This window comes from Eulemur rufifrons, chromosome 7 (assembly GCF_041146395.1).
Source record: "Eulemur rufifrons isolate Redbay chromosome 7, OSU_ERuf_1, whole genome shotgun sequence".
NCBI lineage: Eukaryota > Metazoa > Chordata > Mammalia > Primates > Lemuridae > Eulemur > Eulemur rufifrons.
The window spans coordinates 284,759,656-284,825,756 of record NC_090989.1 but is presented as its reverse complement, the minus strand read 5'-3'; the positions used below and the strand labels follow the sequence as shown (position 1 = coordinate 284,825,756).

The window sequence follows — 66,101 nt, the reverse complement described above, 5'->3', positions numbered from 1 at the left end:
CCAGCTTCTCTCTGCAGGTGACATGTGGAGGCCTTGCTGTGACTCGAATGCGGGAGCTGACCAGGGTGCAGCCCGGGGGCCCCACGGGCTCCTGAGGCAGACCTGCTAACTACAGTCATCATCGTCCGCCAAGGTCGCCTTGGAAACCACGGCTCCCGAGCCCCTCCGGCTTTGCCCGCAACCCAGCAGGGCTGGCAGCTGGGACATCCCTCCCCGACCAGGCCCTCAGGCCGTCCGTGTCCTGCTTCCTGAAACTCGCCTGCCCAGGCCTCCGTGGGGCGGCGTCCACGCACTCCCCGGAGAGACATGGAGCCGCCCTCCCCGCCCGGGGCCATGCGTGGCCTGCTGGGCCGCAGCCTGGGCCAGGCGTTTCCGGCCATTGTCCAGAGCAGGGGCTGGTTCAGGAAGCCACGTGCTGGGGTGGGTTTGGGACATCCTGGCTGAGTCCAGCTGGTGTCACGTGGGTCAGGACAGTGGCCTGTGGCGGATCCAGCCGGGTGCAGAGTCTCCTCCAGGGCCCCGGGAGGGGCCAGGGCCACCTCGACACTGTCACCCTGGGGTGCAAGTGGAGATGGGCAGGACGCAGGATCCTGAGAGGAGCCCGGGAGGCCGTGGCGGGCGGAAGCCCAGGCCCAGAGCTCAGCCCCGGCCACTTGAACCCTAGAACTGGGGCAGGAGGTGGGGGAGGGTCAGGAGCAAGAATGGGACGCACGGGCCTCAGAGTGACCTGGCTTCTGACCTGGCTTGTCCGCAGCCAGTGTGTGAAGGACAGCACCAGCCCTCTCGAGACGAGGCTGCCCTTGGGGCCATGGGGGTCGAGGCGGGACCCACCCTACCAAGGCAGTGTGAAACAGGGTCTTGGCACACCCTAATGTTTAGCAAGGAAGACAGAGGCCCAGAGAAGATGGGGGCTTGTCTGGGACCACTCAAGAACCTAGACCTGCTCCCTGGACCCCAGACCAGGCCAGAGCTCCAGTGTCCCCAGCGCTGCCTGCTGTCCCCAGGCTGGCGGGCGGGGCCCTCACATTGCAGGTCCTGGGAGTGCAAGGCCACACAGGGGCCGCAGATGCTTCCCAGGCACTGAGGCGGAACAGCGAGACGTTCCAAGGCAGTCCTGAGAACATTCCAGGTGGCATCCTGCCGACTCCCTGCGCCTGCCGGGGGCCCCGTCAGCAGGGCTGGCGCGCCCAGAGAAGGAGACAGGCCTCTGCAGGGGTTTGACGCCAGCTGGGGTCTGCAGAGACGGCCTCTCCCCTTCTCTGGCTGGCTCCAGGCCCCCAGGTGAGCCTGCACCCCAGGTCATGGCCCCGCGGGCAGCTCAGGGAAGAAGCCCACCCAGCTGGGCGTGGTGTCTCGGGAGCCAGGACAGAGGGGCCCTCGCCTGCAGCCTCCTGCCCCACCTGCCGCCTCCCACCTGGGGCCGGCGCAGACTTGGCCCCAGAGTCAGACAGTGGTGCCAGTGCCTGCCGTGCCCCTCAGCGCGGAGGGTCCCAGGCCAACTCCCCCGCTCCCTGCCGTGCCTCAGTGGCTCACCTGTGGAGGGGCACTCACCTGCCCACAGGCGTGAGACGCCTCGAGAGCCTTCTGGGGGCTTTGCCCAGCCCAGAGGAGGCCGCAGGTGCCGCTCCCCACGTGCCCTGCTCCACCCGCCTGTGCACAGCGTCCAGGCAGGACGGGGACGTCTCCGCCCCCTCCCCCCAGTCCTGCGGCAGAGACCACTGGCGTGGGGAGGTAGCACAGGGCAGCTGCTCAACTGATCACAGACTGAGCGACCACGCGGCCCAGCCGCTCCCCGCCAGACACCGGCCGGAGGGAAACGGGCACAGGTGTCCACACAGACACGCGTGTCCACACAGACACGCGGGTGCGCAGTTCACACCGGCATCGTTCACAACAGCCAAAAGGTGGAGCATCCCAGATGCCCACCAGTGGGCGGGTGGAGAAGCAAACCGTGGTCTGTAGGGCGGTGGGGTGTTTTCAGTCACAGACGGCAGGGAGGCTCTGACACGCCGGGACACGTGGAGGCCTGGCCACGTGCTGGCAAACATCCACGTGTGTGCAGCCCGTTTATGTGAAATATCCAGATCGGGCGAATCCGCAGGGACAGACCACGGATTAGTGGTTGCCAGGGATGGCAGAGGGTGACGGCTAAAGGGATTTCGTTGGAGGTGATGAAACGTTTTAAAATCGACAGTGGAGATGGTGACGCCACTGTGCGACTGCAGTGACGCGATGGCATTGTACACTCTGAGAGGGTGGTCTCTGTGTTCGTGGACGGCATCTCAGCAAAGCTGCTACATGGAAAACATCACCCCCGACCCCCGCCTGGCTGCTCCCGGCCAAGGCCAGGGTCAACCCCAGGGCTGAAATGGGAAGGCCTCCAAGCGTTAGGGTTTCTCACACTGCAGAGGGTCGGACCCTTGCTGGGGTTACTCAGGGCACGTGGCGGGGGTGCTGGAGCTCAGGGGTCCTCGTGGCATCGCAGAGCCAGGGCCGCCCAGCTCAGCCCTAACAGGGCAGCCCCAGCGTTCAATCCCCAGCACCACAAGTCCCCCGGCAGTGCTCTTCCCCGCTCTGGGCCTCACCTTACCCACAGACGACGGGAGTTCACTCTTAGTCCCTACAACCCCAGGGCCCTCCCCCCCAGGGGCCGGAGTTCAGCCTTGCCCCTCAACAATGCCCCCCCCCCCAGCCTTTCATCGGGAACAGGAGACTAAATTTATGCCTCGGCCCCCTCCTTGCCTGGTGGGGGAGGCCCGGCTTCCTGCCCGACCCCTGACGCAGTTCCCCTTCCCCAGGGCTGGGGGCCTATTGTTCTCCAGGCCGGTCCCCAATCTCCCTGCACACTCACTTCCTGTTTCCTGGCGGAGAGGAAACAGAGATTTCTGGCCGGGCCAGGCAAATGCTTTCTTTTTCCTTTCTCTCTTTGCATTTTCTAAAGTTATTAAAAAATACAATAATAACAATAGCAGCAACCTTGGGGCCGAGAAGCGTGTGTGCGGCAGGTGCTGGGGAAGCTCGGGGGGACCTCGGGGCCTCCTGCGCGAGGCTCTATACCTGGGGTCCCCGGCCCCCTGAGTCTGGTGGAAGCTACAGCCCCCTCCTTCCCCCCAGGGAAAGGCCAGGGCACAACTGCCCCCTGTGCCTCACCGGCAGAGGGACACCGTGCCTGCCCACGGGCTCTGTGACATCTGACGAGAGCCTTACAGGGGGCTCTGCCCAGCTCTGTGCCTGGCCCAGGGCCCACACCATGACTGGGAATGTGGAGACCCCCTGGATCTTTCCCAGGACTCCCAAGACCCTCTGTGCCCTGATCCGACAATGGGGAAACTGAGGCAGAGAGGCCTGCAGAGCACCTCCTTCACCTGACCTCCCTGGAGCTCAGGACAACTCCACAGCAGAGACGGACTGGCAGCCATGCACGGGCTCCCCCAGGATGGACGCCTATACCCCTCCCAGAAGCCCGTGGCCACCACTGACCGCTGGGCAAATGGGCAGTCACCAGGCCGAGGCTGGGCACACTGTCGTGGCTCTCGTTCAAGTCCAGGCCCTGCCAGTGGCAGGCTCTGTGGCCTTGAGCAGCCATGCCCTTGGGGCCTCGGTTTCTTCCTCCATCAATGGGGTCAGGTCATGGCCTGGACTTGCAGGGCTGGGTGACAGTCCCCGAGGGGACCCTGAGTGCAGCACGGTGCTCGGCAGGCCTCAGCGGGTCCTCTTACTCTTTTCTTCCTCCCAAGGCTCGGGCACCCGGCTCCAGCTCTCCCCATGCGGGCAGGGCGGGAGGGGACAGGATGGCTCCAGATGGGGGCTGGGCTGCGGAGCCCCAGCCACCTCGACAAACCTGCCAACCGGCCCAGAGTTCTCAGGAACTTCCCTTTCCGCCCCAGGAGATAAAGTGTTTTTTCCCCTCAGTGCTAACGGCGGCCCCATCCGCCGGGCTTGGCAAATTGCGGCCCCCTGAGTGGGGCTTCCGTGCGGGGCAGGGGGCAGCGGAGGAGCCAGCAACAGCCCCTTCCTCGGCCGCAGGAAACGCAGCAGGGGTGGGAGGCGACCTCCACGGCCCAGAGGAGCCTGGATCCCGAAGCCCGGCCTGGGACAAGCCCCCACCGTGGGGCTGGGGCCCCGAGGGTGCGGCGCTGGGTGGGGACTCACGCTCTGTCTGGGGCTCACGCTGCTTAGCAAGGCGCGTGCAGGAACCAGCCCGCCAGACCAGGGTGCCCACCTCGGGAACTTCCAGGGAGGACCCAGTGTCCACCTGGGGGCCCCCCTAGTTCAGTCCCCAGTGGGTGGCCTCTTCTCTCTCTCCTCCCTCCCTGCCTCCGCAGTGCCCCCAGTCACGCACTGTTGCCCCAGGCCCCAGCTTTGAGCCCGGACCTACCCAGGTGGCTGCCCTACGAAATGAGCCTTCCTTTCTCTAGGAAGGAATTCTGTTGTTCGAAAAATATGCTTTTCTTTATCCCCCTCCTGTAAAAAACATAAAACAGAAAAACCACTGCAAAATCATTGGAATGGCTAAAATGGAAAGGACAGACAGTAGCAAGTGCTGACAAGGCTGTGGGGTGGCCCGGTGCTCCTGTGCTGCCGTGGGGGTGCCCTGGAGAACTGCTGGGCAGTGCCTGGCTTCCTGCCTCTCCTGGGACCAGAGACTCCCCCCGAGACAGTCCCAGGTCTATGCACCCAAGAGACAAGAGAATTGTACCTAAAGACTAACAGGAAGTGTTCAAAGCAGCACGACTGGTAAGATCCAAACCTGGAAAGGGCCCCAAGGTGTCACAGTGTGTGCAGAAGTTGTGGTGAGTCTCATGACAATAGCAGTCGGGACAGCCAGTCCCTGGGGGCGGGCGCTGGACACAGGCGGCTCGCTGTGTGAGTGAGTGCACACGGCCAGGCCGATGTCCTGCTGCAACACGTTTGCCCAGTTGCCTCTGGGTGGGAGACTGCGCCTTTTGTGCACCTGCCACGTCCCGGCTCTGTCCCAGGTCCTGGGCAGGCCCCTGCTCCGCGGAGCCCGTGCTCGGGGAGGGGCTGGGCTTTGCCGAGGGCAGTGCGTTGCCCTCTGTGAAGCCCCCTGAGCGCTGAGCGCGAGGGCAGGGACACCCAGCCAGGCCGACGAAGGGTGGTTGTGTCATCCAGGCAGGAAATGTGGTGGCTTGGGCCAGGCTGGGGCCATCCCAAGGAGGGGACAATTCAGATGTGTCCTGGAGGCAGAGCCCACAGGGACATGCCAGGGAGCCGAATAAGGAGGCCACAGACACTTCCCAGGTCTGCAGCTCAGCGACGGGTGGTCCCCAGGAAGAGGGGCCAGGAGCAGCGAGGAGAAGGGGCGAAGGGCCCCCAAGCACCCCTGAAGCTTGGGTCCCCAGGCTCCATGTCCAGCGCCCCCCCTTCTCAGCAGCCGGTCTCGCACTGGTGGCTTCCGCCTGTGAGCCTCGGTCACCTCGTCTAACATGGAAAGTTCTCAACTCAGAGGGGCCGACACGAGGCATCTACACACAGGGATGCATGAATCGGGGGAGGGGGAGAGAGCGGAAGACCCCCATTCCCCGCCGTCCAAACCTCTGGCTCCCCTTGGGGCTGGCCAGTGGCTCATCCGGCCACGGGGTACCCCGGCCCGGCCACCTCCCTGGCAGCCCCCACTGGGGACAGGTCACTGGGCCCGCACATCCTTTGATGGGAAGGTTCAGCCGCATCTGGCACGGAGCTGGGCGCAGCCACGGCTGACAGGGCCATCCTGTGCTCCAGGCCAGCCGGCCAGGCCGGGGATAAACAGGAAGCCGCATCTCTCCCTGCCCTGTGCTCTGGTCCCTCCGTCCTGCAGTGCTCACGGCCGTGCCGCTTGCACTGGGCGCTGAGGGTGCCTCTCCTGGGGCTGCAGAGCCCAAAACACGCCGGCGAGGGTCCGAGGAGGGCGGCCCCCACCTCGACTCACCGCCCGGCCAGCCCGCGCTGGGAAGGTAAGGCAGCTGCGTCCCCTTCACGATTAACTTCAGAACACTAACAGCTCGGGCGGAGGCAGCTGTGACAATTTAGGACCACCGCGCAGATGGGGAAACTGAGGCCCAGTGTGGGGCCTGAAGCTGGGACCAGAACTCCAGCTTCCCGACCCCAGCTGGGGCCTGTACCCTACATGCCACCCTGAAGCAGGCCAGGCCCCTGGCTCCAGGCTGTCAGTGGCCCAGGTGAGGACCAGCTGTGAGGCCTGGGGGTGGCTGACCAACCGCACCGGGTCCCCATGGCCGTCTGTGCTGGGCCTGTGAGGTGAGGGGAGGCCAGAGGTGGGCCTGCCCTGCCCTTGGTCGGGTGTGTGGGCCTGGGGAGGGGGCACCGCAGACCCCTTCCAAAAAGGCTTCCCTGCCGGAGGTGTGGTCCGCGATGCACAGGCCCTCTGTCGCGGGAGGAGAGGCTGCCTGGTGGGGGGTGCACCTTCAAGATGGGGAGGGGGGGGACCCAGCCCACCCTTTGTGGAGTCCCCTCGGGCCTGAGCGCAGAGCAAGCTCCGCCCACAGCAGAACCAGGGCAGGCCCCTGCGGCAGAAGACCCCACCCCCCAAGACCCCTGTATCCTCTGGGCTCCAAGAGGGTGTCAGACAGCTCCCGCCCCTGTCCTCTGGCACCCCTCAGCCCTCCTGTCCCCGATGTGCCCCGGCAACAAGGCAAGACCCCAGCCCCCTGCACCTGCCTCATGGTGGGATTCCAGGCACAGGCGAGGCTGGTGCTTTGGGGCCCCGAGCCAAGGCCTCCTTTCCTTGGGGAGGGTCTGCACTTGGCCCGGGGAGGGGCCGGAGCAGGGCAGAGAACAAGTCGGCAGCAGGCTGGGCAAGGCCCCCATGCGGGCACCCGGGAGCCCAGTGCGGGAGTGGCCACCTGTCTGCTCGCCTGGAGTCACCTTGCACCACCCACTGGCCCATGATGTGCTTGGCCGTTGGCTGTTCCCAACCCTCGGCCACGCCCTGGCAGGGACAGGTCTGATGCGGGAGCTGCCCCAGGTTGGGGGACACGTAGGAGGAGTGGGGACCCGCTGAGAAAAGCAAGGAAGAGAGCCAGGTGGCCGCTTCTGTGCCGACCCCTCCCAGCCCTGCCCTGCTTCTCCGCTCACTGGGCCAGGTCTCTTCCCTCTGGGCCTCAGTTTCCCCCTTTACACCAACAGGCTGGTTCTTCCACGCAGGGGGCCAGAGCAGATCCCTGGGCGTGGGGGCTGGGGAGGAGAGGGGCAGGCCCCGGTTGTGCACGGAGAGGGGCACCCCCGGGGATGGGAGGCCCAAGCCCAACCTGGCCCAGGCACCTGGAGGGACAGCCCAGTCCTTCTGGGCAGGGTGAGCCCTTGAGTTGGAGAGCAGCGGCCAGTGAGGCAGGGGGGTCTGAGGGTGTGGCCAGCGGGGGTGAGGGCCAGACCCCAGGGTGAGCTAGGACGGGAGAGATGGGGGGAAGGGGCCCCTGCCCGTCAGCTCCAACCTCAGAGCAGGTGCTCCTCCACAAAGATGCCCCCCAGACCCCTCCCACTCAGGCCAGCAACAGCTGGGTGCCATCACGACAGCCATGGAACAGGTAGGGAAACTGAGGCCCAGAGAAGAGGAGAGGCGCCATCATAAGTAGTGTTTGCAGCGACCCCTCCCTTGGCCTGGGGGGCGGGAGGGGGCTGGTCCCAGCGGTGGGTGCAGTTTCCCTGCCGCTCCCCCAGGTCCGGTGGGGATTTCCCAAGCTCCCCGCGGCCCCCCCATTCGTGCAGCTGGGTGGGGCCGGAGAGAACAGAGCTCGCTGCGACACTCAGGGCTGGGGAAATGAGGGTGTCCCAGGCATTGGGTAGACAGGGCTGACCCCAAAGCAGGGCTTGGACCCCAAAGACAGCCGGGGTTGGGGGAGGCCCTGCTCACCCCTCACTGGGGTGCCCTTGGCCGGCTGTCGCCTGCCCCTCCCATCCTCCACCACCGCAGCACCGCCTGCTCGGCCTTGCGCACCCGCCGCCACCTAACCTGGGAGGCTGCGGTTCAGACTGGCAGCTGGGACCCCAGAATCTGAGTGCCCTCTTTGGCCGCTAAAGGCTCCCGAATCCCTTCCCCCACCCCCAAAAACTGGAGGCCAAGGGAGGAGGCTGAGGGTGGGGAAGGAGAGTGGAGAACACACTTAGCCCCCGGGGCACCCCTGGGCCTCAGGGACCCGCAGAACAGGCTGTTCTCCGACCACCCAGCCCGTCTTGCCCACCCAAGTCCCTTCTGGCTAGGTCCTGCCACTCCCTACCCCACAGGTCAAGGTTCCAGTGTGGCAGGTCCCTCCCTTGGGCTGGAGCAGGGGGCTGCCAGGCTGCACTTCACACATCTGGGGTGGCCTGGGGGATGGGCCACTATACCAAGGATGCAGAAGGTCCCTTCTGTCTAGCCACACGAGTGTGGCCTGTGGTCCCATGGCTCTGCCCCCTCTGGCACTGGGAAGGCCCTAGGCTCCCCATTCTCTGTCCCACACTGTCCCCAGGGTCACCAGCCAGGCTGTAGCTGAGCCCAAGCCTGGTCTTTGGCTGCTTTGGGGCGAGACACAGAAGTCCTTGGGGACAGCTTCCCCCTCCCCCAGCAGCACGGCCAGGCCCCCTCACGTGGTGGCCCCCCCGCCCCGGCCTCCTGTTTGTTCTCTGACAGACCCCCGTTATCAGCGGAGAACACACACAGGAAGTCCGGCTGGGAAGGGCCCATCCCAATCCCGATTTACTCGGATGGAGCATAAAAAGCCGCCCTTCCTTGCCCGGTGGAGCCTCCCTGCACCACGCCAGCTGCCCTCGCGGCCGGCCGAGAGGGAGGCTCCAGCGGCCGGCCAGGCGGGTGGGGCTCCGGAGGTGCCCCGGGGCGGCCAGTGGGCCCGAGGCCCCAGCGAGGGGCAGGGTCTGTCCCTGGCCTGAGGCGGCAGCGGTGGTGGCCATGGCCAAGCCCAGGCCCCGGCAGCATCAGGTACGGCAGGGGTGGCCTTGGAGGGGCAGGGAGCAGGCAGAGTGGGCTCCCAGCAGGGGTCTCACCAGCCATTCCCACCGGTGCCTTCGCTGCTGCACAGAGAAGCCACGAGAGCCTCTTCGCCAAGCGGGGCCTGGCCAGCGGCCCAGTCTAGGTCCCAGTCCAGTCTGCCTGACACCCACACTTCACCCAGGGCCCCGAGACCCCTGGAAGGAGAAGCAAAGGCAGTCTGGCCCTGGACCATCCGGCCTGCCTTCCCCAGAGGAGCCCCCGCTTGGCAGCAAAGCTCAGCCAGGCTGGGCCCACTGTGGAGACCCCAGGGGCTCAGGCCTAGCGACAGCTCGGTGGCAAATGGGCGACTTCTCCGGCCCACCTGGGGCTCTGAGGAAGGCCCCGTTCTCTTGCTGCTCCACCCAGAGCAGCCGAAGCCCTCTTCCAAAGCCCCCAAAGCCACAATGGGGCTCAGGGGCCCCATCTTTTGTGTCATACGCCCACACAGGACTCCCAAGGAGCCCACCTGAGAATGCCCATTTTCAGGTGAGAGGGGAGAAGGCGAGGCCCCCCCAGGTTGGGGCAGAGAGCGCCCTGTCTGCCCACGACCTCTGCCTGCCCCCGGCAGGAGAGCAGGCAGGTGGAAGGGTCAAGTGACAGCAGGGGCTCTCCCACCTAGAGTCCCCTCGGCCCCACTCTTAACTCTTTACTGCCCAGGGCCCAGTGAGAGCTGCCTTGCTTGGGCTCAGTGGGTCACGACACCTAGGAACTCCCCACTCACAATTACAAACATCGAGACAGCAGCTGCCCCAGCTGCCCCTCAGACCCACCTGCCAGGAGCTTCCAGGGCCCCCTGGTCTGCCAAAGGGACCGGGAAGGGGAGGCCTCGTTCTGGGGGCTCCTCTCCAGGCACCGGACCCCTCCTTTCCTTCAGCGCCCTGCACCAAGGCAGGCCCAAGTTGCGGCCCTTCCCCACTCGTCCGCAGGCCCCTCACCAGGCACCGGCTTTGCAGGGGACCTTCAGCGCCACTCGTGAGCCTCAGGCACCCACCGCCGACCTCGGCTCGGGGTGCCAGGGCTGGAGGCAGCCCCATTTTGCAGACTGGGACTGAGGCCAGTTCCACTTGGCATGTGGCTGGGTGAGGCAGGGGGCAGGATGCGGGTCTGTAGGCCCAGTGCAGGCTGAGGTCCCACAGCAGCATGGAAGGCTGGACCTTCGTCCTCTTCCCAGCGCCTGGACATCAGAGTGCCTGAGGCTCTGCCAAGGCACCAAACCCCTCCCGTCTCTGACCCGCAGCCCCAGGCACAGGAGAGGCACAGGTGGCCCCCACCACCCAGAGGAGCAGCTGCCACCAGTGTCCAGGGGATGACGAGCTGCCCCTTGCCAGGTGAGTCCCAGCAGTCCTGGGTGCCCTGTGTGGTGGCAGCCTGGCCTGGCCGTACAGAGCACGTGTGATGTGAGCAGGGCCCTGGGCTCGGGCTTGGGCTGGTGGCAGGCCCAGCGCCTCACGCACCGATCACGGTGCAGTAACAACTTAATAAATTTGAGAGGAGAGGTGACCAGCCCAGGAGCCTCTGGTGGTGACTGTGGGGGGACCCCCTGGGGGCCTGTTGATTCACCGGGAGGATCGCTCTGACTTGAACAGAGCAGTGACCCAGTGACCCCGGTGGAGGTGCCCGTGCCTGAGGGAATGCCAGGTGGGAGCGGGGGCAGGCCCCTCAGCCTAAGGTGCCATGTTAGAGAGAGGCTTGGTGTCACACCTGGGTCCTATCTGGGCTCTGCCGTGTGGTCCCGGATGAGCACTGCGTCTCTGGGCCTGGGGGGCCATGGTGCCCCCCCTGTAACTGCAGGCAGAGGTCAGCTCTAGCCCAGCGCCTGGCACCTAGCGAGCTGGCGGTTAGCTTTCACAGCCTAGGGGCCTGAGAGCGAGCAAAGGGGTCCTCACCGAACCCCGGCCCCAGGCGGCCTCCTGGCTCCTGGCAGTCTGGCTCAGTCCTGGGTCCCACGCGCCCTGCTTCGGGGACTCGGGGAGGGCCTGAGGATTCACCATTCGCCGAGCAGGGGGGTGCCGGCTCTGAGCCGGGTTTGCGTCAACCCTGAGTTCTAGCTGACTCACTGCCCGGCCTGGCGGGGAGCCCGCCCCCCACGGGGCCTCAGTTTCCCCATCTGCGCAATGGGGGCCGGGTGGGACGGGACGGCCTGGGCCTCTTGCTCACGGGGGGCGGCCAGCCCACCCGGGGTGGGGGCGGGGCTCCGGCGGGGCCGCCAGGTGGGGCGGGGCCGGAGGCGGGGCGGGGCGGGGCTCGGGGCCCCCACGGCGCGGGCTCGCGCGGCGGCGGCGGCGGCAGCGGCGGCGCGTGCGCGCCCCGGATCCGGCGGTGAGTGCGGAGGCAGCCAGGCGCCGGGCGGGGGGCGCAGAGGAGGGCGCCGGGTGGGGGTCTGTCGGCCGCCGGGCTGGGGGCGGGGGCGGGACCCTCGGAACTCCGGGGGCTGGCGAGGGTGACCCTGCTGTCGCGGAACTGAGGGCGGCCTCCGGGCGACGCAGAGCGACAGCGGGGACCAGAGGAGTGCGGGCCGGGGCGCGCGGAGGGCCGCGCCGGGCCTGCACGCGTGACCCCCAACCGGGCCGGCGCGGCGGCCAGTCCGGAGAATGGGCCCGCGGCCTGGGAGACGGCTCCCCCTGCCGGTGCCGGGCGGCGCGGCCCTCCCCGACCCGCTCCCGGGGCCCGACCCTGCGGCGCAGCCCAGCAGCCGCCCCGGGGAGTCGCACTGCGCCCCCGCCCCCGGGCTGCACGGGCTGGTCGTCGGGCTCGCCCCGCCTGCGTCCGCTCCCGCGGGTCCCGCAGCCCAGAGCGCCCTCCTGGTGGGAGGGTCGGGGCAGCCCCGCGCTGGCGTCGCGCGTCGCCCTCCTCGGCGGGGGCAGCGGGCCGGCAGGTGGGCGGCAGGTGCGGGCAGGGCCCGCGTCACGCTGGCGGGGACCAAGACACTGCAGCTTTTGGTCTGCGCGCGAGCTATCCCCCGCGCCCGCTCCCGCCCAGCCGCCGCTGTGACACCGGAGGGAACGAGGTTCGCGGAGCCCGGAGAGCGGCAGTGCCAGACGGCCTCCGCCTTGGGGGAAAGCATGACTTTCAAAAATTGAGTGTCTCCTCTTCTCCAGCGCGGTTCCCTTTCCAGACAGCTTTCCGCAGTCACGGCGGTGCTCTGCACGGCCGCTGTGGAGGGTAGTGACATCCTCCCCCAGGAGATCCGCCTCCCCTGGCCCAGGGGGCGGCACGGGAGCTGTGGAGCTCTAGCACCCCTCGCCCGCCCCGGCGACCTCTTCCTTCCTGGGAGGGCCCACTCCCCAGAGTTAATCATCCGCACCAGCTCTGACTAGCACGATGGGCTCCTGCCCAGAAACTGCTGGGATGCCCCACTACCCCCAAACGAAGTCCCAACGCCTGAGCTGCCCACAGCCCTGCGCTCCCTCCCTCTCCAGCTCAAGGGTCACAGGTGCAGAAGGCCCCTCCCCCAGCTGCCTTCCCTACCCGGGCGCAGTGACTGACCAGTGACTGCCCGTGCAAAGTGGGCATCACTCTCCCCACGGGTCGGGCTTGGCCAGTGGGAAGGTTCAGTAACCACTTGTGGGTGTCACTGTTTGTGGGATGGACTGTCGGAACCAGAGAGGCTTTGGAGACCCTGGTGGTGTCTGAGCAAACAGTCCCAGAGAAGGGGACAGCCTTACCCCAGACTCCACCTCCCCGTCTCCTGGCCCTTTCCTGCTGGGGACCCCGCAGGGCCAGATAGCCCATTTGGGAGGAGCCTGACCCTTTGGGGAGCACCTACGAGAGGCCTTGGGTGGGGCCCCCAGTGCACGGCAGGAGATCCTTAGCTTCCTGGACCTCTGGCTGCACACAGGATGGGACCTACCCCCCACCCAGTCCCTTCAGCATTGTCACAGACCATTAAGTCTGGGCTGGAGTCTCTCATGTTCCCAGGAAGCCTCACCCAGCCTCCCTGGCCCCCACTCGCAGCCAGGAGGGGGTTGGAGACCAGCTCCAATGATACCCCAAGGGGCTGCCCCATTGGCCCCAGGTGTGCACCCGGTGGGGCCTCTGCCCTGAGAGCTCTGGGCTGTCTGCACATTTATGCCAGCCTGGGAGTGACCCCCTCTTAAATGTATGCCACCCCCCTCAGTGACCTCCGAATGTGCACACCCCGTAACAGCCCCTGCCTGTTCAGCACCTGCTCACGTGCCAGGCACCTGCACCCCAATGGGACCCCACAGCCGCCCTCCGGCTCCAGCTCTGCCCACTGATGCCCCGTTCACAGACTGAGAGGGACAAGCTCACCCTTCCTTGCTGTGACGAGGAGGACACCCAGACCAGCTGGGAGAGAGGAACGGGTCCAGATGCAGGCCCTGGGCCCACCTTCCTGGAGCCTCGAGTGCCCTAGACCAAGCCCAGCAGGGTCCAGATGGTTCCTGCCCCAAGGGCTCTGGACGGTATTGCCTTTCTGCGGCCCCCAGCTGTTTGTGGCTGGTCAGGGGCCGGCCTAGCTCAAAGAGGTGGGCCCGAGGGTGGGGAGAGCTGGCACGGCCCATGGGGGCTCCCCCATGGGCGAGAGGCCCCTGAAAAGCGGCCAAGCTGGGCAGGCATCGTGCACTGAGAGCATGGACCACTCCAAAGGGCTGGGTTGCAGGGGCATCTGCGGGGGCTCACAAGGTCATGCTGTGTGCTCCAGGCTGCCCAGAGAAGGTCGTTGCCCCCGGAGACACAGGCCATGTGGGGCTCCCAGCAGCTGCTTCTGGCGTGGCTTCTGGTTGTGGGAGCAGGCAGCGCCGAGCACGTCTACCGGCCAGGGTGAGCAGGGCAAGGGCCTCTGGGTGCTGGGGGCGGGGGTGCGGCCAAGAGCCCTCAGCCCTTCCCTACGGCTGCCCGGGACTTGAGGGGTTCCCTGTGGGGCTCCCTGGCTGACCTCCAGCCCCCTACCCCCACAGCCGCAGGGTGTGTGCTGTCGGGGTTCCCCAGGGCCCCATCTCCGAGTCCTTCGTGCAGCGTGTGTACCAGCCCTTCCTCACCACCTGCGACGGGCACCGAGCCTGCAGCACCTACCGGTGGGTGCCCCTGCCGCCAAGCCCGCCCAGCCCCGGCCCCCCAGGGCCAGTCCCCCAAGGTGCCCCATCTGCCACACATCAGCCTGCCTGGCGGTGGCGAACTCTGGGTCCTGAGACGGGAAACCGAGGCCAGGGTGGCGAGGACTTGCTGAGACGGACTTCCCCAGGTGGGCCGCCTGTGTCTCAGCAGTCTGGGTGTGAGGATGTCACATAATCACCTCCAGCACTAGTCTGCGTCCCACACCGTGGCCCATCTCAGAGGACATCACGCCAAAGGGCCTGCCCACCTGTACAGGGTCGCCCACCCGTCTCACCCCTCCACCCCGGGGCTGCTCAACGCTCTCCGGCATCACCAGCTGCAAGTTCTTACGCGCTGGGATGATGCCCGACTCCCTGCACCTGCCTGTGGCCCTGGCAGACACGTGGAGACCCTGCGCTGTCCGGGCCTGCCCACGTGAGGGGCGCTCGTTCCTGGGTGTGGGGCACTCCGCCTCCTCCCCTAGCCCAGAAACACTTGGGAGGGGACACCTGGTGAAGCCCAGACTCCTGAGCACCCGCCCCCCGCTGGGGGAGGGGATCCAGGTTCGGGACACAGGAGAAGCACTCGGCTTCTCAGAGCGCCCTCAGCCTCCAGGAGCCCAGAGCCCAGGGTGAAGCAGCAGGCAGCTCTGCCACGACCCGCCACAGCCCCGGCAAGACCGCCCCTGGGCCCCGTGGTAGGAGGCTCGAGGCCGGGGCCGTGTGCAGGCCTGGGCACTGCTCCCGCTGCGTCAGGCTCGGCTGGGGCTTCCTGCCGTCCCTCAGGGTCCTGCTCAGCACCTGGGTGCAGTGACTGCTGGTCAGTGACCCTGAGGTGCCATCCCTCAGGGAGAGGACGTCTGGGGACACATTGGGGTGACCCTGCCCAGAGAGATGGCTCCAGGTGCCCAGGAGGCGGCAGATGGGGAGGGCGTGCCGCCCCCCTGAGCTGCCTGCCCGCCCCACAGAACCATCTATAGGACCGCCTACCGCCACAGCCCAGGGCCGGCCCCCGCCAGGCCTCGCTACGCCTGCTGCCCCGGCTGGAAGAGGACCCGTGGGCTCCCCGGGGCCTGCGGAGCAGGTGAGGACAGTGGCCCTGCAGCACCCAGCAGCAGTTAGGAGGGACGCCACCCCAGACCGCCAGCATCGCGTCCACTTCCTTCCTCTGTAACCCCGAGCAAAGCACATCTAGCTGCTGAGTACCCCTTCCCTGGCTGCCACCCACGGAGCACTGGGGACCCTCTGAGTCAATGGCCTCCCCCACCCGCAGCAGTATGCCAGCCGCCATGCCAGAACGGAGGGAGCTGTGTCCAGCCAGGCCACTGCCGCTGCCCTGCAGGATGGCAGGGTGACACCTGCCAGTCAGGTGAGCTGGCTCTGCCCTCTGGGGAGGCCCTGGGAAAGGCCTCCCGGGCACCTGCCTGCATGTCCTGGGTCACTGCTGGCCAAAACAGTGGCCCAGTAGCAGGTGTGTCTTCAGGGGGCTCCGTATGCGCGGGACCCCTCCTCCTGCGTCTGACACCCCCATTTCCTGCAGATGTGGACGAATGCAGCACTGGAGGGGGCGGCTGTCCCCAGCGCTGTGTCAACACTGAGGGCAGTTACTGGTGCCAGGGCTGGGAGGGGCACAGCCCATCTGCAGACGGTACACTCTGCCTGCCCAGGGGAGGGCCCCCCAGGGTGGCGCCAAGCCCCACGACAGGTAACCTCGCCCCCTTGCTGCTGTGTCTGGCTTGGGGAGCAGGCAGGTGGGTGTGCACCACCCTGTGGCTCTGGTGGGCGCCGGGCAGCAGGGCTGAGCCAGGCACTCAGCGGGTGGGCGGCCGTCACGGGGTGGAAGGCAGGTGGGCCCCCGATAGGGTTTCTCAAGGGCTCTGGCGGGAGGGCTGCCCAGGGGCCTCATCTCAGCCAACAGAGGGAAAGGCCCCACCCTGGGGTCCCATCCGTGTGCCAGCTGGCAGCCTGGAAGACGCACCTCTGCTGGTGACGGGACATTATTACTTTTGGTACGCGCTGTGACACTTCAAACTCGTACCGTGAGTAATAATGCGCCGTCGGCAGCCCAGCACCAAGCGCACAGCTCAGAACTCGGCTCGGACCACCTGTAGGGCAGCCGGGACCCCAGCACCCTGGGACAGGCAGGGCGGGCTGCCTCTGCCCAGAGCCACACAGCTAGAGGTGTGGGTGGGGGCAGGGCCCGAGCCCCCCTAGGCCAGCTCCTGCTGGACAGTGGGGTTGGCCACAGGCCCGAGACTGTCTCCTGGCTCTCCTTATGGCTGCAGCCGTGGCTGGAGCCAGCCCCAACAGATCAGAGGCCACGGGTGTGGGGCGCCAGCCCCCCTCACGCAGGCCTGGCTCTGCCCCCAGGAGTGGACAGTGCAGTGAAGGAGGAAGTGCGCCGGCTGCAGTCCAGGGTGGACCTGCTGGAGGAGGTGAGGCCAGGGCGCAGGGCCTTGGTGACAGTGGGGGGCCAGGCCAGGGCGAGGCCTACCACCTTCCGTGGTACCCGGGACGTGCCTCTGACCCCCAGAAGGGCTGTGGGCTCACTGGGGGTCTGTGAGGACCTTGGCCCCACGGGGTTTCCTTGGTGCTGACAGCCCAGGGCCCTGCCTGGACTCCACACCTGGCAGGGGCAGTGGGCCACTGACTGGGACCCCCAGGACAGGAGGAACCGAGCTTGGCCTCCCCCAGGCCAGGGCTCATCCCCGGCCTCTGTCCACACGGACAAAATGCTCTTGCCAGTCTTGCCACTGGCCACGGCCCGGTGACCCCTCCTAGTTCCTCTGCCAGGGATCCCAGGTTGGGACCCCCCAGCCCCGCCCCAGGGCTTCTGGCACGGTGGCCCCTCTAGTGGGCACCCGGAACCCTGCAGCTAGGCCCGTTGCCAGGGTTCTTAAATTCTCCGCGAACAGAGAGGGTGGGTTGCTGGCTACAGGCCACCCCGCCTTCCACACCCCACAGAAGCTGCAGCTGCTGCTGGCGCCGCTGCACAGCCTGGCCTCGCAGGCACTGGAGCACGGGCTCCCGGACCCCGGCAGCCTCCTGGCACACTCCCTGCAGCAGCTGGGCCGCATCGACTCCCTGAGCGAGCAGATCTCCTTCCTGGAGGAGCAGCTGGGGTCCTGTGAGTGCCAGTCACTCGCCCAGAGCGCCTGGAACCCCCGTGGGGCAGGGTGGTCAGAGGCCTGGAGCTCTGACCTCTGACCCTCATCCTACCCTAGGCTCCTGCAAGAAGGAATCGTGACCCACCTGGCCAAGGCCTGACTCTCGACCCAGGCCGGACCAGGCTGCCTGTCCTGGCAGTGCCGGCGGAAGGCGGGGGAGGCTCCCGGGACTGCGGCACGGCATGGGCCTGGGGGTCTTCTGTGCGAATCCATCCCAGCAACCCCGACAGCTTCCCAGGGCCCTGGGCGGCGCAGGGACGGTACGAGGCTCCCTGCCCAGAGCCAGGGACCAATGGCAGTCACGGGGCCGCCTGTCTGGAGGCGGCGGCTGGGTTGCAGGGGACCTCTGCCCTGGTTTTTGTCAGAATAAAAACGAGACTTGAGCTGCTGTGTCAATGGATGGATTGGGGGCCTGGGAAGAGGAGCCCCCTCCACCTGGCCCTGGGGGCCGTGCGCTCCCCTCCTGGCCACTCCGCCCAGGCCCACTACCAAGTGCTGGCTGGCAAGGGGGCGGGGGAGGAGGGCAGCCGGCAGAACAGGGAGCGGGCTCCAGGGGCACCTCAGGGCTTGGGTCCCCTATCTTCAAGAGGGGCTGGAGCAAGTGGATTCTGGGAGCCCACAGAGACAGCGCCTCCCCCATGCCGACACGCCCGCCCCTCCGTCAGGTGGAGACCGCCTGCCCACTGATGGAAGTGTTACAGGGGCCAGTGCGCCTGCCCCTGGAAGGGAGCTCTGTGCAGGGATGGGGGTAGTTGCACCCGGGCCCCTGGGGGGCAGCTGGCCCCACAATCTGGGGGGTTGGAGGCGGCAGAGGTGTGGGCCAGTCCTGCCCAGCCCGAGTGACCACAGCACGCAGGCACTGCCAAGGTTCCTTTATAAAAACAGCGGGTGCAGCACTGACCTGCAGGTCCTTGGGGCCGGTGGAGCAGCAGACCCCACTTTCCGGCTCCCTGTGGTCCAGGGTACATGCGACCAGGAGTCCCGAGCCCCTTCCTCTCCCTGAGGGCCTGATGCAGGCCACGGCCTGGACCTAGCGTCTGACTCTGCCCCCGGCAGGCCCTGGGCAGCCGGACCTGGGCACCCAGGCTGGCATGAGGACCTGCTCAGGCCCCTTGCAGGCCACAGCCTCAGGCCTGGTTTTGCATCATCCGAGAGCCTGGAGGCACACGGGGGGCGAGTCCCTGCCTCAGAGCCTGGGAGGGTCCGGCTGATTCTCCTGGAGGAGACGTCAAGTGCCTGGGTCTGAGGTCAGCGGCAGAAGGGGCTTCCTGCTTCCAGGCCCCGAATGAAAGCTGGGGGAGCCAGGGAAGCCAGACACAGTGATATTTGGCAGCCTGGGCAAGGGTCCCTGTGCATTCTCCAGCTGGCTTCCGCCCGCCCGCCCTCCCCCAGGTCCTGCCCCGGCCTGTGGCCCAGGCTACTGGGCTGGCTCGACAGCAGGCCCTGCGGTGGCCCCGTTCTCCTGGGGCATGTTGGATATGTGGAAGAAGGTGCTCCTCATGGCCTGGTAGCAAGTGTCCACAAGCGTGGGGATGTCTGCCTGGGTGAGGCCGCTGGTGGGGATGGCGTCCAGCACCTGCACCGTGATTGTTCCTGGGGTGGAGGCAGCGGGCGTCAGTGGCCTGAGGCAGCCTCTGCTCTCCCCCGGCCACCCTGCCCCTTCCCCAGGGAGCTCTGACCCTGGCCCCCGCTGGCCCCCGGCTTGTTTTTAATTGAGGTGATACTGACATAGCGAATGCACAGCCCCTGGCATGTGCTTGGTGGGTTTTGAAAACTCCATACCCCACTGTGACCACTGCCCACCACACAGAACGTGCCCTCGGCCGGGCCCCTCTCTGCTCAGCCCCCGCCACTGTGCGCCTCCACCTTCCACCGAGGGTTAGGGGCTGCGGGGTCTCGGATGTGGGACAGAGCTGGCTCCTCCCCACCACCCTTCAACCTTTGACCCCACCTTCTCACAAGAGGCCAGAGCACCGAGTCCAGATGGAAGGGACAGAGGCCCCAAGCTTGTTGGCCAGCGCTGGGGCGGCTGGGAGGCTGCTGGCCCCGGGCTGCCCTCGTACCACGTGCCCACGTGGGGAGCCGGGACACACGAGCTCATCAGCCGCCCCCCGGGCTGTGTGCACAGCCCACCCATCTGTGTGCACTCGGGCATGCGGCCACCCTCCTGGAGCCTCGGTTTCCACCCACCTCACAGGGCCACTGGGAAGGGCAAATGACAGGAAGCAATGCCAGCCCGCAGCCGGGACTCTACACCGGCTGGTTCGTTCATTCATTCAGTCACCAGATGGTTACTGTGTGGCAGGGGTCTGGCCTACAGCAGGCACCCAGACACGGGGACGCTTCTGTCGGGGGCTCAGGAGCGCCGCGATGAAGGACCGGGCAGGGTGTGTGCCCAGGGGCACGTGGTACGTACCTGAGGTGAAGAGCTTCGTCCTGGTGTCGTAGAAGGAGGAGAAGGAGGAGTAGACCACGGGCAAGATGGGCACCTGCGGGCAGGGAGACGCGGCACCTGACTCGGGCCCTCACCCCCAGGCCGAGTGTGGGGCCCCACCTCGCCACCCGCCTGCCCCACCTGGGCTGGCTCCGGCAGTCCTCGCTGCCCTGCCTCAGGGCCTCACCCCTGACCTCTGGAGCTTGGGCAGCGCCATGCCCTGGGCGGCCCAGCCCGCCTGAGCTAGCATGTTTGTCCGGCTCACGTCTGTCCCCTGCTAGGCCATCAAATTAGCTGGGGAGCAGGGCTCTGTCCAATTTAGCTGGGAGAGGTCACCAAGGACTTCCCTGCCCTGTGCCCCCTTCCTGTCCTCTCCCTGCCCCCAGGGAGGAGGAGGGCAGCTCTGGCCCAGGGAGGGGTGGAGCCTGCTGTGCTCCTGGAAGACACTGGGCTCAGATCCAACAGGGACAGGCACCTGGAGCTAATCATTAACCCAGGCAGGCAGGAAATGCAGCCACCAGGCCACTGGCCTCTCTCTCCTCTCCAGAACCTTCCCACCCGGCCCCCTCCCCTCCCTCCTCCCGCGGGGAAGTGACATCACCCCAGGCCCAGCAGGTGCACTCCCGCATCCAGGGCCCCAGAGAACAGGGGGTGGTTGCTGGGCAGAGCTGGGACCAGAGCCCAGGACCCCCACCCTCCATGGCCGTAGCTGGGAGCCCCCAGAATGAGGTTCCCCAGGCCTCGCGCAGAGCAAGGCCACCTGTCACAGGGGGACAAGCTGAGACCCCTGCCCTAAGGCCTGACCCCAGACGACGGCTTTCCCCTGACACAAATCTCCCTAGCACAGTGGCAGGGGTGGGACAGGTACTTGTCACCCACCAGGAGACCCCACTCCGTGGATGGAGACACCCCAGCCTCTTCCGGAATCACCCCCTCCCAGACACCCCAGGACAAGCTGCACCCCTGGATGCTGAGGACCAGAAAGGCCTGAGCACAGAGGTGGAGCTTGCTGCTCCTCTACCCAGGTGCACGCACGCCCCACGCCGAAAGCCCAGCTCGTCCAGACCCCCACCCCAGCCGGGAGCCGTGATCGCGAGCAGCGTCACTCCACCGGCCTCCTGCCCTCGCCTCTTACACCACCCACCTTGGGCAGGCCACCCGCTGGCCACCCGCCGGCCACCTGCAAAGTTGGGGCTAGAGCCCAAGAGCTCAGGTGCCCACCAAGTGCAGCCGGTCTCTCAGGCCTCCAGCCTCACTGCTCAGAGTCGGGGAAGGACGGGCTGCTCTCCCTGGTGGGTCAGGGGACCAGGAGCTGGTGGAGACCCTGTCCCCTCTCAGTGGCAAGTCCCTGAGTGCCAGCGGCCCCTGGGCAAGCACCCTCAGCCTTAAGCCAACGTGGACCCGCTTCCCACCCACTGCCCACCCCGTGAGGGCAAGGCCTGGCCTACCTGGGCCTGGATCGCCAGGTAGAAGGCACCTTTCTTAAAAGGCAGCAGGTCGCCGTTGTCGTTGCGTGTGCCCTCGGGGTAGATCCACACCTTGAGCTGTGGGGCAGAGAAGAGCTGCTGCTGCCTGGGCTGCGCCCACAGCCCCGGGGAGGCCAACTCTCTCCCCCCCTAAGAAACCCCACTTCTCCGCAGACCCGGCTGCTAACAGCCTGGCTCTCCTGCAGGCCGTCTGCAGACTGCGGGGCAAGTCACCCCCGGCCCACCCCAGGCCCGGACTCACGTTCTCCCTGACCATGCGCTCGCCCAGGTCGGCCATCACGGTCATGGCGGTGTTGGAGCGCTGCCGGTTGATGAAGTAGACGCCCCCGAGGTACATGATGAGGCCCACGGGGCCCAGGAACAGCAGCTCCCGCTTGGCGATCTGCACGCAGCGCTTGGGGAGGACCTCCATGAGGCCTGCCGGGCACAGGGGAGAGAGGAAGGGCTTGTGCCCGGACTGACCCCAGGCCTGGCTAGAATCCCCCCTGCCCCCCGGCTCTCTGGGCAAGTTCTCTCTCTGCCCCTCGGGGGTGCTGACACAGAGCTCCTGGCCGTGAGGGCGTGGCAGACCCTGTACCCTGCCGGGCACTGCCAGCCTCCTGTTCTCGGTGCCCAGCTCAGGGAGGCCTGTGGCTGGAGGAACGCACAGGTCCCCTGCCTGCGTCAGGCCACCCCCTGCTCAATCTGAGCTGCCCCTGCCACCCGCCATGCTCTCTTGGCGGAGCCTTCGGCCCCTCCGCCAGACCCCCACGCCCGGCCTACCCATCATGTCCAGGATGCTTTGGTGGTTGGAGATGATGACACAGGGCCGGTCCACGTCCAGCTTCTCCTGGCCCTTCACCTTGAAGCGGAGGCCGTACATGTACTTGAAGCTTCGCATGAGCCAGCTGACAATGCTGAGGGCAAGAGGACAGTGCACTGAGGTCCCGGGGCCTGAGCCCGGGACGGGAGACAGTGACACGCGGTGGAGAGAGCCCTCCAGCAGACAGCCCTGGGGGCCTGGCTCACCCACCCGCAGGCTGCTGCCCTGCCTCAGTCTCCCCAGCTGTCAGGGAAGATGAGCAAGCCTCTGGAGGTCGGAAGCCTGGAATACGGGAAGGCGCCCACTCCCACTCCCCAGGGCCTGCCCGGCCTCACCCCACACCCCTATGTGCTCGGCCCTCCCAGAGGGGTGCGCCCGGCAGCCCGGCCGGAAGACGGCTGGGCTGGTTCTCACCCAGGCGGAGCCCAATCCCTGCTGCACTCCTGTGGGCGGGGGAGGGGGGGGCTAACACACCCTGAGTGACCGTCCCCCTCCCCAGATAGGGCTAAATCAGGAAGAAAGTGTCAGTGCCAAGTGGAGACCTTTGCAAGGACCAAAGTTTGTTTCCAGAATGTCGGGAAGGGCCACCACCGAGGGACTCCCGGACGGTACCCCAAGGCGCTGCTCTCTCTCCATGCCCTCCCGCGCACAGGCCTTGGCTCCCTCTTTGCAGGAAGCAGCAGGCGAGGACGGCTCTGGGACTTGCCTGTGGCCACACTGAGAGCAGGAGCAGAGCGGGCACACCCTCGGGTCCAGCGGCCGGAGCCCCTTCACCCCGGCAGCCCCCACACCCGGCAGGTGGCCAGAATGCCTGGGGGCTGCCCTGGGCGACCTGCGACCTCGAGGAGGCCTCAACCAAGCAGCCAATAACGGGTGGGACCAGGCCCAGGCAAGGGGCACCTCACGTCTCTGCAGCAGCCCTGACCCTCCCAGGATGTCCCAGGCACTGGCCAGGCCAGAGGAGCGCAGGGAAGAAGGGTGGCCTCGGCCCGGCGGCTCTGCCAGGACACCTGCGTACGGGGGGCAGCCTGCGGGGTGACAGAGCCCGATGGTGTGAGCTCCTGGCAGGACCCCTGGGGCCCTCCTGTCCTCTGCAGTAGGTGGGGTTGGGGGATGTGCCGGGCCACCAACCCTGCTCCACTCTCCACACAGAGTAGCGCGGCCCCCACGCTAGGCAAGAGCCCCCCTTGATAGCGATACAGCTAAGTAACCGCCCAGTCCCGGAGCGTCCTCCAAAGAGCAGAGATTCAAAGCCGCGTCCTTCAACCAAAACCAGACTTTTTGTGTGTGTGTGAATTGTGGTAAAATACACGAAACAAAATTTACTGTTACCACCATTTTTCTTTTTTTGAGACAGAGTCTCACTCTGTCACCTGGGTAGAGTGCAGTGGCGTCATTATAGCTCACTGCAGCCTCCAACTTCTGGGCCCAAGAGATCCCAAGAGACCCCGAGTAGCTGGGACTACAGGCACAGCCACCACGCCCGGCTAATTTTTTCTATATAGATTTTTAGTTGTCCATATAATGTCTTTCTATTTTTAGTAGAGACGGGGTCTCGCTCAGGCTAGTCTCGAACTCCTGACCTTGAGCGATCCACCCGCCTCGGCCTCCCAGAGTGCTAGGATTACAGGCGTGAGCCGCTGCACCTGGCCCCATCGTCACCATTTCAAAGTGCACAGTTCAGTGGCAGTGAGCACATTCGCACTGCCGTGCAGCCTTCCCCACCATCCACCTCCAGAACCTTCCATCTTCCCAAACTGATACTCTGTCCCCGTGACACGCAGACTCCCCTCCCCTCCCCCAGCCACAGCCCCCACCTTTCTACTTCCCATCTCGAGGGATCTGCTGACTCTGGGGACCCCCTGGGAGTGGAATCACACAGGATCTGTCGTCTGTGTCTGCACACCAGACTCCTAACCAGCTGCACCTGTCACAGAACCTACCTCCGGTGGGAAGGTCAACTCCCAGCACCCATGTTGCAGATGAGGAAACTGAGTCTCGGTGAGCCACCCTTCCCTGGATCTGGAAGCCTGGGCCCCTCCTCACATCTGCCAGCCTCAGCCAGCTCGGGACATCTCCTCTCCAGGCCAGACCGGCCCGCTGTCCCCCTCCCACTCAGAGAGCAGGCCCCTGCGGGCAGGTCCTGGCGGAACTGGGAGAACCTGCTGGGAGAACTGCCTGGGGCTGTGTCGCGTCACCTCAGTGTCTCCATCTGCGAGACCCCGCCCCTTGGATCACCGTGAGGACTGACCATCGAGGCAGGCGATTCAGAAAACAGACGAAACATAGATGTCCACTAAATAAGGAAAATCGCCCAATCGCATCGCCAAGCACAGAAATGCAAATTGAAACAGGAAACTGTGTCTCCATCCTTCCTACTGGCACAGAATGAAAGGCCTGATTACAAGCAGCGTCGGCCAGGACGCTGGGAGCGCGGCCAGCCACTGGCACAGGCCGCCACAGAGACACGGGCGCTTCTGCAGGGCAGGTTCCTAGCCCAGCAAGAGCCCTGAGGACACCTGGTCGGTCTGACCTCACGGTCTTGTTCCAGACGTTGGCCTACGGCAGCAGTGACAAGGTCTGGAGAAACTCCAGTGTGGTCTGAACTAGGGCAGTCTGAAAACGCCTCGATGTCCAGCAGCAGGGACAGGCAGAGCAAATCAGGGTCCCCGTCACCTCAGGGCGAGGAGGAGAACACGGAAGATCTGTATTTAGTCACCGCACCGGACGCGCCCACGATTTACGACAGTGGCCACAGCAAACTCGCCTGCACGCCCACCCTCAGTGCGCGGGGAGAAGGCTCGGGCCGTGTCCGGAAACGGACAGTGGTTCTCTGTGACAATGGCATTTACCAGCTTCCTTTTTCCTTTTGTGTTCATTGCGGTAGAATACACACAACACAGACTTGGTCGTTTTAACTATCTCTAAGCGCACAGCCCGTGGCACGAGTGCGGTCGGTCACCAGCCACTTCCGTCCACCCCAGGCCTTTTCTCTCCACTGCCACAACGGGGAAGGGGTTGATCGTGTCCTGTCACGTTTTTTAAACGGTGAAAGACACTGTGCGTAAACCCTGTCCCCAGCAGGCGGCCCTCCGTGCTCAGGACAGACGACGGGTGGAGGGGGCGCGGGGCAGCCGCTCTCCGTGACTGTCCACGTCACCACGCGCGCTGTACAGCCGGCCTGTGGGCATGGGAGCGGAGGTGCCTCCTGAGACCAGAAAGACCACGGAAGTGTCCTCAAGGGGACACAGCGTGACCTGCAGGTGGCGCACATGGGACCCCCAGAGTTTCCTGCCCCTCACGTCCTGTACCGTCCAGGTTCTCTGTGGACGTGGTGGCAAGTACACACTCCCACGTCACGCGGTTCCGCAAGGGGGAATGGCACGCGCTGAGCTCTGCAGACACGTCTGGGAAAAGCTCCTAACCAGAGGCAGGAACAGAAATGCCACCCCCGGCCCGGGCCGGCCACTGCCTGACATTTGTCGTGTCTGGTTCCGACAATCATCTCACAGGTGGGTATGGTCATTACACCGCTCTACAGGTGAGGCAGGGAGGTGACTCGCCCCAGGTTGGGCAAACAGGATGGGCCTGAGCCCACCTCCTCTCCCGGGCTGGATGCAGTTGTTGGGCAGAGGGCATGGGGGGGGGGGTGGCGGCTTCCGGACCGCAGGACGAGAAGCTGCCACCCCAGCTGGCTGAGGAGCCTGCTCCGGGCTGTCCCAGCAGGAAGCTCAAAGTGGCCAGAGCAGCCACCCCAGGCTTTGTCCTGTGTCCAAACACCCCACCTCACCTGAGCTCCTCCTGGCAACCACAGGGGCCTGGGGGGCAGCCCTGTCCTCTCCCCCAAAGGAGCCAGGGCCCCAAAGTTTGTGGCAGGTATCACTGTGGCTCCACACCCTCCAGCCCTAACTCCACCACCCCAGGGCACCTCAGCAGGGGTAAAGCTGAGGTCACCTGCAGCCCAGATGGCCCAGGATAGGCAGAGGGCCCAGTCCAGTGTTCCGGAAGCACTGCCGCCTGCTGCCAGGTGGGTGAGTCGTGCCAGCGCCGCACCGTGAGGCACTCGGCCCCTGGAGCAGCCCGAGGTCCCTCACTGTGCTGCTGGGCCTCTCTCAGGAGCCTTCCACTTACCCCGGGCCAGGACCGCCATCTCGAACCAAGTGCCACAGATGGCACAGACTCTTTCAGGGTCCGCAGGAGCTTGGTCCCAGGACACCGGGGCCGCTCCCAAGCTTGGGCTCTGGCTGAGACTAGGACTGTGGTCCTGGCTGCCTTCTTCCCAGCTGTGACTCCGCGCAACACACTTGACCTCCCTAAGCTCTTGCTCCAGGTGGCCGGGAGGTGGTTCAAGGCCAGGGCCCAGGCTATTGGCCCAGCCGTCCCCACGAAGGCCCCTCTCTGACCCTTGCCCTCAGCTCCTGGTCTTGGGCTGGGCCTCTCTCAAGAGACCCAGGCAGCTGTGGGCCGAGGCCCACGTCCTCAGCCAGACCCCGGGGCCAGGCCTGGACTGTGCTCTTGTTTAGAGCAGCTCTGCTGGCGCGGGGCACCGAGAGCCACGGATGGCGCCAGGGGGCGGGAGGCCCCAGCAAGGCACCTGGCAGAGCGGGGAGTTTTCCGACAACTGTTACACGAGCTGGAGCACAAGGGGGTGACAGGTCCTTGGGGATGGATGGCTTGTGTAAACACCTGTGCAAACACCTGCGAGTGTCCAAGGGGGCTGCGAAGGCCAGGCCATGAGGAAGAGGAGGGCCTGCGGGGAGGCGGGGCCAGGGAAGCCCTCCTAGCCATTGCTAAGAACAGGAGACGCCCCAGACGCCAGGGCTCAGGACAGCACCAGTTTCTGGGCCTGCGGGAGGGAGTCTGTCCCCCGTAACACCCCAGGAGAACCAAGGCCCCTAGAGCAGTGACAAGGCAGGGCTCCCTGGTGGCACTGTGTCTCGTGTATCTGTCAGGGGACCCAGGGCCACGCCGTGGCTGGCAATTCTGACTAAGAGGCTGAGCCCTTCTGGCTTCCGACCTTGACCGACAGACAAGTCCCCTGGCCGCTGTGGCCAAAACAAGCTCATTCTCCCTTCCTCGAGGTTCAGTGCGGACACCCTTGCAGCTAGGGCTGTCGTGACCACCTGGTCCTGCCCTCACGTGGGCACAGGGCACAGAGTTCCTTGGTAGGGAGGGCGCCCTTTCCTCTCCTGCCAGGCGGCCGCACCCTGGGCCCCGAGGACAGTGGGGCAAAGGGTCTGGCTGAAGGACACCAGCGCAGGAGAAAGTAAACTCTATCGTTAGGCCCATGTTATCAGGGTTTCCTGATCCTGCGGCTTAACCCAACTCTACTACACGCAGCATCTCTGGTCTTCACTGTCCTGTCACACAATGGAACAAGGGCATCTGTCCCTGGGATGAGGAAACGTGACCTGTAGTTCCACCCTGGCCCTGCACACAGGGGTGGACACCACCAGCAGGGGGTCCTTGATCCCAGCCCCCCCGCCGCCTGGCCCCAGGGAGTCTGCCTGCGCTGTGCTGTTCCCATCACTGTTCCTTACCCACTCAGGACTCTAGTCCAAATGGCAAAGGCCCCCACCTGGAACCCCGCGGGAGGGGCCAGCCCCAGCCATGGCAGTCTCAGCTCGGGGAAGATGGGGAGTTGGGGGGCAGGGTGCACAGTGGGGGGCTGCCCCCCAGACCTCAGGGCTTGCTGGAGCGCTCCGCCCCAGCCCTGCAGCAGCCCCAGGGCTGCACCCTCAGCCTCCATTCCTGGGCTGGGCACAGAGGACATAGGAAAGCAGGTAGTTTGGAGTCACCCTCAGTGGGTCCAAATCTCAGTTCTGCCACATCCTAGCTTGGGGATCTTGAGCGCTCACCCTCTCCTCCCTGCACCACCCCCAGCCTTAGTTGCAAGTTGCGTCTTCTCGTCTGTAAGATGGAGCTCGCAACCAAGGTTGCAAGGCGCCTGCGGTGCCACAGCAGGTACAGACGGGGCCTGAAATGAGGGGTAGGCACCCTGTCCTCAAGCAGCCCTTCTCCCCAGCTCTCCAGTCCCCATCTTCCTGGCCCCTTCCCATTCTCTGCATTTCTGAACCCACCCCATGGCCCCACACTTGGGGAAACCCCTTAGCCTTGCTGGGAGTCGGGGCGTCACCACAGGGGCCCCAACCTGGGGTGCGGGGGCGGGAGGCTGTGGAATCCTAGGCCTCCCCCTCAGGCCTGCCCCACCCTCCACCCCTCCCTTCTCCCTGGGGGACACCCGTGCCAGCAGGAACAAAGCACCTGCTGTACCCACCTGCCAACAGGAACAAAGCAGGTTATGTCCCAGATGTTGGTGCCGCCAGCGGCGGACAGGGTGCCAGGAAGGCCCCATCTGAGCACCACCAGAGCCCCCAGGGCCTGGACAGGACACCCTAGCTGGCCAGAATCTCTGGGCTGAGCAGGGGACAGGGTCAGTGGGGCAGGAGGGCTGGAGGTAGCCTGCCCAACCCGCCAGGTCCCACCACCAATTCTGATTCGGCCCCTGGAAGCAGCTTTGAGGTCCAGGCAGAAGCCATGAACGGCAAGTCGGGCCTTTAAATGCAAGGAAGGGACTTGTCCAGTGGTGCCTCTGGCCTGCTCGCAAGTGGGGGACCCACTCCAGGGTCTCCTAAGTCAGGGCAGCCCCCTGCCTGTACCCCAGAAAACAGCAGGCCCAGCATGCCTGCCGGCCTCGGAACCCGCCATGCCATCCCCTGGCCTGGGGCCGCCTGAACCCACTGGGGTCCCCTCTGCTCTGGAGCAGCAGGTGCTCAGTGGAGGCTCCTTCCAGGGAGATCCCAGGGCCCTAAGCTCCTGCCGCCTCCTGTCCTGGGGCGGAGCGCAGAGGATGGCCCCGCTTTTGGAAATAGGCGCTCCCCACTCTGGAGGGCTCTCTGCTTGTGAAGCCTGCTACTAGCCAACACCTGGGCTAGCCCTGGAATCTGTGCTCCCCGGGACACTGGCCTGGCCCCTCTGGATGGCACAGGGACAAGCCACCGAAAACACACACAAACGTCCTATTGAACACCCACCCAGCCCTCTGTGCCGAGTCCTCACACCCCACAGCACCACCATTCCCCTGTATACCTGGGGGCTCCCTGGGAAGCCACAAGTCCCTGAGGCTGTCCTAGGGGACCCATGACATATGGCCCAGTTCCAGCAGTAGCCTCCCCCAGCCACTGGCAAGGACAGAGATGGTAGAAGGCCAGGAAACTCATCCACTGCCCTATGACCACAGGGGGAGGTGGGGACCTCAGGGACCACAAGGGCCCCACACCAGCCACCGCCAAGAGTCCATTGCAGAAGCCACCAGCTGGGCAGTCCAAACAGGGCAGAGAGAAGTGTAGCAACAGCCCCAGGGGGGTGGGAGGGGTGGGCAAACAAGGAAAGAGGCCAAGAAGGGGCCTTCTCTTAGCCACCCTCCCCCCACAGCAACTTCCAACTGTTCTGGGCAACCCCACCTGACCCTACCCCCTCCCCGCCTGGCAAAGCCAAGTCCAGAGGAAACTTTCAGCCACTGCCCGCTTCTTTCCCTTTGCTAGGAAGCTGGACCCCAGGAGCCCCCGCCCCTCCCCAGCGCGGAAGCAGGTCCTGTCGCGCCTCCCCTGCTTCCCAAGAGGAGGAAGGGACAGGAAAGAGGAACCTGCCACAGCGCCTGGGCACAGGTGCATCCATCACCTGGCGGTGGGCAGGAGGAGTACAGAGAGAGGACGACGGGCGCCCCCATCAGGGACCCTGGGGCAGGTCCCCACCGTCCCGGCCTCGGTTTTCCCGCGAACAGGGCAAGACTGAGACGCTCTCAGCTCGGCCGGCCCCTCTCAGGGAAATCCGCCCGCCGCCCGGCACCCCGCTGGGGGGGCAGGGACCCGACGACGCGAGAGACCAGGCAAATGCCCGGGCGAGGGCGCGGGGACACTGTGACGCCGGCTCCCGGAGCCCCCGCCCGCCCGGCGCCCGCCCGAGAGCCCCAGAGCCCGCGAGCCCGCGAGCGGCGGGCGGGGCAGGAAGGAGGGAAAGGCAGAAGAAAGTTCGGGAAGCGGAAGCGCCCCCGGCCCGGCCCTTGCCTCATGTTGTCCACCGTCCGGCCGCCGTTGCGCAGCAGGCAGATGGCCGAGGCCACCACGGACACGGCGACGCACAGCGCGCAGTACAGGGCGACCTTGGCGTAGAACCGGGCCACGCGGCTCAGCGGCAGGAGCAGCAGCAGCAGCAGCAGCGCGCTCAGCCACGACCCCGGCTCCATGGCGCGGCCCCGCTCCCCCGCCCCGCCCCGGCGCCGCTCGCGCCCAGCCCGCCGCGCCGGACTCCGCGCTCCGCCCCGCCAAACCGCGCCCCTTATTGCGAGGCGGCGGGGCGGGGCGGGGGGAAGAGGCGCGCGGGCCGACGGAGCGCCTAGGTGCGGCGCCCGCCCCGCCCCCCCACGTCGCGCCCGCCCCCGCCCCCGCCCCCGCTACGGCCTCCTCCCCCCAACCCCACCACGCGCCACGTCCCCTACCCCTACCAGCCTCCGGGCGCCGCCGTGGGTCACCCAGCCCAGCCCTGTCCCGGGACACTTCCTTCCCCCACCCCAGCCGCTAGGTCACTGAGGCTCTGGCCATGCTCCCACCCTTCGGGCCGTCGAGTGGGGGGAAGCCTGCCTCCACTCTGGTGCTGCCCCCCCGCGGTCTGGGCCTCCTTGCCCTACCCGGTGTCCCCCACCTCCAGGCAGCCCCTGCCACCTGGGGCTGGCTACAGGGCCCTCAGCTCGGAACCCCAGCTCCCCAAGGGCATGTAAAGGTGGCTCAAGGACTCCATCACCATGCCAGTCTGGTCACCACACAAAGTGGCCCTCAAACTGCTCCTGAGTGGCCAGTGGCCCTGGCTGGCCACTGGAGACCTGGCTCTTCTGGTTCCCTCGCCCGACTGGGAGGAGACTGAGCTGGTGCTTTGGGACCTGGGGGGGCAGGAGGGGCAGGAGGGGCAAAAGTAGGCAGATGGGCGAGTTTGGGGGCAGGGCTGAGGGTGCCCAGCGCTGTGTGCCTGTGTGCCGGGAGCAGAGTGTCACCAGGGACGCTCTGGTGCAGGGTGGGTGGTGGATGTGAGCTCACGTCAGCTCTGCAGCGGTGCCAGCCTGGCGCGGCACAGGTGCAGCTGGTGCTCACTTGGGCAGGGGCACTTAGCCCTGGTCCCCACCGTTCCACCCACGGTCACGTGCTCAGAGAGCAGCTTGAGACTGTAAATCTCACTTTCCGTTCCAGCGGGTGTCTTCACCTGGTGGTCTGGGCCCCTGTGTGTGCCGCGGTCCATGAAATGCCCACAGCTGCCTGGCGCTCCCGAGGGCCTTGGGAGTGTGTTATTGACCCCTTGTTTTTCCAGATACTGAGGTGACCTGTTCCTAAAATATGTCAGGGAATATGATAACTGCACACACACACACCGCAAGTTGTACTGAGTGCAAAGTGAAGTACAAAAACTTCACTTTTCAGGTGAATGGCAGGGAAGTGGGGTCCCCTGTGCGGGCCTAGCAGCCATGAACAACGTTCTCTGATTTTCGAGAAGGCAGAGCATCTCCCCCTTGCCTCACACCTGGGGGCATTTACGATAAAACCTGGCGGGGCACCTCCAGTTCAGTCTCGTTCCACAGCTGTCCCCCGAGTTCCCCATCCGCCTCGACAGCCTGGCTGCTTCTCTCCGCCTGGAACCGGCGCTGCACGCCCCCCCCCAGGCCCGAGACCCCCTCGGGCTGTGTCCCATTTCACCACCTCCCCAGTTCTGTCCTCCTTTGGAAAAGCGTTGAAAGAAAACGTCCACTTTGCCTCCAACCAGGAGAGGAGGGGAGGCTGGGGCTGGGAAAGGCGGGGGAGGGACAGCGCTCTCTGAGAGTCTTCGGAAAACTCTTTCAGTGCGTTAACGTAGGCTGCGTTTGGGGAGCTAACAAAACTTTGTTCCAGAAGTGAAGCCCAGAGAATCTTCTGGGCTGGCAGTGATACTGCTCTAAAATTAATGCTTCTCAGCTCAGCAGGGCTGACACGGGTCTGCTGTTTATCCCCAGTGTGGTGAAAGAAAGGGGAACACGGTTGGCTGGGTCGGGGTGGCCGGCGTCCTGTCTGACCCCTGGAGTCCTCCCAGCCACCAGGGGCGGGGGGTTGGAGGTGGGCTGGTGGTGGAGTCAGTGGCCAGGTGGCCAGCCCAAGGACAGCCGAGAGCCCTCCTGGGCATTTGCTGGGACCCAGCCAGACAGCGAGTGACACCAGGTGACACAGTCAGGGCTGAGCTGCACCATCTCCCGAGGCCTGCGGGAGCCCCAGCCCAGGGGAGGGGAGACGCTGTGGGGTGAGCGTGAGGCCTGCTCACGTGGCTGCCCGAGCACCCATGGCCTCCTCCGCCAGACTGGGGTGGGGCACTCTCGTCCCTGGGTTGGATGGGGCCTGGTGGACGGGCCAGGCTCGCCACGTCCGGGAAGCAGATTGTGGGGCCCGGGAAGGGCTAGCCGGGAGGGGCAGGGCGGGGCCCCCAGCCTTTGAAATCCAGTTGGTCTGGCTTCAAATTCCAAGCTAGGCAATGCGCTGGGGCCTCAGTTTCCTCATCTGTAAAATGGGGACGCTCGCCTCACCTTGGTTTGCGTGGCCCAGAGGAAACAGGCTGTCAGGTGGCCTTGCCCCCTGCAAACCTGCCCAGGAGAAAGGGACATGGGGGGGTGGAGCCAGGGAGGGAGAGTGCTGGCCCCACAGGGTCAGGGACCCTGTGGCGGGAAGGTGGCCAGCCACACCAGGAAGAGCCCCCGGAAGCCCCGCTCTTTCTGGGGGGGGTCAGAGCGGCGGAGGCTGCACGGGGCAGGGCAAGCAGCATGGGAATTGGGTCTGTGTGGAGCCGGCCGGCCTGGGGCTCTCCGGCTGGCCGTGCCTGGGCTCTTGGGGGCATACCACCAGGCACGATGCCATCGCTGCCACCTGTGAATAAAGCAGCCTGTGAATCTTTCATGGGCTTGTGCTTAAAAATAGATGAGGTGACGCCTCTGGGCCGGGTTCCCGGCCGCTGTGGGCAGGGCAGGTCCACACTCTCCAGGATGGGAGGCCGGGGGAGGGGCGCTGGCTTCGGACCCATGGGCCCATGCTCAGGGGCCAACGGAGCTCTGGGGTCACTGGCTGGGGTTGGGGTGAGGGGCAGCGTGACACCCCGCGGGTGTCCTGAGAGGATTTCTGGGCTGAGAGGCCAGAACAAAGGTGGTAGAGATGCCAGGGGGCGGGGAGACGCCACCGTGAAACGGAGGGAGGGGACGGCCCAGAGGGGAACAGGTGCCGCCAGGCCGGGGGTGAGGAGCCCTCTCTGCAGCAGCCCTCCCCCTCCAGAAGGGCTGTGCCACACCCCCCTGATGCTTGAGTCTAAGTGACACCGGGCAGGAGCGGGACCTGGGGCAAGAAGCATCCGAGCACAGGCAGCTCTTCTGGCCTTGATGTCCTGGTGACTCAGACCTCAGGTGCTGTCTGCGGAGCTCACACAGGAAGACGGAGGCCCCGAGGGCGAGGGGACGTGCCAGGGGCAGCTCGTGCCAGGTGAAGCGCCCAGGGTCAAATCTGGGCAGCCCAATCCCCGCCACATGCCCCTCTGGGCCTCAGTCTCCTGTTTGCGCAAAGGGGATGATGACATGGTGGCCTGGGGCGTTGTGAGGATTAAAGGCCTCCAGTTGGTGGTGATGGAGATGCCAGGCCCATCAGCAGAGCCTGTGACAGCCCCAGGCCCCCTGACCCCTGGCCCAGCTGGCATCCCCAACTCTGTCAGCTGCACTGGCCACTCCCAGGCCAGCCCGAGCGGGCGGGGCGGAGGCTGAGCCAGCCGCCCTCGGCATCGCCCCTCGGCTCGGCTGCTGAGGGGCTGCCCTTGGGGCCGGGGTCTCACAGGTGCCAAGCCTGGCGCTCACCTGTGCTGGCCTCCTCTGTCCTCACCTCTCCCCTCCAGCAGGGGAGGGTCCCAGAGCACAGGGCAGTGGGCGGTGGAGCCTCCCCACGCAAAGCCCCCCCATCCTGGCCCCAGCCCGGCTCTGGTCTCTGAGTCTCCCTGGGCCTCCCCCCGTGCGGCCAGCTTTGGCGTAGCCGACCCAGCTGCACTTGTCGGGGGGGGGGGGTAGGGCCGAGGGGGCAGGGAAGGCACTGGAAGGGCATGGAGCGTCTGGCCTGCCAGTCTGGCCATCGCCTCCCTCCACCCTTGCCCTGCATGGCTTGCCAGCTGCAGCCCTGGAGAGCAGCCTGATTCCCCACTGGCCACTGACCACCGTCCTGCCATGCGCCTGACAGCCCGGCCTCCCGTGGCTCCGGCCGGGCACCCGCAGCTCCGCCCAGCAGCACCAACCACGGGGACTGAGACTCCCCCAACCTGGAGGGCAGTTTGTCACTTCGGGACAGGGTAAGCCTCCCGGCAGCACACGGCAGCGGCTGGGTGGAGCTCAGCTCTGCAGTGGAAGTAAGTCCAGGCCCGATCCCACCACTGGCTGTGACCCGCAGGCCTTGCCCCTCTGAGGCCACAGTCCCCTCCTCTGTCAATGAGACAAACGAAGACGTCGAGAAAGGGCTGTCATGGGACCTGGAGGCCGGCAGAACGTGCCGTGGGACTCGGCTCCCACCCTGGGTCCTGTCCCCAGCTTCCTCCACTGAGTTCCTTTCTCAGGGCCAGAGCCACACTCCCAGGGCCACCCGGGCAGAAGAGAGCCACCTGGGCGGCCCTGTCCTCCTCCACCAGGGGAACCTGTGCTGCCCGCGTGGGGTGGAGGAGGAGCCAGTGTCCCCAGGGTCCTGCCAGGCCTGGGCCCTGTGGCAGAGCAGTGGCGTGCTGCGCCCACCCGCCGCCTGCCCCTGGCCCTTTCCCGCCGTCCCTCTTCTCCGTGCTGCTCTCTGCCCCCGGCCCCCAGCCGGTGCCCCCCGCCCCCGTCTTTGGTGAGGGAAGGAATGATTGAAGGGACGAAGGGGTCCTCTCGGACAAGGCCGGACGGGCGTGGCTGTGGGGAGCCTGCCAGCTCACAGAACGTCAGGGACAACTGGATGTCCTGGGCCGCTGAGCTGGCCAGCGCCCACAGAGACGGAGAGACCCAGGGACCCTGGCGGCCGTCAGGAAGGGGCCTCCGATGGGAATGGCTGGTGTGTGCCGCAGAAGCAGAGCGGCCAGGGCCAGGATGGCCAGGGGTGGCCCGCCGGACGAGACAACGCAATGGTCCTTAGACGGCTGGGGCCTCAATGACTTCTGTTTGTCGCCCCCCGCGTTTTCTTCTTTTTCCCGTAGAGACTCTGATCCCGGGGTGGGGGTGTCGGAGCTCTTGCCTCTAGCCCTGCGCGCACATGCACACTCGCTTAGAAGAGAGGGCCGTGGTTCCACGGGTGGCACTGGGGCAAGTAGAGGCATCCAAGGGATGGAAAAGTGACTCAGAGCCCCTACCTGGCTTCATGAACCCAGCTGAATTCCAGGTGGGTTCCTGACTTAACCTGGTAAGATTCCTTGTAACCAAGGAAACTCCAGCAAGAGTACACAGGCCATAGTGGGAGTGGAGCCTAGCAGGTGGAGATGAGGGTAGGCCCCTGGGTAGAGAGGGAAGCAGAGAAGCTGCCCAAGACCACCCAGCTCAGCTGTGCAGGTTGTGCACTGCACAAGTCTAGAGGGTATGAATAACACTAAGTATGACTGGAGCCATCCCTTCCAGAGTGCGCAGGTCAAGTTCTCTGGCCTTTTACCTTTACCACACCCTTCACTACCCAGCGGCCTCAACACAGGTGTCCTGAGTAGAGGTGAGTCAGCCAGGCCCTTCTTCCTGTGAGTGAGAGGTGAGAGAACAAGGACCAGGAGGAGCTCGGCCCAAGAGCACCTGCCCTGCCCCAAGAGAACACACACTTGAGTCATGGCCTAGGGCCGGTGTGGCTGACTGGTGACCCATCCAGGCACAGTGACCCAGCTAATGAGCTGGGAGCAGGAGCTGCAGCCCCGCGGGCTCCTGGGAGGTGGCTCCACAGCCCTGCAGTTACCTGCGCTACCCCCAGGTAGCAGTGCCAGAGTTAGCAAAAGAAACACGGGTTGCCAGGTTAGATTTGAATTTCAAAGCAAGGAATAATTTTTTAGCATAAATGTGTCCTGTGCAATACTTGGGACATACCTATACTAAAAAATGTTATTTGTTGTTTATCTGGAATTCAAGGCTAACTGGGTCCCCTTCCCCAGACAAGGGCTGAGTCCCGCCTGGCCAGGCCCCGGCGAAGGGCTGGGCAGCACTGCCCTCTAGCGGCCAGGCCCTGGCAGCGAGGGATGGGGGAGGACGGGGCGGACCCCACTAAAGCCGCCCCACGGGCTCTTACTTGCGCATCCTCCTTGTGTAACCCCGCTGGGTCCCACAGGTTGTGCAGCCTCCCTGTGCCCGGGGCGTCCTGGCAGGCAGGCAGCTTTTCCCAGTGACTCCGGCCTGGGGGCTTCCGGATCACGGCCCCTGCGCCTGGTCACTGGGTTGGGCAAGTTTGGCTCTACCCTCGGGGGGACGGGGTGGCGCAGTAGCCCTGGCCCCCTCAGTGGGCTTCCCTGGAAGCTGGGGCGGGGGCCCCTGCAGTCCGGGGGGTGCAAGGACTGCCCTGCCTGGGGACGATGGGCCCCCATGGAACTGGAACTTGTTGAGTGCCTGGTGTCCCTAAGGTTGCCAGGCCTCCTAGGTTCAACGCCACCAGAGGAGAGGGAGCACCTGAGTCCCAGGGCGAGGACGGGCTCGGGAGGCAGGGGCCAGGCTGTCATTCAGCCTGGGGTCCCCAAGCCCACATTCAGATCCTGCGCTGGCCGTCTGACACCCGCGACGCCCACCTCCCCATCTGCTGAACCCCAGGGCCAGGCGGGTGGCCACGAGTGTTTGCGTCTCCCTGCAGGCCGGCGTTTGTGGGCACGTGAGTCGTGTTGCAATTCCCCCAGCCACGGACCCTGCCCTGCCTGTGTCCTCCTAGGGGCTGAAAGGGGATGTCCCCTCCTGGTCACTTCTTGCCACCTTAGTCCTCAAGGCACAGCCCCAGTTCCTTTCTCTGCTCCCTGGCCCCTACATGTGACGGGCTTCCTGAGGCTTCACGTGGCCCCAAGTGGCCTGCTGTGCCTCTCGTCTCCAGGGCATGGTGTGAAACACCTTTCAATGACACTAACCTCTTCTTGTTGTGACTCGGTCACCTTTGTGAATAAAACCTGGGCACAAGTCCCCGGGCACATGCTGGTCTCAGCTGTGGGCTGCATCCCCCCAACACAGGGGGCCCGGCCGGGTGCAGTGCCAGGCCTCGGGCCCACCTCCCCCCAGCCGCCCAGAGAGCCCTGTCCTGGGGGCCCCACTGCAGGCCATGGGGGTGCAGCAGGCGGATCAGTTTCCACCCCCGTAAGTGGGCGGAAGCCAGGCCAGCCCAGGAAGATGTGGCCTGGCCCGCAGGACAAACCATGAAGAGGCGTGGCAGGTGCCCAGTGCCTGCCTCGCAAGACCGCAGTGAATCAGGCCCATCCCCGCAGGCCACGGGGATCCCTGGAAGGTGCCCGGCCCGTAGGCCGCACCCCTCTGGGGAGAGCTCAGAGCCCTGGGCAGGCTCGGGGGAGAGGCCCCTCCTGTCCAGGGCGGATCCTGGGTTCTGACCTGTGTCTGTTCCCACAGAGGTCGCAGCTGATGAGCCTTAGGCAAGGTCTTCCCTTCCCTCCTGCTAGGCAGGCAGTGGGCAGGCGCTCCCTGGTCCCCCGCAGGGCTGCGGAGCACGTCCTCCTGCCCTGTATGAAATTGGACCCTGGTCCCTACTATCCCCCAGGTGCCTTCTCGATGTGACAGTGTGCCCTGAGCACCGCCAAAGTCAGGCCACCTGTGCCGCCATGGTGGGATGTAACCAGCCCCGCTGAGGGACCTCCAGCAGGCCCCAGGCGGCTCCCCTCCCTGCACTCGTCCCCCATGGCCCTCCTGCCCCACGTCCTCCGTGGCTCCCCTCTTGAGAGGTGGAATCTGCTCCTCTCAGCTTCCAGACCCTGGGGCTCTGCACTCTGCTCAGCCCCCAGGCCCTGCGCCCACCGCGCCACTCAGCTCTTCCCCGTCGTGGGCTGCTGCCTCTGCCGCGGGCCCTTTCTGGCCCCAGAGAATCTTACTCATCCTTGTCTGCAATGGAAAGGCCCAGCGTGATGACACTCCCTGGATGGGACCGTCCCTGCCATGATCTGAGTGTGTCCCCCAAAAGCGTGTGTTGGAAACTCAACCCTCCAAGCCACAGTGTTGGGGGGTGGCGTCGACCCCCCTCCCCGTGTCGTCCTTCCTGGCACCGCAGTAGCTGCCGCAGCTCGCGGGCCGGGTGGGAGGCTGTGAGGTCTGAATCCGTTTTCCCTCTCGCTGGGCTCTGCCTCCCGAGCTTGCCAGCCTTTATTTTGAATTCAGTTCGACCTCAGTCTGTGGGGACCCTGCAGACGTACACCCCGGGTGCCGGGAGGAGAGACTGCACCTGTGTGCGGGAGCTGGGGAGCCCCGGAGAGCCCCGGAGAGCTGGCAGCGCCACGAGGGCAGCTGTGCTGCTGTCGGCGTTGGCCCCGGGGCTGGGGTCCTTCCGGCCGCCGCCCACGCCCCTGCTCCGACACAGGCCTTAGTTTGTGCCCTTCCGGCTGAGGAGGTCTTTGGAGACTCCCCCACTTCTGAGGACCCCAGGAAGTTCGTTTCCCCAGAATCTAGTGGTTTAGTGGCCGGAGGGTCTCCTGGTGTCTGGTGCGCGGGCCCGCCTGTGCCGAGAGATGACAGACAAGCCGTGTCCGCGTCCTCATCTCACAGCCAGCGAAGGGGACCTCGTTCAGGAAAAGGTCTTTGCAGATGTAGCCAAGTCAAGGATTTTGAGGGTTTCAACGGGGCGCCCGGCCTGGTTCAGAAAAGAGGAAATGCTGCCTGCGTCCAGGCTCACTCTCCCGACTCTGACCCCGTCCTGTGGCCACTCGCGAGTGTTTCTGCCCGGGGGAAATGCCAGGTGTCTGGGAGTCACAGAGTCACACCTGCGACTTCCGCTCGGATGTCTCAGGGGGAGGGAGACAGAGAAGGACAGAGCAGCTACAGCGACACCTTGGCGGTCACGGAATGGGGTGAAAGGAACGTGGACATCCTTCGGACTGTGCTTGCAACCTTTCTGCCAGTCAGAAACCATTTCAAACTAACCGGGGCAGCGGGCAGGAGGGGGCAGCGCCGTTCACAGGAGACTCTCCCCTGCATCCCCCGCCCCCCGGGCCTGTTCAGGGACTGTCACGCTGTCTGGACGGTCAGAGGCCACGTCCAGGCCCGGGAGGCTCAGAGTGGCCGAGGCCAGCTAGCAGGGCACGGATGGGATGGGAAGCGGGGCAGTGAGGACCCCCTCCCACCCCAGGCCCCCGAGGGGGACTCTGGGCCCGAGGCTCGCTCTAGACAGCCCGGGGGGAAGGGGCTGGGGAGGAGTCAGACGCCGGTCGTGGGCACAGGAGCCCCGAGGACGCCGTGCCGGACTCCTGGACCTGCACACATGCTCCCCCCGGGAGAAAAGGGAGAAGAGGGCCTATGCGGAAGGGATTAAGTCGTTGACTCTGAGAGCGGAGATTGGCCGGGATTATCCAGTCTAATCCTACGAGCCGAGGGACCCACGCGGCTGGCTTAGGAGATGAGGAAGGGAGTCCAGGGAGCTGGGGAGTGTGGCCACCGCGACAGGCGGGACGGAGCCCACAGCCAGCCAGGAAACATCTTGATTTCCGCTTGGGGGACCCCAGCCGAGCCCGCCCCGCAGCTGACCAGGGAACTGTGGGCTGAGAGCTGCGGGCGGCTTTAGCACACTGCGGCACCTCCCACTGCTCTTCCCGGTCCTGGGCCCTGTCACTTCACCAATGGCAGCATCGGGGCACAGCCTTCGGCCTGGCTGGGACCAGGCCACCCCACTGTGTGGCAGACCCACCGCGTCCAGGGGCCTGGGGGGTCCAGGGGCCTGGGGGGCCCACCACCTTCTCGGAGGTGAGAAAAAGCGCTGGCCTCGCACACTGTGACCTGGACGCGCCCTGAGAGCCGGGAGCACAGTCCTGCTCTCCCAGCTCTCGCATCTTCTGGAAGCCTCTGGAGATGCCGGCAGGGCCCTGCCACCACGCCCCGACACCCTGCCCTGAGGGCATTTCAGGGAGCCCTGTTCCCCCAGACCCGCCAGCTGGCCAGTCTCGGAGGGCACAGCCCGGTCCCCACAGGCCTGGCTCCCAGCGCTGGAGAGGTGAGCTCCAGGCCAGCGTGGCACTTTAGGGAGGGGCTGGCACCACCGCAGGAGCGAGTGGCCCCGATTCCCGGCCCTTCTCGCTGCGAGCTCCTCAGGGCTCGCCCTCACTCCTGCAGTGCCTTGCCCTGCACGGCCCCTGGAGTCCCCCACCGCCCAGCAAGGCGCAGGGGGCCAGGCGCCCACCTCAGGCTGGGACTGCTGTCTGGGGGGCGTGATAACTCCTACCCCTGGCCAAAGAGAGCCCACCCCATGCCTGGGGAGGTGGTCCTGAGCCCCTGACAGCATCCGGACTGCCCTTCCCCCAACCCCCAGCCCCACTGTGGGGGTGGTCCTGGGTTCTGCCCACTCTCAGGAGCCCTCCCCCGACCCCCTCTTACTGAGGTCACCCCAGGCCCCCTAACCTGTCACCCCACACCCTGGAGAGGTAGCCCTGGACCCCTGGACAGCCTCCAGGCTTCCCTGTCCCCCCAGTCCCAGAACCTTCATCCACACTGAGGAAATGGCCCTGAGCCCCCAGCACCCTGGAACCCCCATGAAGCAGGTGACCAGGGGGGGTCTGACATCAGCAGCAGCCCCTCTGGAGCACCCCCAGAGTCTGGGCACGGATTCAGGGAGCCCCCACACCAGGCGCTGGGGGGAGGTTTGGGTGGCAGCCCCGCCAGCCCTGTGGGGTGAGGAGAGAGGCGGCGGCCATTCCTCCAAGGGCCCAGCCCTGTCACCGACACCACCGGCTCGCCCACGGGGCCCCAGCAGGGCAACCACTGGCCCCCTTCTTTCTCTATAAAGGGGATCCTGCCCTAGGGGGCCTCTGTGTCTGCTCTCTTTGCCGAGCTCTTCTGTCCCCTCACACACGCACAGGCACGAGTGACACATGCACACACACACACCGGACAGCACGGTCTTCCTCCGAGGCGGTGGCATCCGGCCCCGGTCCTGCAGGAGCCTCTGCTTCCTCCACCAGGAGACGAGGCTTCCCCGCCAGGTGGCAGCTGAGTATGGAGGGGACAGAGGCGGCCGAGAGTCGCTGCCCCAACCATGAGCCCTGCCCAGGCCAGGAGCCCTCGGTCACAGACGCAGTGGGCTTGGCGAGGTTGTCTCTGGGCCCCCCACGTCCTGCCAGCTTGGGGCTCTCCCACACGGCCAAGGCGAGCTGCTCTCTTGGGGGAGGCCCCGGCCTGCTGGCCCCGTGGGGGTCCATGCCCAGTGTCTGGACTCAGCCATGCTGGGCCCCACCTGAGCAGTCTCCCTGTCCCACAAATGGGGGTGGTGGGCTCTGCCTGGGGAGAGTCCCCAGCTTCTTCTCCCTCCCAGAGGCAGCAAGGGGCAGAGGCCGAGTCGCTGTCCATTTGGAGGACCAAGACAAGGGCCCTTCCCCCGTCCCCACAGGGGCTGGCTGGGCTCTGCCCACAGGTGTTGAACTGCCTTGGCCTTTGGGGGAAATGGGGGAGATCCCTCCAGGGCCCGGCCCAGGGCAGCTGGAAATGTCCCCTGGACTGACCACGGGTCCTGGACTGCAGTGGGGGCGGAGCAGTCTCTGGGTGGCCAGGTGGCACCCGAGTGTCTGCCTGGCCCACCTGACCTCCCAGGGGCTCCTGTGGACAAGTGACCTGGCGTGTTGTCCAACTTCGGGTCTGCATTTGTCCTCCGGCCCCACCCTCCTCAGCATATCCTGACACGGGGACTACTCACCCTCCTGGGCCACCTCCTCCAGGGAGCCTTCCCTGAGAACCTGCCCCAGACCTTCCTTGCCACAGCCTCACCTGACTTAGACTGATGGACCCAGGGTCTTCTGCGCCCTCCCACTGAGCTGCCACTCCTGCCCCGCCCCCTCCTCCTCCGCCCTGGTGACAGCCCTCCTGCAGGAGGAAGACAGGCCACCCCTTCATAGCTGTGGGACCCTGGGCCTCTGGAGGAGGCTCCTGGGTGCCGGGACGTGGCAGGGCCTCCCTCCAGGCTGGGCAAGGTCCAGTACTTGGCGCTCCGAGTCTCACCCTCGAGTCCTGCTCAGCCCTTTCTCAGAGCTCTGAGACCCTCACCGGGAGGCAGTGCCTGGCTTTCAGCGGGGAGACAGGGTCACCTGAGGACACAATGGTCCCTCCTCCCAGTCTGGCTACCAGCTGCACTGGGGGTAACAGATGCTGGGAGGGTCCCCTGGCCCCTCTCCCATCCTCACGCTGCTGGGCCCTGTCCGCCCAGGCCCACTGCAGCCCCCATGGGCCCCTCCCTGTTCTCTGCCTGGCGGGAGTCCTGTCCTACCTGGCCACACCTCCCCAGTTTAACACCCTGCCATGCAATTCCTTGCAGAAAGATTCTTTTCAGCAGATGGTGCTGGAACAATTGGATATCCAAGTGCAAAAAATCCCAACAAACAAACACACAAAACCAAAAACTGGAACACTGCCCTGATCCACACCTTGCACGATATGCAAAATTAACTCGAAACCGGCTTATTGATCTAAATGTAAAACCTAATACTGCAGGACTTCTAGAAGAACGTGTAGAAGAAAATCTTTTTGACCTTGGGTTACGCAAAGATTTCTTAGATATGACACATACTAAAAGCGCAATCCATAACAGAAAAAAATTGTTAAATTGGGCCTCATTAAAATCGAGAACTTTTGTTCTTTGAAAGACAGTGTTAAAAGAACAGACAAGGCACACGCTGGGAGAAAAATCTTTGCATGTATGCTAATCGACTGAAACCCAGAAATATAAAGAAGTCTCAACGCGTCAGGAGAGGGAAACACAATTTGCTTTGAATGGCTGAGCCACTTGGATAGACGACCCCCGCCATTCCTCAGGGAGCGGCTGCGGAGTTAACGGTCCCCCTCCGTCCGACAGCGCAGCCCCTCCTCCCCCACCCCCACCCCCAGGTATTTGCCGGAGCGAAACGGAAGCCCTTGTCCACCCGACACCTGTGCGCGCCAAAGCGGACGGAGGCGACTCGCGTGTCCCCCAGAGCCAGCCGCCAAACCGGTCGCCTCGGCAGTAGTAGGGGCCGGACGTCAGGAGCAGGATGCGGGGCGCACGGGCCGACGGCACGGTCGGGGCCGGACGCCGGGGACGGCTCTCCCAGAAGGCCGGGAGCGTTCGCGGGGCGTCGCTCTGCGCCCCGAAGGTGGCGGGGGCTGCGCGCCCGTGCGCACCGGAAAGCCTCGCAGGAACGCGAGTGAAGACGCGCCCTTGGCCGCGCGGGAGGCGCCCCCGCAGCAGCCGGGGAGCCAGCACACGCCCCCCAGCCCGCCGCCCTGGCAGGGACCGCCCCGCCGCGCCCCCGCCGCGCGCCCCCGCGCCCGCTCCAGGAGGGCGGGGCCTCGGCGCCCTCCCCACCCGAGCGGCGGCGGCGCGCCTCCAGCCCCGCCCCGCGCGCCCCCCGCCTCCCCACGCGCGCCCCCGCCCCCGGCGCCGTGGTCGGCCGTCAGAAAGGCGCGCGCCCTCGCCTTTAACGCGGGCCCGGGGGCGCGCGGCCCGCATGGCGAGGCGGCGGCGGCCGTTGCGGGCCGGGCCGGGCCGGGGCTGAGGCCGAGCGAGGCGCGGGGCCCGCGCAGCCCCGGCCGGCGCCCACCATGCGGCGGCTGCGGCGCCTGGCGCACCTGGTGCTCTTCTGCCCCTTCTCCACGGGCCTGCAGGTAAGCGCGGCGCCTGGCGCGGGGCCGGGGCCGCCCGCCGCGCAGACCCGGCCGCCTCTGGGCGCAGGAGGGCGACGTCCAGTCCCGGGGGTGGGGCCGAGCGCGGAGGGTGGGCCCCGATCCAAGATCCAAGGGATTAACGAGTGTGGGTGAGGAGGGGGTGGCCCCCGGGCGGCTGAGGGGGCCGGGGACTTGGAGAGGATCGGGGACGGGCGAAGGGGTGGGGAGAAGGTGGGCGGAGGGTCCTGGCACCGCGGATGCTGCGGGCTGGCAGCCCCCGCCCCCCCAGGCCAGATCCTGCTCCCCGGTAACCACAGGCCACACCAAAGTCCTTTCTTCTTCTCTCCTCTTAGAAAATAAGGTTTGTTTTTCTGCTGTAGAATACTTGGGGCACATAGAAACGTCTTAGGAGACACTGACCTCCCCCTGGGTCATCGTATCAGCCAGCCAGAGAGCAGGGACTGTGCCCTGACCAGGGTGACCTTGGACCAGTCACCGCCTGCAGGGGAGGCCCAGGCTGCCTTGGGCTCCAGCTGCTCGAAACCCTTTCACCTGCTTTGGGGAGGTCCAGCCAGGCAATATCAGTCTAGGACCCCCCCACCACGTCCTCCCAGGCGCTCCAGGATCCCAGCCCCATGCAGGAGGGAGCCAGGCTGGTTGGAGCATCCGGGATCAGCGTGGGAGGATGCCTGCCGGGGTCCTGCCCTTGCTGAGTGCTCAGCTGGTGCAACCCTGAAACTCACAGGTTGCAGTGCGACCCTCTGAGCCCCCCGCCAGGTGTGATGGACCCAGCCCAGCCCTGGGCAAAGTGGGAGCTGAAGGGTTGGAGGACCACTCCCCACGCCAGATGGCGGGGTGAGCATCTGCCCCCAGCCCTGAGGAAGGGCCTTGACCCAGAGACCCAGAGCAGTGCGCCAGGCCCTCTGAGCTCTGCCCAGGAACAGTGGGGGCGGGGTTTGGGCCCGTTCCCCTGGGGCTGGCTCAGGGGGAGAGCTGTGGTCTGAGCCCAGCCCGCCCCAGGCAGTGTGGCCATTTGCCCTGAGCCTCAGACTCCCCGCCTGTGAAACACCCTCTGGGTTGGTGGCAAGGGGCATTTGGCTGTGGGCTGTTGTGCTGTTACCAACCCCTGAGCAACTCCCCCCACCCTTCAAGTGGCTCCACTGGGGAGCTGGCCCCCTCCTGCCCCTGCAAAGCCCCAGCCCAGGCCTGGGGGGGCATCCTCCAGACTTGCCAGTCTGCCCCCCACAAGCTCCCCGGAGCCTGAATGGGCCGGAGCGTACCCTGGAGGCCCCAGGGGAGTCAGGCACGGCTGCAGGGGGCTGCCAGAGAGGGAGCCCTGGTGGGTCCGGCTGGGGAGTGGGCAGTGCCTGGGCTGGGCCCCTAGCTCTGGATCACTTAGTCCAACCCAGGCAGCCCCTGGGTCCAGCGACGGCCGCAGCCTGCCCACCTCTTGGCTGTGTCCCCTAGACCCCCAGCCTGTGCTGGACCTCCCTGCTCCGCCTGCCATGGGCGTGCTCCCCTGGGCCACAAGTTCTCCGACCTCATCCCAACAGCACCCCCTCCAGCACCGCCCCCCACTGTTTCTCTGCTTTCCTGTTTTTCGTTTTGCACAAATCTGACGGAAACAGATGCAGTGCCAGGGACAAGTGGGCCCGAGGGGGCGGGGGCCCAACCTGGGCCGTGGCTGTCTCCAGCAGAGCTGTGTCCCTCCCCCAGCTCTCTGGAGTCCTCCCGCCCAGCCCCTCCTGGGGTGGCTGCCCAGGGAGCTGGTGCCAGGGAAGCAGGAGTGGGCTGGGGGAGGGGTTCCACCCCAGCTGCCCAGGCTGGGCCTTGTCCTTGGTGGGGAGCGGTGGCCCCATTTCTCGGAGGAGGCGGCTCCTGGCCCAGCTCCCCAGAACTGAGCAGGGCTGGGGCCCATGGCTCCTGACTGTGGCTCTGCCCTGGGGCTGTGGGGTGTGCGGCCAGAAGGTCCTGGGAGGGGGACATGGCTTGGCCCAGTGGTCAGCCTCTCTCTGGTGGCAGGTGGACAGGAGGCCACGGGGGTGCTTGGTGCCGGCATCAGGGCCTCCTCTGGGGGGAGACTGGCCTCCAAGTCTGTGCCCTCCTGTGCTCCGCTGTGGGTCAAGGATGTCTGAGCCCCGTGCATGAGACAAGCCGCCTGGGGGACAGCACCCCATCAGGGCTACAGTTCGCCAGGGCAGGGGGTTGGGGAGGGAGGCCATTCCCAGCTGTCCCTTGCTGTCACCCTTGGAACCCTGGCTGGGAGGGCTGGATGGGAGACAGTGCCCCCAGCACCTGAGCCAGGCTGCTGGGACCTTCACACCTGTGACTCCACTTGCCAGCAGGGGAAACCGAGGCAGAGGGCTGAGGCAGAGTGACCCAGAGCCCTCTGGAAGCACAGTTCCAAGGCCCACCCCAGACATCTGGGTTGGTGCCTCTGGCAGTGGGGCAGGACTGCTTATATTTTTTTAATTGTGCTGAAATACACATAACATTTACCATTTTAACTATTTTTACGTGCATAGTCCAGTGTCATTAAGGACATGCCCCTTGCTGTGCCGCCGTCACCACCGTCCACCCAGAGAACGTTTCCATCCTCCCAGCCTGCGGCTCTGTCCCCGTGAAACACCGACTCCCGCTCCCCCGCCCCCGCCAGCCCCCCCTTTCTTCCTGTCTCTATGGGCTTGACGACTGTGGGGACCTCAGAAAGGTGGCGTCAGACACGATACGTCCTCCTGTGACTGCCCATGTCACTGAGCGCGATGCGCTGCAGGTTCACCCCCCTCATAGCGTGTGTCGAAATTTTCTTCCCGTTGAGGCCGGACACCCCCACGGGTGCTGGGGCTGCTTCCACGCTCGGCCGTTGTGAACTCGGGTCCGCACGACAGCGGGAAGGGCAGTGTCGCCCGGGGGCTTGGGGCGAGTGGACCTCCCCAACCGCCAGGTGCTGCTCACGGGAGCTGGTGCCAAAGTGAAACGTTAGGAAAGTCAGCGAGACAGGAGAGTTTCTATGAAGTATCTTTATTCAGCAAAATAAAGCACTGGCCACCCTCTGCCTCCTCATTTTGAAATGTATTTTTACCTGCCTGAAACGTAAGTCTGGGAGGCGCCACCCCTGACTGTAGGCCGCACGCTGGGGAGGGAGCTGGGAGGGGGCGCTGAGCCCGGGGTGGACGTGGCCCTGGAAGCCAGAAGGGGTGCTGGTGGCCAAGGGGTCCCGAGGCTCCTTATCTGTAAAATGGGGGTCAGGGCACCCCCAAATGCAGGGCACTGACAGCACTTCCTCACATGGCTCTCTCCCCGAGCAGGGGCGGCTCCCGGGCCTCAGGGTCAAGTCCGTCTTCCTGGTCTGGCTGGGCGTCTTTGCGGGCAGCTGGATGGTGTACCTGCACTACTCGTCCTACTCAGAGCTGTGTCGCGGCCGCGTCTGCCAGGTGGTCATTGTAAGTGTCGCCCCGGGCGTGCGGGTGCCATGCTGGGCCCCGCCCTGGAGGCAGCCTCTTTAGGCCCCGGCTGTGAGGCCACGTGGGTTTCAAGGTGGCAGCGCAGCCCTGGCCGGGTGCGGAGGATGGGGGTCAGGGGCAAGTGGGGAGACGGCAGGCGGGGCTGCTGTGGGTGCCCAGGAGCGTGTGGGCGACTTGGCAGATTCCAGAGATGTTTGGAAGGGAGGACGTTTTAGCAGGGGACCAGGACGTGTGGCTGTCCTCACTGCCGCAGACTGGAGGACCCCTGTGTACGTGCCTGGGTGGCCTTGAGGGCTCCTTCTGGGGCCACGGCAGCAGGTGCAGGGCATGGCCTTCCAGAGCCTGCACCCCGGGGAGATGGGGCTAAAGTCCCCCTAGCGGGAGAGGGTGTGTGTGTGAGCCTGTGAGCTCCTCTCCATGCCCTGTGACTGGCTGGGGGAGAGGGTGTGACAGCCCCGTTCTCCTGGCAAACCGCAGTCCCAAGAGCTGGGTGGACCTCCGTGGCCATCTTGACCCCACCCTACCTGGCCTGCCGGCAGCCAGAGCCCTTGAGAGGCTGATGACCGGGTCTCGATTCGATTCCTCCCCTCCAGCCGGGACCGGGCTCTGCCCTGGGGCAGCAGGTGCTCCTGGGGCATCGAGGGGCACCTGTCCCGGGGGGCTGTGTGGCTGCTGAAGCTGCGGGAGGGCTCAGGCGGGCCTGTCCTGGCCACCCCTCCTGGCTCCCGAGGCCCTGGGCCCTGCAGAGCCCTGTCTGACAGGGGTGGCCGTGGGGGAGGAGGGCATGGGGATCCGGCCAGGCAGTGCCCATGTGACAGAATTTGTGCGGGGCCAGTTGGTCCTGGGGGACGGTTACTGGACGTGGGGGCTCCCTGCATCGGCGCGTTGGCTGCTGGCTAAGGACCTCCCAGGCCAGCCAGCGCCCCGCTGGGGGGCCCTCAAGTCCCGCGTTCCAGATGCACTCGTCCATCCCAGAAGTGCTCAGCAGTGGCCTCCAGACACCAGGCCCGAGCTGGGGGACACAGCCCCGCCCCACAGTCCAGGGGCCTCTGAGCAGGGCGGGCGCAGGGTGGGCTGGGCCCAGGGCCGAGGGTGAGGGCTGCAGGGCGCACGCTGAGTGGGCTCCCCACGGGCAGGACGGCAGCGGAGGGGCCAGGCCTCGGGACCGAGGCGGCGGGGGTTGGGCACTGGCCAGCGGGTGCAGAGAGCAGGTGGTTAGGGCACCGGCAGGCGTGTCTGAACACCTACTGGGTGCCAGACCCAGCAGGCCGCTGCGGGAGCAGAAGGACATGCCCCCCAAACAGGAGGAGGCTGCAGCGTCCTGGGCTGGCTTCCCAGAGGTCACTGCCAAGCCTGGCTCTCCTGAAGCCTTTCCCCAGGGGCCGTGGGGGTGTCCCCTCCTTTCGAGGAAGCCCCTCCCACCACCTGCCTGCCTCACTCGGGCATTAGCTAGCTCGGGTTCCCAGGCCTGTCCACGTTCACACGGGGGCGGGTACAGTGCCAGGGTCCCGGCTCAGGCACTAGCAGGGCTGGGAGGTGAAGAGACTTGCCGAGGACCCGGTGGGCAGCCGCAGCACCTGAGGAAGTCCCCGCAGCCCTGGTGATGTGCAGGGAAGGTGCCCGGGAAGGCGGGTGTGGGCCCTCGAGCCCTGGCTCCCGGCTGGCCGTGGGCCATGTGGCCGGCACCCGCCTGCCCCCGGGTGCGGAGCAGCCTCCTGCCCCCAGGCCCCGCCACTCTGGGGGTTCTTGGTGTAGAGCAGAAGTCCCCTAATAAGTGTTGATGGGGGTCTGAGCAGAACCCTGCCCCCGAGAGCCTGCCTACAGGTGTGGGGTTTTCTCAGTGTCCCTTGTGTTTCTGGAAGAGCTGTGGTTTTCACGCCGCCACTGGACAGGCACTGCCTTCGTGGTTCGCGTGGCTGAGTCCATGGCATCTGGCTGGCTCAGTCTCATTTTTCTCCCCAGCCCCTGCCCTCCCCCCACCTTGGATGGTGGAATGTTCCACACACCCCTCCCCGTCTCCTTCCTCCAAGCCTGGCCGACAGCGCCCCCCGGCTCCGTGGAAACCGGTGTACATCCAGGAGTTCCCCCCACATGCCCCCGAGAGGAAGGGCCGCACTCCATGGGCGCCCCGTCACCTCCCCGGGAGGAGGTGACTCAGCCGCAGGGCCCCATCTGATTCAATTACTGCCCATGGCGTCTCCCTGCACATCTGGCCAATGAGGGCCCTGGGGCCGGCCTGGCAGGGAGGACGGGGCTGGGAGTAATTGTCGGCCCCACGGTGCTGTTTTCTGAGCTGATGGTGACAAACAGCACTGGCAATAGCAGTCACTGCGCTCTGAGCCTGGCACCATGCCACACTGACGCCCCGAGGTGTGGGAGTGCTCTCCCACGTCACTGGCGAGGAGCTTGAGGCCGGGGGCAGCCGGGGGCTCCGTCGCCACCTCACAGCATCCCCCTCCCCGCGGGGCGCCCTGTCCTGACTGCACTGGGGCTGGGACAGCACCGGGGGCCTGCGCGGCTGCGTCAGGGCACAGGGAAGGAGGGACCGAGCCCGTGGGAAGCGGGTGTGGAAACCGCGCAGTCCTGCTGCTGGGAGAAGCGCCGGCCCCACTGACGGGCAGTGACTCGGGCTGGACGTGGTGCCATAGCTGTGCCTTTCACAGGACCCTCTCTCACCTGGCAGACAGCCTGATGCGCAGCGCCACGCGGGACCAGGGCCCCTCACGCGGGAAACCTGCTCACACTGGCGACGCTCGTGTGAGCCTCGCTCTGGCGCGGGGGCCGGCCTGTGTCCTTCCTTGCGTCCCAGGCGCCCATTCAGTGTACCCCCAGGACCCTGGGCAGGGAGGGCGCCACCCGGAAGGAACGGGAAGTCGGGGCAGGGGCGGGGTGACGTGCAGTGTGTACAGGGGAATGGGGCGTGGGCCTCCAAACTCTTATCTCGGGCCACCGGCTTGGGCTTGACCATTAGGATGTGGTGGGGGTGGGGGTTGCCCCGCAGCAGACAGGCCAGACAGGCCGACCCCGCAGCCGCCAACGGTATGTGCCAGGGCCCGGCGCTGCCCGTGGGGGCGCTGGCAGCTCTCAGGCTGCAGTGAGCCGGCCACCCTGCCAGCTGCAGAGCTGGCCCCCACGTGGCTCAGGGCCTGTCCTGGGCCCGAGGCTGCGGGGTTACCAGCTCCAGCAGTTTGAAGCCTGGGAAAAGTGCTGCGGCCGCAGCATTGGGCACGCTGGGTCCTGGGACAGACTGGCAGATGTGATGGGACCCTGAGTGTCCACCCTCCCATCCCGATGGCCACCTTGCTTTGCCCCTTGGTCCCCTCCTTCCCAGGAATCGTGGGTGTGGGGAGGGGCGCGGTGGGGGCAGGGGGCTTGGCCACCCAGCCGCTGCCCCAGACACACCCTGGCGCTGTCTCCTCAGTGTGACCAGTACCGCAAGGGCATCATCTCGGGCTCCCTCTGCCAGGACCTGTGCGAGCTGCACAAGGTGGAGTGGAGGACCTGCCTGTCATCGTCCCCGGGCCAGCAGGTATGCCCGCGGGCAGAGGGTGGGCCTGGGGCTGCCGCTGCCTGTGCAGTGGGAGGGGCACATCTGCACAGAGGACCCCTGTGGCCCCATCCAGGTGTACAGCGGGCTCTGGAGGGACAAGGATGTGACCATCAAGTGTGGCATTGAGGAGGCCCTCGAGTCTAAGGCCCGGCCGGATGTGGCCCCCCGACGGGAGCTGGTGCTGTTTGACAAGCCCACCCGGGGCACCTCGATTAAGGAATTCCGGGAGATGACCTTCAGCTTCCTCAAGGTCAGTCGGCTTTCCTGGGGGGTGGACGGCTGTCTGTTGCAGCTGTAGAGCCCGTTCCCAGATGTGTGCGATGGGCAGCCCTGGCACCTGTGTGCCCCCAGTGCAGGCGGACCCCGGGCAGGTGGCAGGCCAGGAAGCAGCCTCTCCAGGGTGGGTGGGGGCCGGACGGGCTGGCAGAGCCAAGGCCCCGAAGCGGGTCCACTGTGGCAGGAGCTGAGGACCAGCCGGGAGGGGGAACGAGGGCTCGGGGATGAAGGCACCTGCCAGCCTCTGCCCTCTGCTGATTCTAACCCCCAGAAGTTCGGAGGCTTCTCTGTGCCCAGGTGCCCACCGCCCAGGCTCCCCACGGGCACCCCAGGCAGCTGGGAATCGGGGAGACCTGACTGGCAGCAGCAGGAGCACAGGCCAGGGAGGGTGAGGGGCCCCCATGTCGCTGGCTGTTCCCTCCGGCTACATGGTTGCAGGCTGGGACCCCCCAACCTGGCAGATGTGCCAGTCTCGCCCATGGCCGCCTTGCCAGGACCAGGTCAGGCGAGGTCGTGCTCCCAGGGCTCCAAGATGACCAGGTCTCCCTTCTTTGGGTCCCAAATGCCAGGCGAACCTGGGAGACCTGCCCTCGCTGCCAGCGCTGGTTGGCCAGGTCCTGCTCATGGCTGACTTCAACAAGGACAGCCGGGTGTCCCTGGCCGAAGCCAAGTCCGTGTGGGCCCTGCTGCAGCGCAACGAGTTCCTGCTGCTGCTGTCCCTGCAGGAGAAGGAGCACGCCTCCAGGCTGCTGGGCTACTGCGGGGACCTCTACCTCACCGAAGGCATCCCCCACGGGCCCTGGCACGTGGCCGCACTACCGCCCCTGCTGCGCCCACTGCTGCCGCCCGCCCTGCACGGCGCCCTCCAGCAGTGGCTGGGGCCCGCGTGGCCCTGGCGGGCCAAGATCGCCATCGGCCTGCTGGAGTTCGTGGAGGAGCTCTTCCACGGCTCCTATGGGACCTTCTACATGTGCGAGACCACGCTGGCCAACGTGGGCTACACGGCCACCTACGACTTCAAGATGGCCGACCTGCAGCAGGTGGCACCGGAGGCTGCCGTGCGCCGCTTCCTTCAGGGCCGCCGCTGCGAGCACAGCGCTGACTGCACCTACGGGCGCGACTGCAGGGCCCCTTGCGACAGGCTCATGAGGCAGTGCAAGGGTGACCTCATCCAGCCCAACCTGGCCAAGGTGTGTGAGCTGCTGCGGGACTACCTGCTGCCCGGCGCCCCCGCCGACCTCCGCGAGGAGCTGGGCTCGCAGCTGCGCACCTGCACCACGCTGAGCGGGCTGGCCAGCCAGGTGGAGGCCCACCACTCGCTGGTGCTCAGCCACCTCAAGACACTGCTCTGGAAGAAGATCTCCAACACAAAGTACTCCTAACACCACAGGCTCCGCCCTCGTCCTCGGTCACCGTGGGGCACCGGCCCCACAGCGGCATCTCCTTCCCTGCCCCAAGTTACATCACAGAACCGTCCCCACAGCATCAGGGCTCCCTGGGTTGCAGCAGCCCAGATGGACCCTCTGAGCTCAAAGAAAGGCTGTATGAGGGGAGGAAGAGCCTGGAGCTGACCCCAAGGGGGACCTGCCAGGCCCAGTTGGGCTGTTACTCTGAAGAACATCATGTAAATAAATAGCTTTTATGTGACTGCCAGTGTCTGGAGTAGAGCACCCGGGCCCCATCCTGGCCGCTGCCCACCCACGCAGCTGGGCGCTCGGTGGGACTTCCCCTCGCCCTGGTCCTCTGCTGTCCCAGAGCCCTTGCCTGGCCTCTCCCCTCACGGGTGTTCCAAGGGGTGGGAGGGTCTAGGAAACTTTGCTATTAAAGTAGCCAACAGCAACCCCAAGCCTGGATTATGGCTTGGCTTATGATAAAGGTCACGAACAGACCAAGATACTCTAGTATCAACACAGATTTACCACAATATTCTAAAAACTGACTTCACAAAAATTAGCCACTGGTTTTGAAACTCCTTATCTAGGCAACAGCCAGGTGATGGTGCATTGCAGCTTTTCCCTGTCCCCTGCGCTGCCGCCCCGCAGCCCCGCCCCCCCACCCCCAGCCAGCACCCGTCACCTGCAGGGAATTCCACCCCCCCCAAAGTTCAAATGAAGACAGTGAATTCAAGACCAATTTATTCTCAAGTTTTGCCAACACAGAAATACTCTCCTTGAAGTGTGTCAAATCTTTCCATTCATTTTAAAGCCTCTTGCTTAAAATTCCAACTGTAACACCCACATCCCTAATGCTAATCCTTTTTTTCTACTCTTGCCCGGGCTGGAGTACAGTGGCATCATAGCTCAGCATAACCTAAAACTCCTGGGTTAAAATGATCCTCCTGCTTCAGCCTCCTGAGTAGCTGGGACTACAGGCATGAGCCACCGTACCTAATTTTTAAATTTTTTGTAGAGACAAGGTCTCACAAAACCTTGTTGCTCAGGCTGGCCTCGAACTGGCCTCAAGTGATCCTTGAGGTGGGGCTTTAAAAAGGGTGATTAAAGTAATACGAAGTCTGTTCTGCATGGGGTGGTCCCGGCAGGTGCCCCGGACACTGCATGCGCCTGGTCTCAGGGCGGCAAAGCCCACAGCTGCACCTCTGTCGCTCCGTCCCTCCTGGACTCCAGATCTGAAAAACGAACAAGATGGTGAAGCAGATCAGGGCTCTTTCTTAACCTGGATTCGCTGAATGACCTCTAGGAAATCCCATCTGTGAATTCACAAAACTGTATTTAAAGTTACATATTTTTTTCCTGATGTGACCCTTATGGCAAGGTTGTCAACACTGGCACTGTTGGCATCAGGGGCCGCGTAATTCTTTGTTGCGTGGTCAGTCTGTGCACTGTAGCAGGGGCCCCCAACCTATGGCCAGTTCTACAGTTACTTCATTATATATTATACTGTAATAATAATGGAAATAAAGTGCACAATAAATGTAATGCACTTGAATCATCCCAAAACCATGTCCCCGCCCCTGCCCAGTCCGTGGAAAAACTGTCTTCCATGAAAACGGTCCCTGGTGCCAGAAAGGTGTAAGGCCCACTGCAGCACCGTCCTTGGCCTCTGCCCACTAGACAGCAGCCCCATTTCCACCCAGCTCACGGAGACGTGAGCTACCTTAGACACCGCCACACACCCGGGAAGCGCACACAAATCACTCTGGTGGAAAACCACTCATCTACAGCCCTTTGGTGGCCCCCAACAATGAATGCTACCGTGACCCTCTGGCGTTCCCGTTCCGTAACTGACCCAGAGACGTCGCCTCCTCGTCCTGCTTGTCTCAGGGCTTCTGACAACACCAGAGTGAGGCAGCTCCTGAACCCCCATCCATGGCCCTTCCTCTGTGCACAGGGCTTGGGGGCCCCCCAAGGAGTGTCAATGGTGGCCAGGACACAGACAGTTTATACCACCCCAGAGGTTCGCAGTCACACTTGCCCAAGTCCTCCCCAGACAGATCTACAGAACCACCCTCTCCAGATGAGAGAATGATTCTGGGCACGCTAGGAATGAGACCCTCTCCTGGTTGATCTCACTGTACCAAGAGCTTGCCACGTGCCAGGGGCTTTATGCACACACAATCTCATTCAATCCTCGTAACTGGCCCCGCTTCACAGATGAAGAAACTGAAAACCAAGTGCAGTGCCTCGCCTGGGTTCCCAGCCATAACTAAAAGCAAGTACAGCACTGTCACCACTGCACATGCCACCACCCCTCATGGAGCAAACCAGGGGAGGTCATGTTCCACAGCAAAAACTAAATGCCACCTCCCTGTGGTTCTAAGAAATGTCAGGCTACAAACCATTCTTAGTGTTCACTGGTTTCGGAACACTGAGCGTAGAAATAGCCACTTTCTCTTTGCCCCGATGTCACAGGCACAGCAGAGCAGCCACACCTGTGGTGCTGGCAGAACCAGTACAGCATCTGCAGGGCAGCCACTCACTTCCAGCCCAAGCCAGGGTGGGCAGGTGCCTCAGAGGCGGAGCCTTCGTCTCTCCTCTTACCTTGATGCCGGCCCGGTCATTCTGGCCAGTGCTCCCACGGTAAGCTGATCTTCACTGGTTGACAGTCACATTCCTCTCTGTATTAAATAACAAAAATGCTTGGCACAGATGCAAGAGCACAGTACAAGCCGGCTACCATCAACTTAACCAAGCGCCAGCAGCCCCTTCCCTGGTGCTTTGTATTTCGAGATGATTCTGAAACGCTACCCCTTTGACAAGCTGTGCAGAATCAATCAACTGTCAAGTATCGTACTTTATTCTTCCTATTACTAGTTTTTAAAACTAATGTATGAAGGTTGCTGCTAACGGCACCGTCTACCTTCCCAGGGTCCCGTTCCAGCCTCCTCTCCTGGAGGACTGAGCGGTGCTGGGTAGAGCAGGACGACCACCGCGCTGGTCAGGAAGCCCTGCTGACTTCTGCACCCACACGGCCTCCCTCTCCCAGAGCTACTATCGAGGGACTAATGGATCGAAGTCCACGAAATGAGAGCAAGGGGAACCGGCACAAGCCCCTGTGCTGGAGCATTGCCAAGTGTCAGACTAATAATCATTCAGCCGTCCACGGGTCAGAACACTGAGCGTAGACATAGCCTCTCTTCTCTCCGCCACCTGGTGACACAAATGCGGCACAGCAGCCACATCTGCAACGCCTCTAGGGGCAGCATGTGTGGAGGTGAAATCGTTCACGCTTTTACTACCCTGGAGAGGGAGCTTCACTACCATGCGGACGCAGGGCCAAGTTGTCCCTACAGTCAGGGAGGATGTCACATGGGAGGGGATGGTTGTCTTGAGAGGTGAACCAGTTCCAGATCCAATGTGTCAACTTACCCAAGACCCCAGCATCCCTCACGGTGTAGCTGCCAGTAAGCGGACTCCCTAAAGAAGAAACCAACATTTCATACAAATCTTGGCAAGATCACAAAGGAGCATTGCACTAGGGCGTATTTTGCTGCATCTGATCTCCCGGGAGACAGACCAAAGAAGGGTCCCAGCCACCAGAAAGTTCCTGCTTACGAGGGCCATTCTAGAAAAATCCACCCCATCTTCCTCTCTCCCCCCTTACTCCCTGCTCAATTTGGCGGGTGTGTGTGGAAATGCAGGCTACAATACAGCGGCACTGTATGAAATCCAACAGGATACTGGCTGTTGGAGCCCTGCGGACATCAAGGAACCAGGCAAAGCCCAACAGAGACAGCCGAGCAGTTCCCCCTTTCCGCCAGGAGACCGTCTCGCTGAGCGGCAGCATTCACACCGTCTGCACTACGCAAATCACCTAACTTTTGGACCGAACCCAGTGAGAAGTGATAATTGATATTTTAAAAAGAAACTCAGAGACACGTGACTTCCTCAAAGGCTCAACTAGTGAGGGAGGCAGCAGGTGTGGAAGGCTCGTGGACAAACTGGGGGAGGACGCTCTTCTGCAATGACCAGATTCCCCCATCGCGCCACCACCTCGCCGGACTTCCCCAGGTTTCCCAAATGAAAGCGGGACAGGACAGTAGCTGAAAGGAGGAGGCAGCTCCCTTCCCACCCTCGGACACAGCCGCTCCGCCTCTGTGTCCCGCTTCCCCGTTCTGCGGCTCAAGGCGGCTCCCAGTCAGCCCCACCGCGAGCCCCGCCGCGAGCGAGCCCGGGCCCGGCGGGGAGGCAGGTGGGCCGCGTCGGCGCAGACACCGACACCCTCCTTCCAGCCCCGCGGGCCACCCTTAGCCAGAGCCGGAGCCGCCCGGGCGAGGCCCTCCCCTCGCGAGCGCGCTCCTACCTGCAGGCCGAGCGCGCCGCCGCCGTCCGAGTCTCTGGGCCGAGCAGCGCCAGGGAGAGCACGGCCACGCCCGCCCCGACAGGCGTGGCGGGAGGACCCAGCCTGGGGGCCCCGAGAGAAGCAGGGGCCCACGGCCATCGCTCCGTGGCCGCCACCGACGTTCGCAGAGGACGCACAAGGACGCGCCGCGCCTTTTATAGCGCGAACGGCGGCTCGCGAGGGCCAATCCGCGCCGCCTCGCGCTGCGCCCCGGTAGCCGAAGCAGCGCCCCCTGGCGGCCTCCCGGAGCCACCCAGGTGACCGCGGCGGGACTGGAGCTACCCCCGCGGGCCGGGCCGGGCCAGGCCGGTCCAGGCTGGCCCCGGGCGAGACCTACCCCCGGGGGCGGCGGCGCCGCGTCTCCACTGTCCGGGGAAATTGCCCGGGTCACGGGGCTGGGATCCGATCCGGGCCAGGACGTCGCCTGGGCGCGGATGGCAGGTGCGGCGGCAGACGCCAAGGGCCCCGGCGGCGCGGGGACAGGACCCAGCCTCGCCGCCTCATTAACCGCAGAGGGGGGAACAGTGACCTCCGACCCCCAGAATTCAGCGCGTACCCGCGTGAAGACGGGCCCGTCGCCCTCTCCGCGTGGTCTCCGGGCCTGCTCAAGCCCGGTGACGCCGGCGGAGGCGGAGCGCACCGAACGGCCACCGGGTCTGGCCGCCCCGGCCAAAAGGGACCCCCGCGCTGACCTTACCCCGAGGCTCCCTCGTTATAACCTCATTTCAGTGCTGAAAGCCCCACCTGGGGTGGAGATCTAACGTGCTAACGAGACACGACACGCAGCGCGCGAGGCAGCAGGTGGTGGAACTTCGCAGGCTCCTGAGAACCTGCCCCTCGACGTGCCTGCCCCGCACCCTCTTCCGCCGGAGCCTCCTGAAATAAAGCTTCCCCCCCCCCCCCCGCCCTGCCCCGCGCCGCCCCCCCCCCCAGGCCACCACCTGGGGGACCTCTACGCACAGGGAGCCCCAGGGCCTCGCCGCCCCCAGCATGGAAATAAAGGCAACCTTGGGTCCCTTGGGGCAGTCCCCGGCACCCGGCTGGCCTTGGGAATTGCCAGGCAACCCGATGAGAACAATGGCCTCTTAACGTGCTCCTGACTTGTCCTTCAGAACCCCCACCGGAAGTGCCATAAGGAGAAACCCAGGGAGGAATTGAATGCTGACCGCCATTCCTTGTTCAAATCCCCTTCCCATCCTGTCACCCCCATCTTTCCACTAATCCGAGAACCCCTGAATCCACCTGTCCCCTCCTCCCCTCCCTCCCCACTTCAGGATATTCCATCTTTTGGGGCCAGACCAATGTGTAACCTCCACGTACTGATTTGCAATTGTGCCAGCCCGAAACGTACCCCTGCCTTTAAAGACCCCGACTTGTGAGCCATCCTGGAGTGGGTCTTGAGTGCTCGCTGCGTGGTCCCTGCAATGAACATGCCTCTTTCTCCTGCACCTCTCAGCCCAGTGTCTGGCTTTACTGTGCTGGGTGAGCGGACGGACCCGGGTTTGGTTCGAGACCATCTGCAACCACAGGCAAAGGCCAGGAAGGCTCTGGTGCCAACCTGGCGTTGGACCTGGCTCTAGCTCTGGCGCTGGCTGTAGAGCTGATGCCAGGGTTGGAGCTGGTGGTAGAGTTGCAGGGGAGCAAAGTTCACCAACAGGACTGTCGAATTTCCCTGTGCCTTTCCAAACGCAGGAAGCATCCCACTGCCTCTGAAAGAAGCCCCAGCCCAAGCCCTGGGGGTCTTCCCACCTGCGGTCTACAGAGGAGTGGGCCGAGGCTCCTCTTGGCCGCTCCTCCTAGGGCAGCCCCCCCTCCACTGCTCACGTGGTTCTAGGTCTGCTGCTGGCAACAGAGCTGGCTCCAGTCTGACCTTTTTTTTTTTCTCTTGCTCAAATAACTGTCTAAGAGGCCTGGTGAGTCACACTTTCCAAACGATAACATCTTGTTAAATGGATTTTTATTAATCTGGTATAACGTAGCTTACTTTCCAACCTAATTCCTCCGGTTGTCGACTCAAATAAGTGACTGAGGCAAAAATCTCAATTAATGGAGGTTTATTAAGCCAAATTGAGGACCCACCAAGGGAAAAACACAAACCACAAGCAGACCTGTGGCCTTTTCCACAGGGGAAGCTGGAAGCTTCAGCATTTCACAGGCACACAGAGAGAAAGAAAAAAAAAGAAACAAAGGTTACAGCTACCTGTCACAAGACTCAGGCTCCGTAATCACATTTCTCTTTTCTTTCTTCTTCTTCTTCTTCTTTTTTTTTTTTTGAAACAGGGCCTCACTCTGTTGCTCAGGCTGAGTGCAGTGGTACAGTCACAGCTCACTGCAGCCTTGAACTCCTAGACTAAAGCGATCCTGCCGCCTCAGCCTCTGGAGTAGCTGGGACCACAAGCGTGCTCCACGGTGCCTGGCTAATTTTTAAACTTATTTGTAGAGATAGGGTCTTGCTGTATTGCCCAGGCTGGTCTCAAACTCCTGACCTCAAGAAGTCATCCCACCTTGGACTCTCAAAGTGTTGGGATTACAAACATATGTCAACATGCCTGGCCCTGAAATCACATTTCTTTAGGGCTTAAAATAATTTAGAATTCCAACAGCTTAGATTTTTAAATTATTTATTTTCCCAAGATCAACATAAAAATTGTATTTTCTGTATAATAGCAATGAACATGTGGAAACCAAAATTAAAAATACAGTATCATTTATAATTGCTTTTGAAAATGAAAGACTGAGGTATAAAGGTAATAAAACATGTACAGGGATTGTATGCTGAAAACTACAAAATCCTTATTAAAAATACCAGCGCTCCAAATGAATGGAGCCGAGTGTCATGTTCATGGAGTAGAAGACTCACCTGCATAGATGTCAGTTCTCCCCAGATTGCTCTATAGGTTTAACTCGATTCCTATCAGAATCCCAGCATGATTTTATGTTGACATAAACAAGCTCATTCTTAAATTTACACGGAAACGCAAAGGAGTTAGAATAGCTAAAACAATTTTGAAAAAGAATAATAAAGTTACAGAAATCACTTGATTGTTCCCTTATATTTTTCATAGACATAAAATTCACATAATATAAATTTGCCAGTTTAACCATTATCAAGTGTACAATTATGTCACTTTTAGTGTACTCACAATTTGGCACAACCACCACCATCATCTGTCCCAAGACATTTCCATCACCGAAAAGAAACCCTCACCCACTAGCGGTCACTCCCAGTCCCCCAGGCCCAGGCCCCCAAGCCCAGCCCCTGGCAACAACAAATCTACGTTCTGTCTCTATGGATTTGCCGGCTCTGGACATTTTGTAGAAATGGAATCGTACAATAGATGCCTTTGTATCTGGTTCTTTTCACTTAGCATAGTGTTTCCAAGTTTCATCCACGTTATAGCATATATCAATATTTCATCTCATTTCTTTTTTTTTTTTTGAACAGGGTCTCGCTCTGTTGCCCAGGCTGGAGTGCAGTAGTGGCATCATAGCTCACTGTTACCTTTAACTCCTGGGCTCAAGCGACCCTCCCACCTCACCCTCTGGAGTAGACTACAGGTGTGAGCCATGTGCCTGGCTAATTCTTCTTATTTTTTTTTAGAGATGAGGTCTTGCTACGTTGCCCAGACTGGTCTTGAGCTCCTGGCCTCAAGTGATCCTCCTGCCTCGGCCTCCCAAAGTCTTGGGATTATAGGTGTGAGCCACTGTGCCTGGCCTCAATTCTTTTATGATTAAACAATATTTCACTCTATAGATAGACCACATTTTGTTGATCTCCTCAGGAGTGGACGGATATTTGGGTTGGTTTCCCTTTGCTTAATTCATATTACCTGGAAAATGGTTTTTTTCCTGGATTTGTTGGAGCTTTCCATATATAACATCATGTCATCTGCAAATAAAGATGGTTTTACTTCTTCCTTTCCGATCTGGATGTGTGTTCTTTATTTTACTTGCATAATTGTCCGGGCTAAAACTGCTGCTACAACACTGGGTAGAAGTTGTACCAGCAGACAGTGTCCTTTAACAGGTGAACGGTCACACAAACCGGCACACGCACCATGGAACGCTGGTCAGTGACGCGAAGGAGGGAAGTATGGACACGCACAATCGCAGGAGTTCACATACCACGTGACCCCATTTATATGACACTCTCAAAAGGACAAAGCCAGAGATGAACAGATGGCAGGGCGGGAGGGCGGCGTGACGACACCGGGAGTGGCACGGGAGCCTTCTGTGAGGGGACAGCCTGCACCTGATTGCCGCCGTGGTTACGGGGATCTGCTCGGGTGCGGTGGCACAGAGCTCTGCGCATTGTACCCGCATTGGTCTCCTGGCCTCCGTGTGGTTAAAGAGGAGGCGGCCAACGGCGGAAACCGGGTAAAGGGACATGGAACCCTCTGTCTATACTACTTGTTCAGCTTCCTGTGAATCTGTCATAATGTCAGATAAATTGTTTTCAGTATGCGGTGCTCAGAAACAAGCACACCAAGGCAGCAGGGTTGGGGGACATGCCGTTTTGGAGTGGCCAGCCGGGACGGGCTCTCTGCCACTGCCATGTGAGCACCGTTCCCAGGAAGTGAGGGAGGGAGGGACTGGAAGGTCCCGGAAAGGCCTGGAGGCCGGAGCCTGCCCTGCAGAGGAGAGAGGGCACCCGGCAGGAGGGAGAGTGTCTGGCTTCAGCAACAGGGGGTCAGGCTGGAGCCTCTCCTGAGCTGAGGGGGGCCTGGGGGAACCCTGGGGGGAGCAGGTGGCCAGGTAGGGTGTGGGGAGGAGCCTTCAGGAAGATGAAGGTATTTTGCCTAAAGCTCAGACGCGTGCTGGCATCTTGGCACACAGGCCCCCCCGAGACTGAGTGTCCTAGAGGCTCCTTCCTTGCTCTGGAAGAGACTTATTATGTCTGATCCCCTGTTAGGAGGGGCTGAGACCACTTGCCCTGTCGGAGCTGGAGTTGCCTTGGGAGCACACGCGGGAGCTGCAGGCGGTGGCCCTGCCAGGAACTGATGCCCAAGGCCCTGAACTGGGGCGGCTTAAGTGCGTGTGTGTGTGTGTCTCTGTCTGTCTGCCTGTGTCTGTGTCTGCCTGTGCCTGTCTGTCTGCCTATGTCTGTGGTCTCTGGGGTGTGGTGCTACAGTGGCCTGACTTTGAGGGCGGGGTGGGCGTTAGGCTTCAGCAATTTCTCCCAGCAGGAAAGAAAAAGGGAGCAGAGTCTCACCCTTTCTGCTGAAACTGGTTCTAGCTTCGGGTGGCCCTGGAGGGGGACCCGGCTGCCCGGGCAGCCAGCCCTGAGCTCTCCGGGGCACCGGCGGGCGGGCTCTCGGGATCAGACCTCCGGATCTCCTGGTGGTTCTTGGGCACAGCCACAAACCTCAGCTTCCTCAGGACCGGGGGCCAGCCCAGCAGCTGCTGGTCCCACATGTACTCCGGGGACAGCACCTTGGTGGGCTTGTGATACAGCAGGTACTTGTTCAAGTGGCTCTCATCGTGCCACACGGCCTCGATGCCTTGGGCCCGGTCGGCCATCATGGCCTGGTGGCAGGCCTTGGTGAGCCGCTGCACCTCAGGCACCGACCCCCCGAAGAAGGCGCCCATGTAGTAAAAGTCACCCTCGTCCCAGGGGATGTAGGCCTGGGACTGGGGCCGGCGCTCGTAGGTGAAGGCCTGGCGGGGACGCCTGTAGAAGCCGGGGTGGAGGGTGCCGAAGAGCGAAGAAAGGATCTCCACGCCCACGTGGTCGTGGAACTGCATGTCCACGTCCGCGCACACCAGGTAGTCCACCTCGTGCAGGAAGCGCTGCTCCGCGGCCTCGCTGAGCATCTGCATGCGCCGCATGGACACGTCCTGCCAGCGCGCGTAGGACCGCACGCGCAGCACCTGCAGCCGCCGGCCCGGCCCCAGCGCCACGCGCGGCACCTTGTCCGGCCGGTCGGTGAACACGTAGTAGATGACCTGGTGTCCCGCCATGAAGTGCTTCTCCGCTGTCTCCAGGAACAGCTTCAGGAAGACCACGTACCTGCGAGGCAGGTGAGCAGCAGGGCTGGGGGAGGTTACCCGGCATCGGCCAGGCCCCACCCGGCGGCCACTCTGCTGGCGGGGACAGGCCCTCCCAGGCTCAAAGCCACTCCCTGCCCTGTCCTGAGCGAGGCCTCGGCTGTGCCTCGCTCCTCTTCTCCTAGGGACAGCACAGCCGGGGCTTAGGAGGCCGGAAACCTCGCTGCAGCCCGCAGGCAGCAAGGCGCAAGCTGGACTCAAACCCCCTGCATGTGCCCCCGCCTGGGGCAACCGCCCCACCCCCGCCTGAACGAAGCCCCCAGCACACAGCTCCCTGGCCACCCCCCGGCAGGGCTGGTTGGACCAGCCAGGGCCGGCCTCCTGCCCCTCCCTGTGAGTGGCTCTCCCTGGCGCTCCCTCTGGGAGGCTTGAGGGTGCTTTGTGGGCAGGTGCTCAGTAAACTGCTTATATTCCTAAGGCGGGGTCACTGCTGAATCTTCCACTGGATCAGGGATCAGGTCTAGCACCACGGGGACCCGAGAAAGGACAAGGGGAAGGGAGGGCGGGCAGTGCAGGCCGCAAACCTCAAATCCAAGCGTCAAAGCTTCTGGGCCCAGGGCAGGTGTCTCCCCCGACCTCGGGAAGTTTTCCAACTGCTGCGATGGCTCGGCTCTACTTGCGGTCTCCCAGCCCACGTGCTCCCCACCATAGGGACAGGGGTGCCCCAACTAGCCAGCAAGCGTACTGTGTCCCCGAGACCCAAGAGTCTAGCGCAGCACCAGGGCTGCTTACCAGCTTGGCTCCCCGCACATCTGTCCCCAGGGCAGTCAGGGGACACGCACACAGGGGCCGAGAGAGACCAGCACAGGTGCCAGCGTGACGGGTGCGAGCCCAGGCCTGGCCACTGTGGTGTGTGGCTGTGGGCTCGTGGCTCAACTTGGCAGGGCTGCTTCTCTCTGAGGGTGTTGGGGATGTGGGGACCAGCTCAGGGCCCAGAGGGGAGACGGACGGCCAGGTGCAATGGTGAGATGGCGCCCTGACAGAGCCCCCGAGGGCTCTCTCCAGTCCTTTGTCCCTAGGAACTGGAATAGGAATTCTTGGGCTGTCCCCTGCCCCTTCCTGGTCCCTGCAAGCCAGGCGCACTCCTCTCCCACATCTGAGCCAGGAAAGGGGGCTGCAAAGGCCCCAGGACCGTCCTGGAGGCAGAGCACTGGGGGGAAGGACATGCCTCCTTCTACAAGCAGGTGCACCACGGCAGTCCCCGGGGGCGGCCATGTCACTGGCCTGGCTCCCCACAGGCTCCAGAGGTCAAGCTGCACACCTGTGGCTGCCCTGCTACCCGTGAAGCGGCCTGACCCAGAGTCCCTGGGCTCACGGCCAGCTACCCCTTCAGGGGTCTGGGGTCAGGTGCGCTGCCCTCCGGCCTACATGTGAGCACAGGGTGTGGCCACAGCTCCGCCAGCATCCTGCGTCCACTGGTCCAAGCAGAACAGACAGGTGTCCCCCTCCTGCCATCTCTGGTCAGTGAAAGGGACCCCCTTGGAGCCTGGTACTGAGGGGGGGGGCTGCTGTCCGCTCAGCTGGGGGGTGGCCACAGGTATGGGGGGAGCAGAGCGCTCGAGCTGCCACTGCCGGTGACAGCGGCCTCAGTAGGATGCCGAGCAAAGGACCTTTAACATCTACCCTGTGGGAGGACAAGGCTGGTCCCCCTTTCTGTCCTGAACACAAGGACAGACTGACGTCCCCGGCACTTGCCCACTCACTTTTTGATGGCAAACACAGTTAATCCGATCGTGGTGTTCTGCAGCCGGAACTGCATGTTGAGGATGTCACTGTTGAAAGTCCCCTCCCAGACGATGGGAGCCAGCCAGGGGGTCAAGACCAGGACGTCTGTCCGGCTGCACAGGGAGAGAGCAGGGGCCACCCACGCTGACGCTGGCGCTTGGCCACCCCCAGGGCCTCCGACCACCCTCCCAGGACTGGCGTTTGCCGGGAAACCGGGCCAGACGCAGCCGGGCGCGTCCTTCCCAGCCCTTCCCGGACGTTAGACCCTGCTGGGCCACGAGAGGAGTGAGATTCTCGGGTCAAGGGGTGGGACAGGGACAGGAACAAGAAACGCAAGTCAAAGGATGAGAAAGGAGAGGCAGTACCGTGTGGGCCTTCAAAGTCAGACCCAGAAACCTCAGAGGAAAGGACCAGCAAAGCCAGCTCGGATGGAGCTGAAACCAAGGACACCGCTGTTAGCATCTTCAACGTCAGGAAGTTTACTCACGAGGGTGTCAGCACCTTCGGCTGGGGATAGACCATCCTGCGAACACAGAACACCGGCACGTGAGCTTGCGTGAAGGTTACGGGGGCCCAGCCCTGTGTCAGCCACGATCCGTCCTCACCGCGCCTTTGCCAACCGCCAGAGGAGCCGAGTGACCGTGGGCACGTTGCCTTCCACTGAGCTCAAGGCTGGGGGCGGGCGGCCTACGGGGTCCGGGTCACGTTTTAACTCACCGAGGGGGAGAGGAGGCTGGGCGTGGCCTCTGTCCTCGTCCCGCCCAGGGAAAGCCCTCAGGTAGGCAGACCATCCACCTGGGCCCGACCTGCTCTGCCCTTCACGGCTGGCGACTGAGGGCCCGGCCTTCCCGTCTGGGTCTGGGAAGCGGGAGGCAACACCTGCCTCTCTCGGTTGCCACAGGGCCAGCAGCGGCGCCAAGCACCGCCAGCCCTAACGTGACGCAGCGCCCCAGGAGACAGGAGCCGCTGCCACTCGTCATTGTCAATAATGGCTGCACTTCGAGTGTCCCATGATGGCGTTTAAAACCAGAGAGTTGGCTGGGCGCGGTGGCTCACGCCTGTAATCCTAGCTCTCTGGGAGGCCGAGGTGGGCGGATCGCTTGACGTCAGGAGTGTGAGACCTGCCTGAGCAAGAGCGAGACCCCATCTCTACTAAAAATAGAAAGAAATTAGCTAGACAACTGAAATATATAGAAAAAATTAGCTGGGCGTGGTGGCGCATGCCTGTAGTCCCAGCTACTCGGGAGGCTGAGGCAGGAGGATTGCTTGAGCCCAGGAGTTGGAGGTTGCTGTGAGCTAGGCTGATGCCATGGCACTCTAGCCCGGGCAACAGAGTGAGACTCTGTCTCAAAATAAATAAATAAATAAAAAATAAAAGCAGGGAGTCAGCCTTAAAAAGGAAGGGCGTTCTGACACAGGCTCCAACACGGACGGACTGTGAGGACTCTAGGCTCAGGGCAGCGAGTCGGTCGCTATACTA

The 66,101-nt window shown here is 64.2% G+C and overlaps 4 protein-coding genes, 1 long non-coding RNA gene and 2 other non-coding genes across 14 annotated transcripts in view; 2 read left to right on the top strand and 5 right to left on the bottom strand.

The window, feature by feature from the left end:
• Window positions 1–10,249: 10,249 nt before the first annotated feature.
• EGFL7 (EGF like domain multiple 7) lies at window positions 10,250–17,580 on the top strand. 4 transcript variants are annotated; one of them, XM_069474808.1, is made up of 9 exons: window positions 10,250–10,311; window positions 13,647–13,765; window positions 13,903–14,019; window positions 15,006–15,121; window positions 15,314–15,406; window positions 15,578–15,742; window positions 16,408–16,472; window positions 17,002–17,164; window positions 17,262–17,580. In XM_069474808.1, exons 2-9 carry the CDS (start codon window positions 13,686–13,688, stop codon window positions 17,282–17,284), a joined length of 822 nt encoding a protein of 273 aa, XP_069330909.1. In that variant the 5' UTR covers window positions 10,250–10,311; window positions 13,647–13,685; the 3' UTR covers window positions 17,285–17,580. The 4 variants fall into 4 exon arrangements, with proteins under 4 accessions (XP_069330909.1, XP_069330908.1, XP_069330911.1 ...); XM_069474807.1 differs by having other exon boundaries at window positions 15,311–15,406; XM_069474810.1 differs by lacking the exon at window positions 15,578–15,742 and having other exon boundaries at window positions 15,311–15,406.
• A 490-nt stretch (window positions 17,581–18,070) lies between these two features.
• Window positions 18,071–30,189, bottom strand: AGPAT2 (1-acylglycerol-3-phosphate O-acyltransferase 2). Of its 2 annotated transcripts, XM_069474805.1 has the most exons (6): window positions 29,994–30,189; window positions 21,888–22,021; window positions 21,367–21,542; window positions 21,087–21,182; window positions 19,621–19,693; window positions 18,071–18,797 (listed from the first exon to the last, which is right to left on the bottom strand). In XM_069474805.1, exons 1-6 carry the CDS (start codon window positions 30,170–30,172, stop codon window positions 18,622–18,624), a joined length of 834 nt encoding a protein of 277 aa, XP_069330906.1. In that variant the 5' UTR covers window positions 30,173–30,189; the 3' UTR covers window positions 18,071–18,621. The 2 variants fall into 2 exon arrangements, with proteins under 2 accessions (XP_069330906.1, XP_069330907.1); XM_069474806.1 differs by lacking the exon at window positions 21,087–21,182.
• Window positions 30,190–43,602: 13,413 nt separating this feature from the next.
• On the top strand, window positions 43,603–52,431 carry DIPK1B (divergent protein kinase domain 1B). Its single transcript, XM_069474804.1, has 5 exons — window positions 43,603–43,759; window positions 47,068–47,202; window positions 50,645–50,752; window positions 50,847–51,023; window positions 51,619–52,431. The coding sequence occupies exons 1-5, from the start codon at window positions 43,697–43,699 to the stop codon at window positions 52,429–52,431; spliced, it is 1,296 nt and encodes a 431-aa protein (XP_069330905.1). The 5' UTR covers window positions 43,603–43,696.
• A 741-nt stretch (window positions 52,432–53,172) lies between these two features.
• Window positions 53,173–58,362, bottom strand: LOC138387666 (uncharacterized). 2 transcript variants are annotated; one of them, XR_011233944.1, is made up of 4 exons: window positions 58,200–58,362; window positions 55,876–55,923; window positions 55,048–55,124; window positions 53,173–53,675 (listed from the first exon to the last, which is right to left on the bottom strand). It is a non-coding gene; the product is annotated as an uncharacterized lncRNA (long non-coding RNA). The 2 variants fall into 2 exon arrangements; XR_011233943.1 differs by lacking the exon at window positions 58,200–58,362 and adding an exon at window positions 56,810–57,143.
• On the bottom strand, window positions 54,828–54,965 carry LOC138388995 (small nucleolar RNA SNORA43). Its single transcript, XR_011234441.1, has one exon. It is a non-coding gene; the product is annotated as a small nucleolar RNA SNORA43 (small nucleolar RNA).
• On the bottom strand, window positions 55,579–55,710 carry LOC138389005 (small nucleolar RNA SNORA17). The gene has a single exon (XR_011234451.1). It is a non-coding gene; the product is annotated as a small nucleolar RNA SNORA17 (small nucleolar RNA).
• Window positions 58,363–59,518: 1,156 nt separating the features above from the next.
• Window positions 59,519–66,101, bottom strand: part of ABO (ABO, alpha 1-3-N-acetylgalactosaminyltransferase and alpha 1-3-galactosyltransferase) — a 17,670-nt gene continuing 11,087 nt past the window's right edge. For 2 of the 3 annotated variants that reach the window (XM_069477087.1, XM_069477089.1), the window contains 3 exons: window positions 65,109–65,144; window positions 64,600–64,734; window positions 59,519–62,858 (listed from right to left, as the gene is read on the bottom strand). In XM_069477087.1, the coding sequence (XP_069333188.1) occupies window positions 62,081–62,858; window positions 64,600–64,734; window positions 65,109–65,144 (949 nt within the window). In that variant the 3' untranslated portion in view covers window positions 59,519–62,080. The remainder of the gene's footprint in view (window positions 62,859–64,599; window positions 64,735–65,108; window positions 65,145–66,101) is intronic. The other variant, XM_069477088.1, reaches the window with a different exon arrangement.

What these genes read in the sequence shown, in the direction of transcription:
- EGFL7 (XM_069474807.1), top strand. Translation starts at nt 13,686, where the DNA reads ATGTGGGGCTCCCAGCAGCTGCTTCTGGCGTGGCTTCTGGTTGTGGGA. An exon ending in GGGTGACACCTGCCAGTCAG is followed by an intron (nt 15,407 to 15,577) that starts GTGAGCTGGCTC and finishes CATTTCCTGCAG; the next exon opens with ATGTGGACGAATGCAGCACT. An exon ending in GGCGCCAAGCCCCACGACAG is followed by an intron (nt 15,743 to 16,407) that starts GTAACCTCGCCC and finishes CTCTGCCCCCAG; the next exon opens with GAGTGGACAGTGCAGTGAAG.
- AGPAT2 (XM_069474805.1), bottom strand. Translation starts at nt 30,172, where the DNA reads ATGGAGCCGGGGTCGTGGCTGAGCGCGCTGCTGCTGCTGCTGCTGCTC. An exon ending in AGCGCATGGTCAGGGAGAAC is followed by an intron (nt 21,183 to 21,366) that starts GTGAGTCCGGGC and finishes TCTGCCCCACAG; the next exon opens with CTCAAGGTGTGGATCTACCC. An exon ending in GACGAAGCTCTTCACCTCAG is followed by an intron (nt 18,798 to 19,620) that starts GTACGTACCACG and finishes CCTCCACCCCAG; the next exon opens with GAACAATCACGGTGCAGGTG.
- DIPK1B (XM_069474804.1), top strand. Translation starts at nt 43,697, where the DNA reads ATGCGGCGGCTGCGGCGCCTGGCGCACCTGGTGCTCTTCTGCCCCTTC. An exon ending in CCTTCTCCACGGGCCTGCAG is followed by an intron (nt 43,760 to 47,067) that starts GTAAGCGCGGCG and finishes CTCCCCGAGCAG; the next exon opens with GGGCGGCTCCCGGGCCTCAG. An exon ending in TGACCTTCAGCTTCCTCAAG is followed by an intron (nt 51,024 to 51,618) that starts GTCAGTCGGCTT and finishes CCCAAATGCCAG; the next exon opens with GCGAACCTGGGAGACCTGCC.